This window comes from Juglans microcarpa x Juglans regia, chromosome 3S, assembly GCF_004785595.1.
Source record: "Juglans microcarpa x Juglans regia isolate MS1-56 chromosome 3S, Jm3101_v1.0, whole genome shotgun sequence".
NCBI classification, from domain to species: domain Eukaryota; kingdom Viridiplantae; phylum Streptophyta; class Magnoliopsida; order Fagales; family Juglandaceae; genus Juglans; species Juglans microcarpa x Juglans regia.
This window is the reverse complement of record NC_054599.1, coordinates 8,091,092-8,163,180: the sequence shown is the minus strand read 5'-3', so window position 1 is coordinate 8,163,180 and position 72,089 is coordinate 8,091,092. Positions and strand designations below refer to the sequence as shown.

General features: G+C 35.3%; 5 protein-coding genes across 6 annotated transcripts in view; all 5 read left to right on the top strand.

The window, feature by feature from the left end:
* The window catches only part of LOC121257691 (ubiquitin-conjugating enzyme E2 variant 1B-like), a 12,448-nt gene extending 9,758 nt beyond the window's left edge, over positions 1-2,690 (top strand). For both annotated transcript variants that reach the window (XM_041158847.1, XM_041158848.1), the window contains one exon: positions 2,443-2,690. In XM_041158847.1, coding sequence (XP_041014781.1) covers positions 2,443-2,478 — 36 coding nt within the window. In that variant the 3' untranslated portion in view covers positions 2,479-2,690. The remainder of the gene's footprint in view (positions 1-2,442) is intronic.
* A 12,482-nt stretch (positions 2,691-15,172) lies between these two features.
* On the top strand, positions 15,173-19,154 carry LOC121257690 (probable peroxygenase 4). Its single transcript, XM_041158846.1, has 7 exons — positions 15,173-15,366; positions 15,535-15,642; positions 15,777-15,862; positions 17,141-17,235; positions 18,211-18,336; positions 18,425-18,571; positions 18,710-19,154. The coding sequence occupies exons 1-7, from the start codon at positions 15,327-15,329 to the stop codon at positions 18,717-18,719; spliced, it is 612 nt and encodes a 203-aa protein (XP_041014780.1). The 5' UTR covers positions 15,173-15,326; the 3' UTR covers positions 18,720-19,154.
* Positions 19,155-39,314: 20,160 nt separating this feature from the next.
* Positions 39,315-42,186, top strand: LOC121258140 (plasmodesmata-located protein 6). Its single transcript, XM_041159513.1, has 3 exons — positions 39,315-40,257; positions 41,515-41,658; positions 41,773-42,186. Exons 1-3 carry the CDS (start codon positions 39,513-39,515, stop codon positions 41,781-41,783), a joined length of 900 nt encoding a protein of 299 aa, XP_041015447.1. The 5' UTR covers positions 39,315-39,512; the 3' UTR covers positions 41,784-42,186.
* Positions 42,187-50,872: 8,686 nt separating this feature from the next.
* Positions 50,873-51,579, top strand: LOC121257734. Its single transcript, XM_041158916.1, has one exon. The coding sequence runs from the start codon at positions 51,022-51,024 to the stop codon at positions 51,409-51,411; it is 390 nt and encodes a 129-aa protein (XP_041014850.1). The 5' UTR covers positions 50,873-51,021; the 3' UTR covers positions 51,412-51,579.
* Positions 51,580-62,796: 11,217 nt separating this feature from the next.
* Positions 62,797-63,537, top strand: LOC121258240. Its single transcript, XM_041159671.1, has one exon. It carries the CDS (start codon positions 62,976-62,978, stop codon positions 63,363-63,365), a length of 390 nt encoding a protein of 129 aa, XP_041015605.1. The 5' UTR covers positions 62,797-62,975; the 3' UTR covers positions 63,366-63,537.
* Positions 63,538-72,089: the final 8,552 nt, after the last annotated feature.

Below are 72,089 nucleotides of genomic sequence, written 5' to 3'. Positions count from 1 at the left end.
GATCTTTCGTGCTTTCTTATGGGGTGGTTTGGAGGATGAGAAGAAATTACACTTGCTTAAGTGGGACAAGATTTGCACTCCTTTATCTTTGGGAGGTTTGGGGATTAGAAAGCTGAAAACTTTCAACAAGGAACTCTTGGGGAAATGGTTGTGGCGGTACCATCAAGAAGGGGATGCTCTTTGGAGGAAAGTTATTGATGCCAAATATGGGAGTATTTGGGGAGGTTGGTGCTCAAACGAAGAGGGGCATATGTTGTGGGAGTGTGGAAATTCATTCGTAATGGTTGGGGGGAGTTCTCCAGAAATTTCAGATTTGAGGTGGGTAGGGGTAACCGGATCAGATTTTGGCATGACTTTTGATGTGGGGATGAGGCCTTGAAGAATACTTTCCCTTCCGTCTATAGAATTGCCTCAAACAAAGATGCTTCCATGGCCTGATTATATGGATAATATTTCTGGTCTCACTCAGTGTCAGTAAGCTTTATTAGAGATGTCCAGGATTGGGAGGTGGGACATCACTGATTTTTATAGCTTGCTTTATGCTCTTAACATAAAATCGGGAGGGGTTGATTGATTACTTTGGAACCAGCCCAGTAATAAGAAATTCTCGGTTAGATCTTTGTACAAGGTCATGGCGTCTCATTCTTCTACTGATTTTTTTCCTTGGAAAAATATTTGAAGATGCAAAGTGCCTCTCAAGGTGGCTTTCTTCGGTTGGTTGGCTTCTCATGGCAAAATCCTTACTATCGATAAGTTGAGAAAGCGTGGTATCATTGCAATGGGTTGGTGTTTCATGTGCAAAATGTGTGGTGAATCGGCGGATCACCTTCTTCTCCATTGTGATGTGTCGAAGGCTTTGTGGTATGAGGTTTTTGCTAAGCTGGGCATTGCTTGGGTGATGCCCAAGAGGGTGGTGAATCTTTTGGCCCGTTGGAGAGGGATTCAAGGCAATCGTCAAATTGCAGTCGTTTGGAAGATGGTACCTCTGTCTTATGTGGTGTATTTGGAATGAGAGGAATGTTGTTTCGAAAGTAGAGAACGCTTGGTGGGAGGGATTAAAGACTTCTTTTTTCATAGATTGTTGCTTTGGGCTTCGATTATTGTAATGGATGGGTCTAGTCTAAATGACTTCTGTGCTGTTTTCAGCTTTAGTTTGTAATTAGGTGTTTTTCTCTTGTATATTTCCTGTTTACTTGGACTATGTCTAATTACGTGGTTTAATAAATTTCTTATAAAAAAAAACAAGGCAAAGCTAGCTCTCTGTTTTGAGTAGTGGTTGGCTTATTAGGTGGAAGTTATGGCTAAGGCATTACTCAGCAAGAAGGGAGGCTAATTTTGGTACTTTAGTTGGATTGATTGCTCAGATTAAATGCATTGTCATTGAGATAATTACCAAGGTGCCAGAGGTTAAGAAGTTTGGCAGTGACCTGTCTAAAATTCATCATCTTGGTATTTCTCAAATTTATTGCAGACAACCTCAAGTTCAGATTTTTAAGTGGCAGAGACCCTTGCTAGGATTGGTTAAATCTAATGTGGATGGAAGTTGCCTAGGGAAACCCTGTTATTTTGGGGGTAGAGGTTGGGGTTTTGTTGGCTACGTTTCAACTCATTATAGCCATGGTACTAATTCCCGAAGTCATGGCTGTCCTGGATGCCTTGCGTTTTTCTTTTTCTTTTTTGATGGCAATGAGGAATCCTGGGGACTCACATGTCTTTTTTGAACTCACTGGGAGGTTCTTAATCTATGGGATGATAGTCCTATTGCAGTTTCCAGGCTGAATTTGAAGATCACACATGTTTTAAGAGAAGTGAACAGCATAGCAAATTTCTTTGCTAAAAAGGATGCAGTTGGTATTTACATGCACTTTCCAAAATGCTCTTGAGCTTCCCTTTGTAGGGATGATGTAAGAATCAGAAGGCAGGAATTTCTTGTCTATGTTGTAGATAATTTTGCTGGAGAATTTGCTTATTGTACTTTGTTTTGCTCTTACCATTAAAAGAGCATTTATATGAAATGATTTTGAGGTTTTGATAAAATAAGAAAAAGACAACTTTCAAGTCAAATGGAGATTATCAGTTCCGGGGGGGACCAACCGTTGCACATATAGGTGAAGGTGTAACATAGCAGAAGGCCACAGCTTTTGTGAGCGTTAAGCACAATATGGTACGGTATGCCACCTGCATAAATTAGACGGCGGAATCGTATGTGGGTCTGAGCGACTTTCGCTCATTAAGGGTAACTGAAGCATGTTGCTTTTCAAAGTAGTAAACTACTGGGGTCAAGCATGAGCAACCTCCCCATAATTGATTAGTTCGGATGGCTTTCCAAAGTAGAAGCCATGTTTATATTGATTTAATTATATAATTAGTTAACTTTTATTTCTCGTTGATAAATGTTTTATATATAGAAGTAGGAAGTTAATGTGTGGATGTATTCTTCAGGCAATGAAGAGGGAAGGATGGATCAAAAGGGGCTAGTGCTGAGATGCTGTATTATGTAAAGTCAGGTGAGAGATGAATGAAAATGATAATGTCAATAAACATATGCATTGGATGATTCCTATCCATATTTCATAGTCCAGTGTATTGGAAATTGTAATTAAGGACCACTCTAATATGGAACCTTTGGAGCAGTTTGAGAGATTGTCAGTACTCCCTTTTCTCTATGATGATGTATTTTTATGGTGTAAGTTTGGAATTTGCTACGCTCGAACCTTGAATTTTGATCATATTTAGATATATATATCTCTCTCTGGGCTTGATCTATGGCGGTTTCCGTACATTGTGCATCCTAAATTACAATAATTTTTGTTCTTTTGGCTAGAAAAGGCAACAATAAGATCACCATTTTAGTAAAAGATAAAAGGTGGTGACATTGATCCACAAGATAAAATAAAAATTATCATGTATTTTTGAAATGTTTTAAAAAGATCTTCAATCTAAACACGCCAAACAAACAAACAAAACAACACCAAACAAACAAAACAAAACAAAACAAGTCACTTCATTAGTTGGTAGTGGATTGACATGAAACAAGATGATTCACAATCACGCACGCATTCTGTGATGGACATAAAAATATCTATCAGGCTCCACCGCCTTATTTCTTCTTCCCTTTTTCTTTTCTTTTCATTCAAATAGTCTATTTGCTTTCTCAACTTATTCTTTAAAAAACCAAAAACAAAAAAAAAAAAGAGAGTTTCTTTGAAGAGGTGTTTTTTTTCCCCCCAAATTATGTTATTTACCTATCTAAGATTCTAATTACCTATCTACATCCTCAAAACACCATGCATCCCTTTTCTCTATTATTTATTTACTATATTTGAATACCATCTCCTTATTCTTTCTTTTCATCAACATTTTTTTAAGTTTAACCTTAAGTATATAATTTTTTTTTCGCTGTGTAAATATATTTATATTAATGACATTAGTCTATTATTTGTTATTAATGTGCTTAAAAATATTTTTCATAAAAAGATTTACTACTATTGTTGTAGAGATCAAATCAACAATCGAAAGTCAAGTTAAGAGATAAGATTAAGAATAGATAAGGAAAAATACTCAGGTTTTTAAAAGGAAAATGATTCACAAGATAAGTTAGACTCATTTACTCCAAAAAAATAGACCTCTATATAAGGAGCAAATCTCTCACAAATCTAACAAGATCTCTCCACTGACTCTCTACAGAAGCTCCCTATGTAAAGACTCCACCACTTCTCTACGCTTAGACTAAATCCCTCAATTGTATTGTGAGATATGTGAGATCATGAGAAATTATAAAATCACCTATCATAGTAGATTTTGCTTCCAAACAACTCGTGAACGTAGGCATTATGCCAAACTACGTAAATTTATGTATCTCTATTTATTTATTTTTATTTGTTTATTTGTTATTTATTTTATGAATGAACGCGAATAGCACCGGATCGATGCCCGAATCACCATCATGAGTTGAAGATTGCTCTTTCTTCTCTTTCGGTCTGTTGTACGACTTTAGGAATTAACAATTGCTTTGGGTAAAAAATTGTAGACAAGACTAGAACAAAAAAAAATTCAACTTAAAATATAATAATTTGCATAAAAAGAGGGAATGTAACCCAGATGCTCTATAAGGAAAAGGTAAAAGAAGATAGAATTAATTTGAATTAAAAAAAAAAGGAAAATGAAGTATGCTTTGATTTCTTGTTGACACGATTTTTTAAAGCTATAGATTCGATTTGATTAAAACACAACCAATAGCTTTGAAAGAAGATAACAAAAATAAGTATTTTACAATTGTACTTTTAATTTAGTCTTTTTGTTTTTGTTGGTTCACACAATCTCCAGAAAACGCTTACGTACTGATGTTTGATTCACAATACTTCAAACAAAAGATAACTAGCTTTGAATAAAATAACTTTAACATCGCTTCAATACTCTTTCGGGGAAGTTAAAAGTGACAAGGTACAGTAACAAAGTTAAAAGTACTCTCTATATTAGAGCTTCCACATCAAGGACGGTAGTCGGGTCGAGCTGATTTTTAGATGGTCGAGACTGGCTCCACTCAAAAATTTGAGCTTGAATTTGAGATTTTTATCTAATTCTTTTTTTTTTTAACTCGGTTTGGTGGCTAAGTTTTCAATTCAAGCTCGATTAAAAAAGAGATCGAATAGAGTTGAGCCAAGTCGAGACTAGCAGGAGTTGTTTATTTTTTAATTTTTTAATAAAATTTAATAATTAAAAAATTAGATAAATAAAAAGTAAAAAAATCTAGATTTAATGGAATTCTTATAACTAACTACTAGACCCTTTATTGAATTAAAAAAAAATTGTAAAATTTTATATATAATTAATTTGAACTAGTTGATATTTATCCATAATAACCATATATTTTACGCCTACATAAATTACTAATACATATAGATAATATGATAGTATCATTTTATATATGGTTACTACATACTAGTATATGAAGTTATTAAATCTTACCGACTAACTATTGTATAAATTATAAAATAACTATGAAGTGTATTCAATATATAGGCACAAGTGACTAGGCTGAGTAATTAGGTTACATACTATAAATTTATTTATTCTTGAATGAATCAAATAATTAAAATTACAAAATTACAAAAACTCATTATTTTATAACCAATATATAAACTCTAGGGGTACTACCCCCACCTCTCGGGTGGACAGCCCTCGACCCTGCATAGGCGAGAGGGCAAATTGGAGCCCCAAGCGGGGACCCCCCATGGATGGATGCCCCCGTCCAGATGTTGGGGGCGAATTGGCCCCCCCAGCCGTCCTCCCCTTGTGGGCTTCAATGTGCCCGTTGTGCCCAAAACTTATTTCTAGGCCATTTTTGGACCTATAATCTATTTTTTGAGCCAATTTTGGTCCAAAATTTGTTTTAACATTTCACTTTAATTGAAATTGTATAAAATATAAAAATAAATGTTATCTCTAAATATAAATAAATCTAATAAAATTGCTAACTAATAATCCTAACCTATTACAAGTAGTACAAACTATTACACATTAATATAAAACTATTACAAATTAATCTAAAAATATTACAAATTGTCAAATAGCTTGAATGAATAACAATGTTACACCAATTAAAATACATTTAAAAAAAAAAAGAAAATAAAGGTAATCACATGTAGAAAGCATTTGAATTTTGGAGTTTCCAAGTGACATCATAAAACGTGAAAGAAAAAAAATTAGAATATGAATAATATGATGTCTCGAAAAGAAAAGAACTCCAATTAGGAAAAAATAATAAAATTCCTAACATATGTACAAACTACAAAGAATTAATTAACAAAGCTAACAAACTAATGATGGTGTATCAAAGTAACAAACTAATGATGGAGTATCAAAGTCAAATTACGACCTATGTAGATTGAGATGAAGCCTATTTTTCCAAAGTTGTCCTTACAACAATTGAATTTAAAATTAAGTTTGTCAAATAAATATAACATAATCTATTAAAAGAAAAAAAAATAATGAATTAAACGCGATTACTGCTTCCAGGTTTATCAACATCATCTTCCTCGTAGCTCTCCGCAAAGTCTACCACCTCCCAAACTTGAATTGACTTCCCTTTGATCAAGTTCTGAGTGTTTATCAAAGCCTCCATAGTATTAGGAGACAATTAACTCCGAAATAGATCTAATATGCACCTTCTGATGCTAAATGCGGACTCTAAGGCTACGAAATAAATATGGATGACCAAAATATTACGGGCTACCTCTCCAAAGACGGGATACTTGATGGCATCTACCTTCCACCAAGCTAAGATATCAAATTCTTCCACATATGGATGTAATTTTGTCGCCAAGTATCTTTCCAAGTTCGATTGATCGTCTAAATCCTTCCAAAACTCATGGAAATTGCCAACCCTCATACCTCATGCGTTTTCAGCCTATCGACTTCAGGAGGAGGCGATGTGGTGAATGGTGGAACCTTTATATTAACCCTTTGAATGCAACGAACTCATCATAAAGGGAGTCCTTAACTTATAGCACAAGTTGATTCGTCCATCCCTTCCCGCTAGTGCTTTCCAAGTTATACACCATTCCATCAATTTTGTATCGTGGGTCAAGAACAATAGCCATATGTAGCAAAACGTTGATCCTACTTACATCTCCCCAATATTTCTCATACTTAGGCCTCATGCTCAATGTCATGATCTGTAAAGTAGGATCAACACTTTAGCATATTTCATCTAATTGTTCTTTCACTTGAAAAACTTGTTGATAGTATTTATTAGATGTTACATATAAAGACCCAAAAATGGTGTATGTCACCTCATAAAAATACTCCAAAAATTCTATAAAAACTCGGATATTTTTCCAATCATAATCGTTGGGCCACTCTGATCTCTCTTCGTCTTCATCAAAGTGGCAGGGACATAATATATATTCTTATCACCCATGGCATCAAATGTCTTTCTATACTATTTGACCTTTTTCAACATCAAGAAGATTGAGTTATATCTTGTAGGAACATCAAGACACAACATCTTCTTACATTCAAAGCCCACAGTGTGATGCTCTTAACTTCTGCTTGGGATTTGGTGGAGCTTGAAGCGTTTGGACATGCGACACAACGTTACATATACCCTCCCCCCTTCAGTTCATGATAGTTAAAAATGTAGTGCACCTAGCATCCATGTAACAGTATGTAATATTTGCAATGAATAATTTTTTTTCTTTGATCAATACTATATACCATAAGTAATATATATCCCAAAACATGAGCATACTTCATAAAATTCACATGATAATTGATATCCAAAATTTACAGCACTTATCCAAAGGGTTTGTAATATAACTAATGGAGATTGTTCTCTATAAATATAGTCTGAAAATGAAATCTATTCTACTAAATTGTTGAGCTGCTCATGCAGCTTGACTATGATTTTCGAAATCGCGTCCAAAAAGCAGATAACCATAGTTATTAGTTCTTCGCCATCTCTCTGTGGACTAGTCAGTCTCATCCAATCCTCTGGGTGTTGGTTCTCTATATCCTGACACATCGTCTACAATTTTGATGAGAATGGTAATTAGAACTAATAAGTGATATTTGTTTACTAGATAAGGAGGGGAGACTCGAGCATGCATGACATTAAAAATAACATAAATGCATTGTGACATGAATATGAATATGAATATGTAAGACATGACTTGGCAAATAGCATGACATGTGCTAGACTTGAAAAATAAAGTGACTGAAATATGGACATGACGTGACTTGACTTGAGCTGAAACCGACATGAACTGAACTTGACATGAACTTGAAAACTTGTTTAGCATATACATGGTTGATTAAACATGAACATATGGATGTAACACAGGTCCTCTTGAGTCGTGTTCTTCTGCCGGTACTGCCTCTGCGCCAGCTGTTAGTACATCAATATAACTAAATTAAAACTGATTAATGTGTTTTTGGAACCACTGGTGTTGGATGCCTGACTTCGCTCTGGTAACCAGTTATTTAGATCTCATTCAAAACCTGTTGATCTTTACTTTGTCAACTTTAAAAATTTCACACCAGTTAAAATACTTTAGCGTAGAGAATGGAGTTCAACTAGGATAACACCTCATCATAGTACTTAGGGTCGCGATAAAAATAAAAAACTTCACTAACTTGAAAATATTTTTCGTGACATACTCTATACATGTGATATGGCATGACGTGTAACAACTAAACGTGTGACAGATGACATGACATAATATAGCATGTAACAAATAAGCATGTACTTGTAATAAATGACTTGGCAAGACATATTAAACATTTATAATAATCATAAATGACAAGAATATGACAATGTTGGGCTTACCACCGCACATACAATAGAGTCCATTTCTGCCAAAATTGGCCGAGTTGATGGCTTAAGGGTGGCTAGGTTTTTGTCTTCCATCAAGTATCTCTTGGGGCTGAACTTGAGTGGTGTGTCAGCCTTTGTCTTGGTCTTGGGAGGGGGAAGAAAATTCCTCAAAAAGCCTCCCTTGTTGGTGGTTTTCGGTGGGCCAAAGATGGGCCTTGCCGATGGGCTTCATTTTGGGGTTTCATTAGGCCTCTTTTGGGGTCTTGGTTGGGATTAAGCCCAAATTAGATTTTTCTTGACCCAATGTGATTACCAAGATGTAACATAGTGGCTAAGGGTGTATGGGTGAAAAATTGAGAGATAAAGTGATTAATCCAAGTGATTAAACACTTAATAAAACACTGGGCCACATAAGGTTGGAATCAAGGTTTAGGGTTTCAGACATCATGAGGGTTTTAGGGTTTTGATGGAAATCCAATGGTTTTTTGGGGTTTCAATATGGTTGAAACTCTCTTTTGGTTGATCAAAAAGTGTTTTAGGTGGTTGGAATAGTGTTTGCATAAGTGACAAGTGTCCTACTACTATTCTAATGAGTGGTTAGGAATGTGCCAAGTGTCCATCCAAAGAGTAATCCTAGTGATTCTAAGTGGATTTGGACATTCCACAAAGTGACTTGACAATTGTTTGAATCGGATGCCACTTGACAATATCTCGAGTGTTACTATTCACCCAAAAAATTGAAAAAATTATTATTGCATCATAAAATCCTAAATAATCAGACGAGTCTACTAGTGTAATTCATTTCTCAAAAATCAACTCCTAAGTGCCTCGATTAAATAAAAAGGCACTCTCGATTACTATTCATTCAGGAAAAGAAAAACGTAACATTATACCGCAAAATGCTAAATCTTCATCTGAGACTAATGGTGCAATTCGTTTTCCAACTTATACTCCTAAGTGTCTTAAATAAATAAAAAGACAACTTTGTCACATAATGGGTCGGGATCCGACTATGCTGACAGACTAAAACCTAATCGGTTTCTTAGTTCGTGAAATCTTTTCAGAATTTCTTAATGTTTCTAAGTTCTAAAGAGCTTCATCCACTGAATTTCTTGCAAGTCGTTACATGCAGCATGAACAAAGATCTTGAGCTTCTCAAACTTAGTCGGTGAAGATCTCACAAACCTCACTGCACTTCTTACTCTTGCAACCTATTCATGAATATCTTTCAAACCTTCAGTCACAATAAGATTGAAGGTACATGCATAGCATCAAACATGTAAAAACTCACCACCCAATATAGACATATTTTTCTCTATGACCTTATTCTTCATATACTCAAGTACGGTATCATTAGATGAGGCATTCTCAACCATTATTATCACCACCTGCTCCAAACTCCATTTTTTTATGGCGGACTCCCCACCTTCCCAATGGTGTAACCTTTGTGATTGACGATTAAATGAAACTTAAAAATTTTTTGTGTAACTGTCAATCACTATCTACAAAATGAGTAGTCAAATACATGTACTTCAAGTTTTGGACCAATGTCCATGTATCAGTGGTAAGACAAACTCTTTGACTCTTTAATAAATTTCTTAACAAATCATTCTCTAGGACGTATAATTTAAAAACATTCTTCACCACCGTCTGGCGAAAATGAATGTTAAACCTAGGTTTCAAGTTCTTAGCAATGGCTTGGAACCCTTCACCCTCCACAAACTAAAAGGGTAGCTCGTCTATTACGATCATACGGGCTAAATAAGTCCTACACCTTTCTGGGTCAAGCTTCACAAACTCTTTTAGCGTACTGCCCCCACTACTCCCATCCACCATCTCTTTTTATATCCAATATCCAATCTAGATTGATTCTTTGCAAGTAATGAATGTCTTATTGGACCCTTCCTACATTGTTCTTCTAAATGAATTTTCAATTGGGATGTACCATGTTATATATAGTGACATCCATAAACGACACCACAATGATTACACTTTGCTTATGGATCATTACGTCACCACCCTTTAACTTGGTAAAATGTTCCCACATGATGGATTCGAACTAGTGCTAATGGGGTACGGGTAGGGATAGGAATAGGGGAAACCTCAAAATAAAATAGGTTAGAGGTTTCATAATGAGCCCCTAACTTGAAACCCTAAATTAGGTTAGGTTAGGGGTTCAAATTGAACCTTTACATTATTTAAAGTCTCAGATTTAACACCCTAAAATCATCTAGGGGTTTGGAGTTTAGGGTTTTGGATTTAAGCACTAAATTTCTCCCAAAACAAACTGTCAAAACATCACCAAAATTCAAACACTAATCAAACTCCATAGCATCTAAAACACAACTCCATCCTCTATTTAAACAATCAATCTTCCATTGAAACAATCTCGACAAAGTTATAAACGGATTTCAAAATTTTTAAGCACATTGAGTTTCAGTTTCAAGATACTTACAACAAGGGTTTCGGTGACAACAAGTGAGAAATACGAGAAAGGTTGAGTCTGAGAGAGAGGGGTGACAAGTCTGAGAGTGAGAGTGAGAGAGGCGAGATATTAGGGAGAATTAACCCTTTTAATGAAATGACGTCGTTGGAAACGACGTCGTTTCATTACAAATCTTATTTTTTCAATATATATATATATATATATATATATATATATATATATATATATACTAGGTCAGACAAATGGGTCAAAACCTGAGCGGGCCTAGGCCCAGCCCGACACCTATAGCTCGGATGTTTGAGAATGTGGGCGGATGTTCGCATGCACGTTGTGTGTAGGTGGATGCCCCCGTTTGCCCCAGACAGATGAGTGGGTCAAGTAGGTGATATGTGAGGGCCCGCCCTCCCACCCCTAAATTAAACCCTTCATTAAATTATAAGATTATAAGAATTTTATAAATATATTCTTATATTGTTCGTACATTGTAGTATATGGAACTAAGTCCTGCATGCTAAGTATTATACATATAATAAAAATAGTTACTATAATGTAATCACTTAAGTACTTATTTAACTAACGTATAACTATGGACTATATTCAATATTTATGCATAAATGACTAGACATAAGTAAATGGGTTATATGTAGATATTTAATTATAAAGGTTACTATACTTTTATTATTAAATTTAATATGTACATAAGCATATCTACATATATAAGAATATTAATATGTAGGAATACATTATATATATAGTCAACGATGTATGGATGAGCTCTAATTGAGTCAAGAGAACAAGTCTAGTTGGGTATAAACGAGTGAATCTTAACGTGCCTTAATGGATTATGTGTCATATATTAATGGAGCAAGTTTCTGTTTTTGCAATCTAGCTTTTTCTCTTCACGCATCAAGCTCGGTTCAAGTTTCGCCGAGTGATTATTGGCCAAACAATCGTATGAACTTGTGTTGACGAACCGCCTTAGGTAACATTCTCTTTTGTTTTTTTTTTTTTGGTAACATCTTTCTTGACCACAAGTCGAGAAAATAGGAGACTGGTAAGTTTGGATGCACAAACTCATCTTATCGTTACAACTTTTTTAAATTCTCATACAAAAATATAATAAACAATTCAACTTTTTTAAATTTTAAAATAAAAATAATACTAAAAAGTTATATTTTATTTAAATTTCAACAAAATATCTCATCTCATCTCATCTCATCTCATCTGCACTCTTTATCCAAACCCACCTGGCAATTAAATTCTGTTTCCCATCGACTTTTATTTCATACATTGTATCGCTTCATTTTGGAGTGTTTGTCTTGACAACCTTTCCCTCCTTCTATTATGTTTATAATTTTATTTTGCCAAAAGAAAAAAAAAAATTATTGGTGAGAGAAGGCAAAGTAGTTTATATATCCTCGCTTGAGTTCCTCATTTAAGCAAAACCGATTCTATTTTTTTTCTTTCACGCATTCCACCAAACAAGTCGGGACATTTGATACCATCTTACCTTTACGTAACCTTATACGGCTTATGATACTTTAAAAAAACATACAATATTATTTTTTGAAAAAAAAAATTAGAATTCTATTTATAAGATTCAGAATATAAGAAATATAAATACATAAAATAGGTCTCATAATATTTATTGAGTATTTAATGTTGTCTGAATTAATTATTCGAACAAATATAATACTGTAGAATCTATTTCATATGCATTCCTGTCTTTTACTTTAAACCCTAAAATTCAAAAAGGATCTTGAAAAACAAATTAAACACATGTACCATAAGCCAAGAATACATAATGATAAGGGCTACGGGTGTTATTGGACATCTTCTACTTGAGTTAAGTTGAGATGAAAGTTGAAAGTTGAATAAAATATTATTAAAATATATTTTTTTAATATATATATATTAAAAAAAATTATAAAAATATCATATAATTTTCAAAGAGTAGTGCTACTGGACATCTTCTACTGCACCTCGTAATCAAAGGATGCATTTAGATGTTGAATTGAGTTTAATTGAGTTGAGTTGAGTTAAGATGAAAGTTGAATAAAATATTATTAAGATATTATTTTTTAATATTATTATTATTTTAGAATTTAAAAAAGTTGAATTGTTTATTATATTTTGTATTAAAATTTAAAAAAATTATAATAATTAGATAAGATGAGTTGAGATGAATTTGAGATCCAAACTGACCGAAAGTCTCCATTGATACGTTAAGAGAGTCTACATCATATATACTCTTGTCGTGACCACCACATAGTAATATATATTTTATTAAAAATAATATATTTAAATTAAAAGGACGTCCGTAAATATAAAAAGAGGAATATTGAAACTTTAGGTTTCTCTATCTCTTTTATATTTGTGTTTTAAATTTTTTAAATTTTTATAATAAATCACGTGGCATCCTGAGAGTTTACAAATTTTGTGTATTTTCAAGAGGAGGTCCCAATTATATATGCATTTTGTTTTTTCCTAATCTCCAATTTCTTTATATTTATTTTTCTGACTCGATATTTATTCTTGATTTGTTTTCTAAATAATTTTTTAATCCGATGTGATGCCACCTCGCATATATATCATGAATTGACGTGTCTATGGGTAATTTTGGCAATTGCTACGACTCAGTTGCAGAGGATAGGTCATTATATAAGGGAAGAACCATTTTAGTTCAAGAAGAAAAGCTCATGATGGACCAAAATATCCTTGTCTTAATTACTTGGATAGCCTGATTATAGGCATCTTTATAACCAGGTAACTTAGATATAGAGTAATGCTATTTATTATTATTTTTTTTTTTTACCATCATCTTCTAACGTGGCGATAAATGATTGGAAAATGATTTATTTATGTATTATTTATCATCCAGTCATTGAATGCCATATAAGGAGATATTATAATTGTAGAATATTTAGATCTTTTTTATGAAAATTAGTAGGTACCACATCTCGGTACTTTTCAACTATATAATAACGAGTAATGTTAGGTATAAGTTTCAAATAGATAAATCTAGTATAGACTCTTTTATAAATTCGATAGTTTGAAAAATTGTACAAAAAAATATTATTTTAGTGTATTCTAATGCCATAAAAAAATTAAAAATTTATTATATAAAAATATTGATACAAATAAATTTATAAATTGAGATTTTATATAATATGTATTTTTATTAAAATATTTTTTTAAATAGATTTTTTATGTTATTATAGAGAGAGAGAGAGAGAGAGAGAGAGAGAAGTTCGTTAGGTGATGAGGTGCGTGAATAAAAAGCTGGAATTCAGAGCGTTCGCACGATACAGTGTGGCGTAAAAGCATTAGTTTCCTTCATCAACGGCCTTCTGTGTTCCTGTAAAGCAAAAGCAAAGCTCTCTTTTTTCTTCGAATTCCTGTCTTTAGTAAATTCCTCAATCATATATTTTTTAAAGATTTGTAGGTGAAATCACTTTCCTATCACATCATTATTTGTTGTTTAGTTTAGGTTGTCCTGTCCTACCGTCTTGATTATTGATGTATGGTTTGTTTGGATATACGTATAGTTTTAAAATTCTCATCTTATCTTAAATATAATTTAAATATACATATTTTTAAATTAATTATTATAATTTTTTAAACTAATCATTACAACTTTCTCAAATTTTTAAATAAAAAATAAAAATCAATTCAACATTTTTAAATCTTCAAACAAAAATAATATTATAAAAATAATATTATAATAATATTTTAATTTTATAATATTTTTTATTTAACTTTTTATTTTTCATTTTTCATAACTTGAAAAATACTCGATTCAAATTATCTCACTATTATTTACAAATTATCTTATTATTATTTAAAAAATTCTCATTCCATTTCACAATCTAAACCAACCTTTAGATTTGGTTTCGTACTACATTAATGAATAGACACACGAGAAAACTGACATGATCTTTTGTAAGATTCCAACAAATAAGTTATATGACAAAATGACATAATCCCAATTATTAAAAACTATTAAATGTATATATATATATATAAATTATAATAAAAAGATGAATTGAAAATAATTTTCAATTCAAACTGAGCCTAATTCTTTCTTGTTGGACTTGGTTTGGTTTTTCAATAAATTGTCTGTTTCGATTTGTTTTTCACGGTTTTTTGTGAGAGAGGAATATTGCATGAAATTAATTATATAATTATAATAAAATTATATTTATAATATGATATATTACATCAAATCTATCCATTTTTTAATTTATTTTTATAAAATTTATATCTAAAGCGTGCGCCCACATACATACATATATATATATATATATAACAGTAATATTTTTTGAGCATACACCTAAATATAGAGAAGTTGGGGTTGGGAGGTGGGGTCAGATTAAGATCGCGTGGATTTATATTTGGTAATTCATTTATTGTCGGCTAAAACAATAATCCAATCTCGTTAATTCCCTCCATTACTTCTCCCTCCTCTGTTCCCACTCTCGAGCTCAGCCTATTAACCTCTGCAACATCCCAAACTATATCTCTCTCTCTCTCTCTCTCTCTCGATACAAGATCTTTCAAGTCATGTCTTCCTTATCTCCAACTCAGAGTTATAAACAGGAAGGTATGATGCAGCTTTTTTTCTTCTGTTATTTTATTTAAAATAGTTCAATATTTCTCTGTTTTCCATGTCTGTAATTTATCTTTCTCTCCATCTTTTCCCCACAAACACACACATTTGATGGGTGATCTGTAAGAGATTGACACGATTGTGTGAAATACGTGCATGCAGGAGTTGATGGGCATATTATACCTACAGATCAGAACGTTCTGCAGAAACATGTTGCATTCTTCGATAGGAACCATGACGGTTTAGTTTATCCTTGGGAAACTTTTCGAGGTTCATCAACACCCCCAAAAACACCTCAATATATGTCTGTGTGTGTATGTGTATTTGGTTTTCTTCTTTTTTCTCTTCTGAGTTCTGAGAAGTTTTAACGGGTTTTTACTGGGATTTGGTTTTTCTTTTTTCAGGATTTCGTGCAATTGGCAGTGGTATTCTTCTGTCCTCCGTGGCTGCCTTCTTCATCAACTTTTCTCTCAGCCGCTCAACGCGTCCTGTGATTCTCTCTCTCTCTCTCTCTGATATTTTGTTTGTGGTTAAGGACTTTTGGGTTATTTTGTTTTATCCCTTAGCGTACTTCCATTAAATTTCAGAAAAAACTTTCAATGGTTCGAAATATTTCTCATACAACTCATTCTAGAGTGGACTTTTGTTGCCATTTGGATCCACTTTAGAACGAGTTGTAGAACACATGGTACACATCAAAAATTTATAAATGAGCTGACAATTTGACACAAATCATAGGCTTGCTTTTGAGATTGAGGTCTTTGTTTGTGTTGCTTTTTTTTTTTTACTTTATCCGTTCACTTATTTATTTTCTGGGGTAAATTATCTACTAGTTGTCAAAATTAAACTTATTTGAAAAAAAAAAAAAAAACAGAGAGAGAGAGAGAGAGAGAGAGAGAAGAAAGTTTGCCTCGATCTGCAAATATACCGAGTCTATGGGTCAGTACATAGCGTCTTCTATTGTTATTTTCCAAGATGGAGGAAAGCACTGTTAACACGTTGTTCTTGTGCTTTAAATTGATTCCAATTTCAAGGTTTCAAGAGATCCACTCTTGTCTCCTTTTACACTGCTAGCTCTTTGTGCCTGATCATAGCCCCAGAAATTCTCTACCCCGGCCCCTTTATGACAAGGAAGCCTTAGAGAAGAATTATATTTTTGTTCTTTATTAGAGATATGTCGTTTTTTTTAATGTTCTGATCAAATTTCTATCATTTTTCATAGGCTGAAGAAAGGTACTATCCACCAGTGTTATATTCCATTGCATAGAACCAATTAAAATGTGATTGCTACTTCCCTTCCTAGAGAAAAACTCTCCTGAACTTCTAAGGCAACCTTTTGAGACACTTTTCGGACCTTGTCAATCTGTAAAGGAGTATAGCTCGATCAAATGGTTAGACTGTTAGGGTAGGATAATTTTCTTCGATGTCAGAATTATAATGCATAATGAGATATACTTTAATAAATAATAAAGTTTACAAATTTTAATGAATTGTCATGCACTTTAGATATCTTAATGTCAATGAGAAAAAGTGTTCTGATCCTTTCTTTCTGAAGTTGTATCACCAAATACTTTCTGTTCTACACTAAATGAATGATGATCAGAAATAAAAATATGAAAGTTCTTAATGAATGGCCTTCAGAGTGTTATAGGCAGTAAATTTTAACTACTAAAAGTAGCTTGAAGGGTATTTAATCTGCATTTTGTTGGTTTATTTGCTCCAAATGTTCTTCACTTACCATCATTGATCTGATTTCCGCGTGGTGCAGGGGAAATTTCCTTCTCTTCTGTTTCCAATTGAGGTTAACAACGTTCAGAGAGCCAAACATGGGAGCGACTCTGGTGTCTATGACACTGAAGGAAGGTATATGCTATGTTAATGCATGAGAATTCGATTTATTCTTTTAAATGTTAGTGCTAATGGGAGGATTTGATGACGGCCAATTATTACTAGGGATCTTGCTGATTCTGAAGGTAGCTTGCTTAACAATTTGTTTTGTAATTGGTGATCTCTTGATCTAACCTTGGTTGTTCATCTGATTTTTGTAAGTCGGTTGCTTGTGGGTACTGGATTTTCTGTTCATAGGACCCTCTAAACGGAAAAATGCATGTAGCCAGGGCTACTTGCATGTTTTTCCTTCTTTTTTTTTTTTTTTTTTTTTTTTAATTAATTGAAAATAAATATAAAATACAATAAAACTGAAAATGTAGTTTTCTTCTGCTGTGTAAATTTCTTCTGAATTTGACTGGTGTTTGGATCCCAGTTAATTCCAGTTTGTCTTTAATATTTTGAGGTACAATTACCTGTTTGTTTGTGTAATGGATTTTTTGGAGGTACAACTGGATTTGAGACCAGGAAAAAATTAAAGTCGAAAAAAGAGAAGCTGCAGCTTGCTTTGTTGCAGAGAATGAATTCATTTTAGGGAAGGGTCTAAACAACTGAACCTATATAGTACATGCAGATCAATTTGTTAAGTTGCTGTTTTTGGGTTTCTGCTTTTGAAGTCTACCATTGCTGACCTTTGGTATCCTCAGGTCAGGGTGGTAAATTTCTTAATTAAAAGCCTGTCAGAAAAACACTGAAAACTTGATTGATCAAATATTCATGAGACACTGCATTTTCACTAAATCAAGTTGCCAGCCCCCCACCCCCCAAAAAGAACCACATTTGAGGTTATTCAATTCAAACTGCATGCCATGGTGGACTGGCATGGATGGAGTTGATGAATCAACCTGAATCCTCAATTCTGATAGATCTTATTCCATGGTGTACAACAGTATAATCGGGTTCTCTTGTGAGGCTTGTCATCTAAATTCTATTTTTAAATCAATCTTCTAGGTTTGTTCCTTTAAAGTTTGAAGAAATTTTCAGCAAGCATGCTCATACACACCCCAATTCTCTAACATCAGATGAACTCATGGAAATGCTGAAGGCTAACAGGGTACCAAAGGACTACGGAGGCTGGTAGAATTTTCTATGTGATTTTTTAACTGGGTAACTTTGAGCTTTTTTTTCTTAAAAGATAAGTAATAGACCTGGGAATCTATTGCAGGCTTGCTAGCTGGACAGAGTGGAAGGTCCTATATATTCTGTGCAAGGACAAGAATGGTTTGCTGCAGAAGGAAAAAATCAAAGCTGCTTATGATGGAACTTTGTTTGAGCAGATGGAGAAGGAAAGAACATTGGCTAAAAAGAATGCGTAATCTAACTAGCATCTGAAAATATGGATTTCATAAAATAATATTTTTGAATACTTGGTTCTCATATATACCTTGTACTAGATGTGTGAAGCAATTAAGTTATACTGGCACATTTTTTTTTCAACTTTTTGATGCAGTGTTGTGTAGCTAAATGCATACCGGAATGCTCATCCGATCTTCTGGCAGCTTGGTTACAGCTTGGTTACTGATTCAACGATGTAGTTTTAATGTTTGTGTCATTGGTTCAATTGTGGAGGTGTTTGATAAGTTCTGGAACTGAAAATTAGTTCAAGTTGGTTGTGTATCTTAATGTATTGCATAAGCCATATGGCATATTTATTACATATTCGAGGATGTATGGAATAATTTGAACTACAATGGGGACAAGTTGGATCATCAGCAGAGGTGGAAGAGAGTTGGCAGAATGTCTGCAGAGGCAGACTTTCCAGCAGACATTCCAATTACAAGCTCAGGATCTGAAATTTCCTATGGACCATTTGGTATTGAATGGTGTTTTATGGTGTATTGTTCTTGGTTTTCAAGTAGAAGAAAACAAGAGTAACATGAAAATTTATTAACTAAGTTCTTCATCCTGCAATTGCATGTGTCTGACTGATGCAAGTTAATCTTACAAATCCCAAGATGTTATTTTGGTTCATCCCAGGATATTGACTTGCTTTCAGCTTCCTTTTTTCTCTAAAACTGGGCCAAGTCATGACAGAGTGGTGGAGCAACTAAAATCTTAAGAACTTGAAATATAGTTGAAATGCTTAGGTATATATAGAAGAAAAACTCTATTTATCATCCCTACACCTCACATTAACATGGGATTTATCATTTTTGCCCTTATATTTTTTCAATATTGTACTTGCAAAAAAATCTTTCAAAAGGGCATCCAACTGGTATGTAGGCATCTTTCTCCTCTTTTTCTTTATCATTTTCTTGCAGTAGAAAGGGGAGATTTCATCTTCGGAACTCATGCAAGAGATATGGGGGTTGAAGGCATTGGAGCAAAGCCACTTGAATGTGGGGCTATTCAACTCAATTGCTTAATCAAACAAAACAAACAGAGCCTTAGGCTAACATGGTCGGGTCCGTCAAAACAAAAAAACAAACCCAGTAAGGCCCCAACCCAACCATATCATTGTAGAAACGTAACAGTCCATCAACTTGGACCGTTTGAAATCGACAAACCAGAGTGAAAGCTCTCCACTTTCTGTTTTCAAGCTGATAAATCAACTTCAAAGCTAATTTCTACACAAACATTTTCGTCCATTTAAATTTCATTCCTATCTTTAGTCTTAGTCTTGTTGTTGTTGTTATTATTATTTTCTAGAAACTGTTCTTTTTACTTTTTTTTTTTTTTTTTTCCCTTCCAATAGCTAGAACAGTGAAGAGCACCTATTGCAAAATAAGAGTATCTCAAATAATCTGTGAATAATAATAAAATAATTTGTGAATTATAGTGAAATATTAGTGAATAGTAATGAAGTATTATGAAAATATTAAAGAACGATTGTATTACCAAACATACCCTAAATCAATGTCAATTTCATTGATGGAGAAAAAAAATTAACGAATAGAGAGTTTTAATTAACAAAGAGTGCCCACTTTTAATCTGATTCTAATGAATAGGTTTCATAGATATTCGCCACGTGTCAACGGGTCCAAATCATCGTATAGTTCACTAGTTTAGCATGTCTTATCCTTAACTCTGCTTGTATTAAGTGTAACTTCCATATATGAAAATAACACCACTCAGTGCTTTTATCTCTTCAAGTGATAACATTGATTGGGTGTCCACTCTTTTGTGAGAATTTGAACTTGTACACACAAATAAAGGTGCAAATCGATCGGTCTGGTCCGGTTTGGTCAGGTCTGGCGATGGACTGAATATTTTTTGTCTATCATTTTTCCATTTAAATGATTTCACATGGACCAAAAAGTTACAATTTGTGTGTTGTAACTTACGATATTAATCAACTCTTATGTATAGTTCATTTGCGCAAGACCTGTATGGTTATGAATATGCTATAACTGGATCATATCATTTATTCATCAAATTTCTTAACAATTATTGTTCTTAGAATGAAATAAAATACAAATATTTCACTTATTGAACAATGATTAATGGTCGGTCTGAAACCCTGACATCATCCTTGGGGTGATCTCGTAGTTCGTTGTTAAGAGTATATACAAACAATTAAATATACATATTTCCATCAACTTAAATTTTTAGAACAAGTAGTGATTTCACATAGTATTATAACAGATGTTTTGAGTTTAAATCATGACTCTACACTCTATTCTATTTAATTAAGCATTCCACGTGTTGAGCCCACACGTGAGGGGGAGGGAGTGTTAATAATATAATATAAATAATTAAATCTACGTCTTCTCATCACTTTTAAACTTTGAGGACAAGTAATGATTTCACATTTGTAATACTCACACCTTACTTTATCAAGATTGGAACTTAATTTTTATTTGGCGAAAGGCCTACTAAGGGGTTGTGGACATATTAAGTAATTATCAAAACAAATTAAGACATCTCATGACAGAAGGAAAGAAATATGACACAAATAATGGAATTTTCATCTTCCGTTTATTTCGCTTTCTTCTTTCCATAATTTGATGAAACATGATCTGCTGGACTAGACCAGAGTAAGTACAGGACTTCAACCACATGGGAGAGTTGGAGCTTTGTTACATGCATGTTTGCGTGTTCTAGAGATGGAGTGCAGTAGCCAATTGTGCAAAGATCATTTGGAATATTCTATCGATTCTACATGCATGTCTCTTGTGTACTCCCGCTCGAAGGACAAAAAGGACCAGCCCGACAACAACGTTACACAGATGGCGAGAAGTGGACATTAGTCAATTTCATGTGATTTTCATATTAAACATACAAAGATCGGGATCGGGATGAAATGTAAACTGTAAAGAACTATCCTGTGGAGAAATTTCATGGGAACTCTGAGATGGATGGATTCCACTTTCCTCAGGTGAGAGGGTTTTATTAATTTTATATGGGAGGATTACTCGAATGTTAGTCAAGATCCCCTTTAGCTATAAGATCATTGCTTGTTTAGCTGTTTGAACTATTTAATCTTCATCCCAAATACCATTTATTGACTTTTTACCCTGATTTTGTTCTTTCTTTAGTAAAGGATATTCCGTCTTAATATGTTCTAGCTTATTACCCCGTAAAATGTTGGATAATCATTTCTTCTTGTATTTCTCTTGAAGAGCCTTTTGAGCGATTTTCTTGAAAAGTTTTATTTTTCTAAAAAAAATCCTAAAATCTTCTTATTAACATGGTGATCCACTACAACAAATACTGCTTTTTTTCTGGGAGCGACAATCGTGGAAAAAAGTACATCTTTAGTGAGAAAAAATGTTTTGCCACCAATTTGTTCTGTTTGAGACTCGTGGCATATAATTGGTGAAGAAATAGTCTTTTTCCACCAAACAACAAGTTCATGAAAAAAATATTCTTTTTCTCATGACATCCGTGGCGGTTAAAACTTTTTTTTCTTCGTGGCAAGTAAGGTCTCATCTTATGATGTGGTGGGAAATAATAATATTCTCCATGGGAAAAGGTTGTGGCAAAAAGTGTTTACCTATGACAAATTTTTGTGGAAAAAGTTGTCTTTGGTAGTATCGTGGAAAACAAATATTTCCGATAAAATACTTTCTTGGGAAATAATATTTTCCACAAAGTACTACGTCGGAAATACTTATTTATGAAGAAATCTTATCGCGAGAAAAAAATCACTTCTAGCAAAAAAAAAAAAAATGTATTTGCCACAAGTTGCATTCACGACAAACGCTAAGAGATTTCAGGAAAAAAAATTGTAAAATAAAAAAATAAGACTCAGACAAAAATAATCATAAAAAATAGTCTAATATAGTCACGACTTATTCGTCTTTATCGTCATTATTTTCATCTTCTTTGCTGTCGATTTCTTATAGAACAGTTTTTAGCACCAAGCTCTTGGTTATAGATCTTACCTTCTTCATTTTATCTTTTTATCATATACCCGTGGGCAATAATGAGTAGAAGAGCTCACTTGTCTCAAGTTTCGTGAGATCTTAAACTTCAAGAATCGCCATAAACTTTTGGTTTCCAGCTTCTTAATAAAGAGTTGATAATTTTTCTTATCATCTTCAAGTTTGAATAAAGCTAATTGCCAAGAGTTGTTGAACTATTTACGGTGTTAATAAGATGAGTATACATGGTAAATATGGATTGATCATCATTCATTTGAAACATTTCATATTCATGAATAAGAATATTGTAGATTTTCAATTGATTGACTTGCGAATTCTTTATAAGTTACTTTTAATTTATCCTAAATTTCTTTGCCATCATACAAGTTATTATTTTATTGAAATCATTTCCATCGAGAACATAATATAAAATATTTGTAGCATGTGCATTCAATTGAACAAATTTCTTATCTATGTCTGCAAAATCTTCTTCTTTTATAACCCTTATTTTATCAATAATTCTTGTTGGTATATGAGTTCGTTTTGCAACGCATCTCCACATTTGAGTATTTTGATCCTCCAGAAATACTTTTATTATGCCTTTCTAGAATATGTAATTGTTTTCAAAATCTTCTTCTTTTATAATCCTAATTAGTGAGTGTGTTCTTGTGTGATGTTTACACTTTGCATGGGTGTGCATTAAAATCTTGTGTTGCATGATTGTGTTTTAATATTTATGATTCTATTATCTATATTTGATTATTTGCTTTTTTTATTATAGATGGAAACATGTCAATATAATTTATAACTTTATTGATGATGATGATTATGTCTTTTAATTTACAATATGGATTTAGGTGTTATGTTTAGTTGTTTGTTTGTTGGTTCTAATAACAATCATCTATTATAAATTTATTATTGTTCGTTAGTTCTATTAATCATCTCAAATAAATCCAATTTTTTTTCTCTTTTGTGGAGTGTTCAAGTTTATTGGTTACATGATATGGAGTCGAAGTTCACTCTTGATCGAAGCCGAATCGTCGGAGTTCAACTTGGCATGTGACCCTAGTTGGAGTCGGAGGTCAAAGTAGGCTAATGCTTCTAAATTGGTTTTGTTAATGTATCTATATCTCTCAATCTACAACAACAATGTAATAGTTCTTATGTAATCCTAAATACCAAGACAATAATCATAGCATTGATGAGGTTGAAATGATACAGGCCATAAGAAGCCAAGAAAGAGCATATTGCTCAAGCATTACATACATTATCAAAGATATGCAATCAGGAGTCTTTTTTTTCTTTTTCTTTTTTCGAATCCTCACTTTCTTGTCAATGTCCTCCTAGCCCGTTGGCTGCTATTGCACTGTTCTAGCATTTCCATTGACTTTCCTCTTTACATAGCAAATTTTGGAAATATGTATTGCAAAAGAAGTTAAAATTTTTTTTAAAACATCAGACAGTTTCTCTGAAACTACTATGATTCCGGTCACATTCATTGTCATTGCATTTATCTATCTGCAACGCATCTCCAACTCTTGATTGAACGTAACAATGCTTGGTAGAGACATAAAAATGCTAAATCAAATCCCCAACTACATTTTCAATGAAACCAATAAACCAACAAACTGCAAGCAATGATTATAATAAAAATCCAAGATCATAACCCACAAAAAAGCCCACCAAAGCGTTCTTTCCCTTCACTCTAATTACATCAATGTAATGACCAATCATTGTCATTACCCTTGGCACTTGGCAGAGACGATAGAGAGGCACAGAGGGGTAGCCCGTAGCCAGCAAAGTAAAGAGACACAGATTTGAGAGAAAGGGAGACAGTGAGAAGTCGGACAGATCAAAACCGAGAGAGGGTGGGAGTGGGGGTGGCGACATAGTGTGGAGACTGAGATTGATATTTGAGAGAGAAGGGACTGAGAGAGGTGGGAATGGGGGGCGGTGACTCGGCTGTGGCATGAAAGACAGTATTGACACAATCAAATCTGTTCATCCTCAGGATTTCAAATTACACAAAATCAGCCTTGGAATCATCACCATAATTCTAGGAATAGCCATTAATTTGTAAATATCATTATTTCCTTATCTTTGTTTATTTACATACTTAGTCTAGTCTCTTGTATATATTTAAAACAAGCACGTATCATTGTATTTTGTAATACAAAGAAATAAAAGATTATTTCTATTCTTTACATTCTTGACATGGTATCAGCCTAAATACGATCCCTACCCGAGAACCCATGGCTTCTTCGTCCTCCTCCAACTCCACATCTTCCCCTCCAACCTCCACTGTTTCCTCCCCATATACCCTCCACCCTCTGACTCCCCTAGTCTAGTTCTTGTCTCTGGTCTCCTTACAGGAGATAATTACCCAAAATGGCACAAGACCATGACTTGAGCACTCAACGCCAAGAACAAACTCAGTTTTGTTGATGGCTCTCTCCCCACCCCTGATCCGAACTCTCCAGAATACAAACAATGGAACCAAACTAAGGACATGGTCCTTACCTAGATTTTAAACTCCATCAGTCCCTCTCTAGCCAACTCCCTTGAATACCACACCAATCCACGAGAAGTTTGGGTTGATCTTCAATCTCGCTTCAGCCACGGGAATAATGCCCGTCTCTATCACCTCAAACGTGAGCTTCCCTCTCTGTAACAAAACACCACTTCTATTCATGAGTATTACAACCATATCAAATAAATATGGGATGAATTAAGCCATCTTCAAAACAACAATGACCTCAAGGATTTGCAAAAACAAGCAAACGATGAACGCGTCTTCCAGTTCCTTCTTGGCCTAAATGATTCCTTTGCCCAACTCAGAACCCAAATCCTAGCTATGGAACCCCTTCCCCCCATCACAAAAGTTTTTTCTATCTTGTTTCAAGAAGAGCAGCAGCGCTTCCTACACATCTGCCCACTGCCGACTGAATCCATGGCCTTCGTAGCTGCCAACTCTGGCGCCAATCGCAGCAACCTCCATTGCACTGAGTGTGGCAAAACGGGTCACACCCGTGACCGTTGCTGGCTCGTCGTTGGATACCCATCTAGCCGCGACCCACGCTCCAAGCCGCGCACCTCTCTTCTCGGCAAACCACCGTCCAGCTTGACTCCGGTGGCCAATCAAGCATCTTTCTCCTCAGATTCCTAGCCGGTACCGGGACTGACGCCAGAGCTCTACCAAAAACTGCTGGATCTCCTCAACCCAACACCCACTTCCTTTGTCGGTAATGTTGCTTCTCCCCCCTCTTCCTTCGATAGCCACCACGATTGGGTCGTGCACAGCGGCAATAGCGCCCACATGTACCACGACCGCCACCTATTCTCTGCACTGAAACCCCCACCCCTTTCTCTCTTAGTGAAGCTGCCGAATGGCCATACCCTTTCCATTATGGGTATCGACCATTGCACCTTATCCCCAACTCTCACTCTTTCAAATGTCTATTATATCCCTGACTTCCATTTTAATCTCTTATATGTCCCTCAGCTTACCACTAACACTAATTTTATTATTTCTTTTTCCTTTAAAAACTTTTTGTTTCAGGACCCACAGTCGACGAGGCTGATTGGAGCGGGTGATTTTTGCAATGGGCTTTATGTGTATCGGCCCAACAATGTTTTGGCTCTCTCCGTACAATCCACTACTAATAAAGACTTATGGCATCGACGCCTAGGTCATCCTTCCAGTCTTTTTATCTCTCAATTATTTAATAATTCTCATGTTATTTCGGATTGTGATGTTTGTGCTTGTTCTAAGCACACACGTTTGCCTTTTTCCTCTAGTGATAATAAAAGTTCTTTTGCTTTCAATAGAATATTTTGTGACATTTGGGGTGGCTATCATACTCCTTCCATTTGTGGTTCTCATTATTTTCTCACTATAGTCGATGATTTTTTCCGCACCACTTGGATCTATCTTATGCGTTATAAATCAGAGGCATATACAAATCTCATACATTTTTTTGCCCTTGTTCAAACTCAGTTCAATACCATGTTAAAAAAAATTCGCACTGATAATGGACAAGAATTTCTTTCTCAAAAATTTCAATCTTATCTTCAAAATCACGGCATTATTCATGAACGTACCTGCGTTGAAACTCCACAACAAAATGGTGTTGCGGAGCGCAAGCACAGGCACCTTCTAAATATTGCTCGCAGTCTTCGCTTCCAAGCACACTTACCTCTAAAATTTTGGGGAGAATGTGTACTCACTGCGGCCTATCTCATTAACCGTACACCGAGTCGCATTCTTCACAATAAATCACCTTTAGAACTTCTCTTCAATACCATTCCAAATTACAATCACCTTTGTGTGTTCGGTTGCTTATGCTATGCATAAACCCTCCGTGCTCATAGAAACAAATTCTCTCCCGTGCCTCCAAATGCCTATTTCTTGGCTACTCCAGTAACCACAAAGCATACAAACTCTATAATCTCGACACAAAAAATATTCTTTTCTCGAGATGTCACATTTCATGAAGATACATTTCCCTTTCAAGATCTTCCTGATATTTCCCATTCATCTCTCCCCATTCTTCCCTTACCTGTTCCCGAACCTATCCTCTCATTACCCGTTCTTGAACCAATTCTACCAAACCCATCCTCTCCTCCTTCCACTACCACCATGGACTCTCCTCCTCCTTCTACTTCTCTTCATCCTCGCCGCACTACTTCTCGCCCAGCTTACCTCCAAGATTATGTTTGTCCGACTCTACACTTAGGGCCCACGGCATCATTACTCACTACATCAACCTCAGGTACTGCTTACCATTTATCTGCTTTTCTTTCATATTCTCGTTTCTCATCTTCTCATCTTACTTTTTTATATGCTCTCACCTCTTCTGTTGAACCTTCTTGCTATTCCACTGTCCTTCGTCATTCCCATTGGCGTGAAGCGATGTCGAATGAGGTTCGTGCACTTGAAGCCAATTCTACCTGAACACTTGAACCCCTCCCTCTTGGTAAAAAGCCTATTGGTTGCAAATGGGTCTTTAAAACTAAACTCAAAGCAGATGGCTCCATTGAAAGGTATAAAGCTCGTCTGGTTGCCAAATGCTATACTCAGGTTGAAGGCCTTGACTATCATGAGACTTTTGCTCCTATTGCAAAAATGACTACTGTTCGGTGCTTGCTAGCTGTAGTTGCCGCTCAACAATGGATTATTCACCAACTTGATGTTCACAATGCCTTCTTACATGGTGATCTTGATGAAGAAATATACATGACACCACCTCCTGGATATTGCCCTAAGGGGAAGACTTGTGTCTGCCGCCTCCGTAAATCCCTTTACGACCTCAAACAAGCATCCCGCAACTGGTTTTTTAAACTAACCACTGTGCTTCTTGATGCAGGTTTTTCTTAATCTCAAGCAGATCACTCTTTATTCACTTTGGTCACAACCACGAGTATCACCATTGTGCTTGTCTACATTGAAGACATTCTAGTTGCTGGAAATGATCTTTCCCAAATTGAGACATTCAAACATACACTCTCTACCAATTTCAAAACCAAGGATCTCGACCCTCTCAAATATTTTCTTGGTCTCGAAGTTGTTCGTTCACAAAAAGGCATCTTCCTTAATCAACGAAAATATGCTCTTGATATTCTGAATGACAGCGGTCAACTTGGCACTCGAATTGCTTCCTTTTCCATGGAACAAAACTTGAAGCACACAAATCAAGATGGTGCTCTTCTTTCTGATCCTAGTGCCTATCGGTGACTTGTGGGACGCCTCATCTACCTGACCATCACTCGTCCTGATATTGTCTTCGCAGTGAACATCCTCAGTCAGTTTATGCATGCCCCTTGCCTTCTGCATATGCAAGCCGCCACTCGTGTTTTTCGATACATCAAAGGTAGCCTAAGCCAAGGCATTCTCTTTCCCTCTTCCAATACTTTACATGTTACTGCCTATACTGATTCAGATTGGGCCAGCTGTCCTACTACTCGTCGCTCCACCACCGGCTATTTCATTCAGCTTGGCACGAGTCCTATTTCATGGCGCACTAAGAAACAAAAGACAGTAGCTCGCTCTTCCACTGAAGCTGAATATCTTGCTATGACCGTCACTACTTGCGAAGTCACCTGGTTAAAACAACTTCTTGCTGATTTTGGTATTCCTCATCCTGAACCTTTCAGCTTACATTGTGATAATCAATCTACCCTACACATTGCTCATAATCCTGTATTTAATGAGCATACCAAGCATATTGAGATTGATTGTCACATTATTTGAGATAAAATCCGGTCTTGTCTTCTCACTGCAGTCCATACGTCATCACATGAGCAAATTGCGGACATCTTCATCAAAGCCTTAGGGTGAGAGCTTTTTCACCATTTCTTATGCAAGTTGGGCATTACGGATCTCCATGCGCCAACTTGAGGGGGAGTATTGACACAATCAAATCTGTTCATCCTCAGGATTTCAAATTACACAAAATCAGCCTTGGAATCATCACCATAATTCTAGGAATAGCCATTAATTTGTAAATATCATTATTTCCTTATCTTTGTTTATTTTCATACTTAGTCTAGTCTCTTGTATCTATTTAAACAAGCATATATCATTGTATTTTGTAATACAAAAAAATAAAATATTATTTCTATTCTTTACATTCTTGACAGACAGAGTGGGATTTGATAAAGAAGGAGACCGAGAGAGGTCATGGGAATGAGGATGGCATGAGAGAGCATGCCGAGAAAGTGAGGTGGGAGACTGAAAGCTTATTGGGGAGCATGAGGTGAGAGTGAGAGTGAAGGTCTGAGAGATAAGTTAGGGTCTTTTAGTTTTTAGTGTTGAAAATGGTATAGTTGTATTTCTGAGTAAAATTCTAAAGGGGTCAAAACGGGTTGATTTCAGATTAAGTGGGTTGACCCGTTTATAAATCGTGTTCATATTGAGTTCACAAGTCGTGTCACGTATCATCACCCCTAGTTTGCACAATAGTTGATGCTATGTAGGTTATCAAAATACACTACTTAATGAGTTTAATGAAACGATGCATCGCAAATTATATCTTTCTTAAAAAGAACTAGTTATAAAGGTCAATACTAGAAAAGAGAAATTAAAAGTTTTTGATGCAATTGCAATAACAAGTTATACACAAATAAGAAGCTTGTTTGCAACTTCCTAAGATCCCATTTCAAATTTTAAATTTTTTTTTCTTTTTTACAAATGTCAAAAGGAGCATGATTTATTTTTCAAATTTTCAAACATAAGCTTTTCATTTTTGCACAAGTCGAAAAGAGCATCATTCATTTTTCAAATTTTAAAATATATCATGCACATTTGAAAAAGAAAATCAATCATATTTTTTCAAATTTTCAAACATATCATGATTCATGAACATGTGAAAAGAAACATCATTCATTTTTCAAGCTTTCAAGCATATTGTGCACATTTGAAAAAGAACATCAATCATTTTTTAAATTTTCAAACATATTCTTAACGTGTGAAAAAGACAATCAATCACTCTTCGGATTTTCAAACATATTATGCACATTTGACTAGGGGTGATAAACGGTCCAGTCCACGGTCCAGGATTTTTCCAGACCAGAGCGGACCAAAAGAAAAAAAAATTATATATATTTTATATATAATAATTGTACAATTAACAATATAAAATTTTAAATATATTTTTAATCCTTGTTAATATTCTATAAATTAACAATATTATATATATATATATATATATATCTTCATCTAACCTATCAATATTAACAATATAAAATTTTAAATATGTTATTAACACTTGTTAATATTCTATGAATTAACTAATATATAATATCAATTAGTTAATTATATAATAATTATATAAATTAATAATATAATTTTCATCTAATTTATTATCATTGACTATGTAAAATATTTTTTTATTGAGTTTGTTACATAATCCACATTAATAAGTCATTTAATTTAATCTAGTATTTTAAATAATTTTTTTTTAATTATTTAAAAAAAAAATAGGCCGGACCGATTGTCGGTCCCGTTGGCTGTTCGGTCCGATCCGATCCGAAAAAATGATGGACCGAAAATATTCGATCCATCACCGGACTGGACTGGACCGGACCATTTGCAGCCTTATATTTGACATAGGAATTATTCTATTCTCAAGTTAGTGTGTATAGTACACAATCAACATCACTTAAATAATAAGATTTGATTTATAAGATTCAAATTTTAGAATTTATGTTCTAAATCAAATTATGTCATGTATGCACTTTACTATGTATGCTCTGTACATTGGCTTAACAATAAAATTTTTCAAAACCAATAAATCATTTTTCAAATTTTCAAACGTATTATGCTCATGTGGAATATGCAAATTGATTTTTCATACATTTTTAAAAATATTTTTTAGTAGCATTAAAACTTTTCAAATTAGTAAAAGAGTTCATTTCTTCCTCATGTTTCATTCGTTGATATCTTTATCTTTAACCCTTAATCATGTGAATAGTTTTAGACTCTTTTATACTTGAACTCGTTGCTATTATCAAAATCCATAAGCATGTATGAAACTATATGATATGTGTGTGTGTGTCAATGGAATAAACTCAACACTCTCATGGTGATCGAACATTTTTTATCAAACACCTCTAATTGACACATACAGTCTTTTCATTTTTAGAAGTGGGTCTGAGCCCTAAGACATAAGCGAGTGCTTCTACTTAGTAGCCCTACACTACAAACCTATGATACGTCAGTTTTTATTTTTTTTTATTTTTCCAGCAATTTCCCATTTTCCTAGTTTTCACACGTCTCTCTCTCTCTCTCTCTCTCTCTCTCTCTCTCTCTCTCTCTCTCTCTCTCTCTCTCTCTCTCTCTCTCTCTCTCTCTCTCTCTCTCTCTCTCTCTCTCTCTCTCTCATTTTTTTGTCATAGATTTTTTAAAGAAAATAACCCAATTAAAAGATTTCCATTCACTTTTTGAAACCCTAACCCAAAAATCCCTTCCCCACTTTCTCCTTTGCTCATGCAATCTTGCACAGAGCTTCTCAAACTCAAAACCCTTGATATCAACTTCTTCTCCATCTCCAAACATGCTCATAGACAGAAGAATGTGGTTGTATGTGTGTGTATGAGATTTGCTTCTCTATGTGCAATTCCATTCTTAACAGGAGAAGGTGTTTGTATGAGATTTGCTTATCTATGTGCAATTCTATTATTCCCCTCTTAAAATGCAGACGTGTTGAAATATGATTAAAGGGTGTAAATCTTCCTTATTCACCACGACCGATTTGAAGTTAAATCCATGAGGAAAAGCAGTATAGCATATAAAGTATTTTATTTTTTGTACATCTGTGCTCTGACAAACAAGAGACAAGAGCATGTGCCAACTGGCAGGTAAAAGATGATCTCTTAAGAGGTTGGGACTAGACACGAACCATGACGTGGCAAACCTGACGTGGCTCTCAAACTAGGTTCACCACGTCACAATGTGCGATGTGGAAAAAATGGACCAATTGTCAAATAGATTTATTCAAAAATACCTCAAACCAAACCAAAAATTCGCAAAGCCCACCCTAAGTTTCAAGATTTTTACTTCTATATGATCACTTCTATAGGAGCATTCTACAAACTATGGAATTGCTCTCCCGAAGGTAGTTGCTTAATTAGGAACAAATCCTCTATTCGCTTCTGGTTTGATCGAAGGGATACATTTTTCGTGTTACATATATATGACGTTTCTAATAGTAAATTTATTTACACAAAGTATTCCGAAAAATTATTAAGTACTTTTGGAATACATGAAATAGTGTAGGACTTTCATCTTATCACAACATCATGTTATATAGTTAAAATTATTTATTTAAAAATTAATTTTTAATTGATATGACATTCTAATATAGAATAAAAATATCTACTCTATGAATAACTAATAATTATTGAAGAAGTCAAATTCAGCCTTGTAGAGTGTCTGTAATTCTCTTTAATTATTTGTGAAGAAATGTTAGTTACAGTCGTAAAATACGTAAACGTTATGTAATTATTTTAAAAAATTAATTTTTTTATGTAAATTATGTATTTGTTTACTTTTTTTTAAAAAAAATTACACAACGTTTACTCACTTCAAAATTATAAATATCATTTATCTTATTTGTATAGAGAAGTCACAATATTATTATTAATGATGCACTCATGCTAAAGCGAGTGTAGATCATGGTCTTCTGTCGAAGACTGTCAAAAAGATACAAATGCATGAATCGATAGTTAAATGTGTATGGTCATTGTTTTCTTATTTTTGTCACATCATAATTAAAGAAATCTAGGGTTATCACATTGTTGGTCCTACCATTAAGTCAAAGTCTAATTAATAGATGAACATAACGGTCAAGGTAAACTAAATTAAGCAGTGCACCCTTTTAATGCTTGACTTCGACTTTCTTGCAATTATTGAAAGAGTTGGTATACCAATTTTCTACCGGTGGGAACCTAAAAAGACGTTTTCATATAGCATTAATCTGTTCCTGTTCAATCCTTAATTGCATGAACAGCAGTTTATGGCCATTAGTTTTTTGAAAATTAATAGGGAAACGGACGAATGCTGAAAATAAAAAAAAAAAAAAAAAACTCTCGCTCGTATTTTTTAAATGTTGCAAAGACAATATTTTTGAATAAAAGTGAAAAAATAATTTTTTTAATATAAAATTATAAGAGAAATTATATTTACAGTCTTAAGATGTGTAAATCTCATACACTTCTTTTAAAAAAATGGATAAATTTATGATCTATATGAAAAAATTATTTTTTTAATGACAGATCCTATTTTTTTATAAAGTGAATACACGAGACTGACTCCTTATGACTATATATAACAATATTATTCAAATTATAGAATAATTGTTGTCGTATCATTATCCAAAATGAAAAGTGATATAATAACATATATGTCATTATCCATTGAAAATTAAAAAGAATTCTTCTACTCAGCAATCAAATACTACATATCTGATGAGAGAAAAATAAAAATAAAAATAAAAATAGATGTGTGACGTAAGAATAATTAATAGAAATTTTCAATTAAAAAGCACCTGTCACGAGCACCCATAGTTGCCTTTTGTGGGTTTGCTGACTTGGCAAGGAAAAGAGAGAGAGAGAGACTTTGAGCCATATGACCCAAAGAAATAGGTAATTGTAAGATGAAAGAGCAAATGCATGGAACATGAATTAATGTATCATCTTTTCTAAGCAATAATAGAGTGATAGATGCTGATAGATTGTCTTATATAAACTATATGTCTCTTTCCCACTCTCTCTTTACTTTTTGTTCACGGTTTGCCTTTTAGTTTTATCTTCTTTTCATTTATTTAAGTTTTCTTTTGCACGTTCTGGAATTTTGGGAATCTTTCCTTTTTAATATTAAAAAAAAAAAAATCGCATATTGATATAAATAAAAAGTGGTAATATTGATATATAGATAATGTGAATGGTATAAGAGGAGGAGAAATATCAATAAATATTCTATTATTGTTGCTACAATGCATTATTAAAAAATGAAAAAAACAAAATAGAGAAATGGATCCATTAATCTATGCACTTGACGCACGTACCTAGTGAGGTTCTATCTGAGGTGCGTCTATTGCTTGTTGAAACTATTTCCAAATTGGGTGGTGCTACTCAATCCCTTCAAGTGTACATTTTGGTTTTTTTTTTCTTTCACAATGGCAAAAAAAAAAAAAAATATATATATATATATATATATACAAATGTATTAATAGTAACTTATATAAATATTATAAAATAAAATATATCAGCCGTAACTTTGAGTAGTACAAGGGTACATTTGGATCATCAACTCATCTCAACTCATCATTCCAACTTTTTCATATTTCAATACAAAATATAATAAACAATTCAATTTTTTCAAATTTAAAAATAATAATAATATCAAAAAATAATATTCTAACAATATTTTGTCATCTCAACTCAATTCAACTCAGTTCAACATCCAAACACAGCCTTAAGGGGGCTAACTTAAGTGTACCGCTCTTAGGCATGGGTTTGGCCTTTGACTATAGAATTTTCCTCCATTCATTCTAAGCCCCGGTTTGGATTAAAAACTCATATTAACTCATCTTATCTCATCATTACAATTTTCTTAAATTTTCACACAAGATATAATAAACAATTCACTTTTTTCAAAATTCAAAACAATAATAAAATTAAAAAATAACATTCTAACAATATTTTATTCTACTATTCACAAATCATTTCAACTAATCTCAATTCATATTTGAATTTAAAAGGAAAAAAATCCAAACACAAAAATCAAATAAGTGGAACGAATGCTAAAGCGGAGGAGGAGGATTACCTCAATTTCATGCCTCAAGTAAGTAGGGGTGTAAAAAAAAATTGGTGAACCGGTAAACTGGACCCGACCAGACTGAATCGGTAGGTTTGGTCAGGTACCGATTTTATTTCTCTTAAATCCGGTCAAAATCAATCTAGTTTTGATTTTTTCTTTTTTCTAAAACCAGACCGTATCATATATATATTATTATTTTTTATATTGTATATAATTTTTATATATAATATATAATTATATATAAAATAGTTTTGTATTACATGATAAATTACTAATTAATATAATATTAAATTTTAAAATCTTATATCACTACAATCTATAATATAATATATCACTATAGTCTATAATACAATTATAATATATATTATAATATACTACAATATATTATCACTATAGTATTATATATTATAATATATCATTATATATTATATAATATCGAATATAGTATATTAAAATTAAAAAATCGGATTGGAATCGGTAAAACTGGAAGTACCGGTTTAGAGGAATAATCAGTGTGAATCGATTCTTGAAAATGTAAAATCGGTATATACCAGTTTAGTCTCAAATTTTATCTAAAAACAGACCAAACTAGATTAATTACACCCCAATAAGTTATAAAAGAAATTGACACAATCTTATACTATTTATTACTCATTTAATACTGCTCGAAATATTTAGACGAGCAATAATAAATGTGTCTCTCCAAATTCAGATAAAAAATCAAATAAAGCATTATCTGTGGAAAACTCCATTAGAGAGTTGGAAGATATAAAATTTAAATCCTTTTAGAGTAGAGAAGAACATGGTAGGTTACCGGAACCCTAATTAAATAATGAAAATAGAGGGCAGTCAAATTTGAATAGGATCCTGTAATTATGGGGACCACTTCAATCTGGTCCCTTTGCTGCAAAAGTTGGTAACATTTGAGCCAACCCCATTGGCCTGAAACTGCTCCCTTTTTCTTTTTCTTTTTCTTTTCTTTTCTTTTTCTTTTTTGGTTGGCTATCCGTTTTGCATATGAGAATTGCAAACTTCAAGTCCAAGTGCATGTTAGTTTTTTAACAAAATATTAATAAATGATTATTATTAGAATGTGCCATTCCGTTACTTCCGTCTGAAGACTCTTAACAACAAGCATACCAACTCAACAACTTCCCACGTGTCCAAGAAATATATAGAAAATATTAAAAATAGGTACAAAGTCAAACATAATTTAAAACTCAAATTTACACATAAAATATAATAAATAATTTAACTTTTTCAAATCTCAAAATAATAATAATATTAAAAAATAATATTCTTACAATATTTTTTTTAACTTTCATTTTTAATCTAAAATTATCTCATCTCATCTCTGAATTCAAATCAGCTCTTATTCACATTAATTTAAACTTTTAAGACAAATAATAATTTCACATACTATGATCAGAACTTTAATAAAAATGTCTCCAATGTGATCTGAAGTAGAGATGTATCTGACAATAATATTCTTGTTAAGGAGCTTCTCTATGATAAAAGGGTAGTCAATCTTTAATGCTTTGTCCTTGTATGGAAGATAAGGTTGGAAACAACAGCAATGACTCCTAAATTGTCACAGGTGTGGAGAGAAGATGTATGTCAAGATCTTTGTTTAGCATTTTGATCCAAAACGTTTATGCAATTACCAATGTCATAGACTAATATTTAGCTTCCGTGCTTGATTTAGATATCACTGCTTGCTTTTTAGCACTCCATGAGACAAGACAAGGTCAAAGAAAAATAGCAAAGCCAGTAGTGGACTTGCGATCATCAACAGAGCCAGTCCAGTCTGAGTCACAAAAAGTTTGAAGTTGGATAGGACATTGAATGTATTATAGGCTATGATCAGTTGTAGCCTTGAGATACCTTAACAATTAGCTTGAGCACCATCCAATGTTTAGTTGTCGGGGAGTGCATAAATTGACATAGCTAATTGACAGGAAAGGCTATGGTTGGCCTAGTGATGGTGCAGTTTTGAATTGCTCCTACCAGTTGTCTATTTGCATCAACTAAGGGATGTCCAAAGAATTTAGAGAGCTTTGAACCAGAAGCCAAGGGATTTGAATATGGCTTGACATCAAGAATTTTGGATCTACGAAGCATGTCAATGATGTAAGAGTTGAAGACTATAAACTGTACGAGATACTTGGATGCCTAAAAAGTAGTTGAGAGGGCCAAGATCTTTTATGGCAAAGTCTTGGTTTAAATGTTGAATGAGATTATGAGAGTGCGCAACAGTTGATCATAGAACCTGTGATTATTATATTATCTACATACACTAAGAAAAAAATATATGAGTGCTGCTATGATGATAAGTAAATAAAGAGTAGTCCACTTAAGACTCATCAAAACTAACGGTAAGTAGAGCTTGAGATGGTTGCTTAAACCGAGCTCGAGGGGCTTGTCTTGGCTTGTTTTAAGACATAGATGGCTTTTTTTAATTTGTCTCCAATCTCAAACCATTTATGTAGTTTTTCTGATTATATTGAGAGTTTGGCTAATTTCTATTTATATATAATTTTAGGGTTCGTTTAGACATTTAGAATATCTCAAAACTCTGTAAATAGTAGTGGAATTATTTATAAATAATAATAAAATTATTTAAATTAAAATATTTTACCGAGTTTTAAAAAAGAAAGGAAGAAAAATAAAAATGAAAATATTATAAAGGTATAAAATTGTGGGAGACTAGACCATTAACCATCTAGAACATTTGACTAGTTTGCCACAATATTGAAATGATTTCGATAGTGTGGCTGCGGGGCCCATCTCGACAGGGTTTTGATGCTGACGTGGTCAACCATTAAAGTCTCCACCATAATGCATGGACTTGGAGATGGAACTAGGACAGGTGAACTTATATACATATACGATTCCGATCTCCTTTGAAAGCTGTGTATACGTTCCCCATGCTTGTGACCCAACTAAATTTACTTAATCTAGATAGTTAGCAACCTCAATTATAATAAAAAAATATTTATAATTTAATTCTTTTGTAATTAAAAAAATAATCTGTTTACTCAATATATTAGAAAACATGCTTTCTCGTAGTACTCATTTCCATTAAGTACGCTAAAAAAAAAATTAGAACCATATAAATTATTTTTTCATTAAATTTCCTATTTAAATTTAAATTATATTTAAGAAATTATGGATGTGCAAGTTTTTACAGTTCTTTATTTTTTGGGTTAAAAAGAAGAGCATACATGTGACCGACCATATGAAAAAATTTATTATTTTATAAAAATATTATCTAAAATATGTCTACCCTTAAAATTATATTTAGCATTATTTATTATTTATTATAAAAAAACTGTTTATTTGTGAATAATTATTTTAATAAAAATAATTATTTTCTATCAAAATCAATATATTTTTATTGCAAAGTATAGTTGTTGTCGCAAATCATCCTAACTAAACCTACCTTATTAAAATATTGATTCATCTTCGTGACATGATGACATCATTTCCGATGGCTGTATTTGCTCCTGAAGATGGTTAGTCCTTAGCTCGGATTTATCACGCTGATGTATCGTTGGTGGCCATTGAATTAAGGAAGATAAGGTTGCCCCCAATTGTAGTAGGGATGGGTCAAGCTAGATCTCTCCAGCTTGTAATCATGTGAAGTTTTAATTGATTTCTTTCCTTGTACCTGCAGAGCCATTATCATGGGTTTTCTTGTACCCGTAATACTTTTTCACAAAAAATCGAAGTGTGTTCTTCGTTTGTTTTTACAGATAATATCAGATAAATTGACATAAAAATTAAAAATTAAATAAAATATTATTAAAATATATTTTTTAATATTATTTTTATTTAAAATTTAAAAAAAATTAAATTATTTATTATATTTTATATAAAAATTTAAAAAAATTATAATAATTAGATAATATAAAATAAAATGATAAAAAATTTTGTAAAAATAAATGAGATCTTAGAATTGTTTTTATTTATATTTTTACACCACATACTTATTAAAAAAAAAAAAAATGAAAGGTCTTCCTTCTTATAATGAGAATAAGGCTTCGTTTGGAATGTTAATTTATTTCAATTCATCATTATAATTTTATTAAATTTTAATATAAAATATAATAAATAATTTAATTTTTTAAATTATAAAATAATAATAATATTAAAAAATTATATTTTAAAAATATTTTATCATCATAACTCAATTCAATTTATCTCAATTTAACGTTCAAATAGAACAGAAGATGGTTTTTGAAACTTGCTGCGTTTCAATCTGACTAAATTCAACGAAACGATGCTTTTTATTTTTACACGTGGATGGACGTATACGCCGGGTTCCCCGATCCCGGGTGCGAGTAAATTTTTGTTTTACTCCCACCTTCCTATGTTTTTCTTTTTTTCTTTCACTTATCTATTTTACACTCTCGGTACCAACTTTTAGGTAGCTTCAAATCAATCATATGCGCACCCCATACATCAGTTTCTGGCCTGAATCCCTTACGTAGTTTCTCCTCAGAGCAACCAAAGAGCGCTCTCTCCCACAGAAACACAACTGTTTGAGCTCTCAGTTCCGAAATACTCATAGCTCCCCGATCTTCAGCAACCTCTCCATAATCTCTCTACCTACCTGAAACATAAACATGTCTGTGAGTAATAAAGCTGTTTCTTTGCTCTCTCTCTCTGGTTTTCTTCTCACTATCTCAACCCTCACGACTCCCTCGGATTCGGCCATAGATACCTTCGTCTTTGGTGGGTGCTCTCAGCTGAAGTACACGCCGGGTTCACCGTACGAGAACAGCGCCAACTCGATCCTCACCTCCCTGGTCAACTCAGCCATGTTCACCACCTATAACAACTTCACGACCACCGGCTCCACCCAACAAGACACCGTCTACGGCCTCTTCCAATGCCGGGGAGACCTCCAGGATAGCGACTGCGCCCGGTGCGTTGCTCGTTCGGTGAGTCAACTCGGCACCCTTTGCGTTAACTCTTGCGGTGGCGCGCTGCAGCTCGAAGGTTGTTACGTGAAGTACGATAATACCACCTTCTTGGGTGTGGAGGACAAGACGGTGATTGTCAAGAAATGTGGTGCGCCGACGATTGGGTACGACTCCGACGCGTTGACCAGGAGAGATGCCGTGCTGGCGTATCTGGGGACCGGTGATGGTGGGGCCTACAAGACCTTCAGGTCGAGCACCTCCGGCGATCTTCAGGGCGTGGCGCAGTGCGTGGGGGACTTGAGTGCCGGCGAGTGCCAGGACTGCCTAACGGACGCCATCGGAAGGCTGAAGACGGAGTGCGGGACCGCCGCGTGGGGCGACATGTTCTTGGCCAAGTGTTACGTGCGCTATACTGAAGGCGGCGTTCGCTCGCACGCCGGAGAGGGTAAGCGGTTTCGCCACCCCGGATGGTGGTTTTTGATTTTCGGTTCTTTTTTCTTTTCGGTTCTTTGGTCTAACATTTAGTTGATTTTAATGACTTAAGTAAGCAAGACCCTCTTGGGTAATTTTGAATTTATCCTTCACTTCATTGGAGTGTAAATTACTGCTTGTGAATTATGAGTTTGCATGGTGATTTGGGTGTGTTCAAATTATTCAAGGAGCTTTGTGTAAATAGTAGTTGTTCATCTTATTTCTTTTGGTATGTGTTTGTGTATTAAGAGTTTGGGAGACTGAAAGTTGTCGTCTTGTATTCAATTTTTAGTGAGTTTGTTTGTTCTCTTTTGGTATATGCATCTCCATCCTTTGCTCAATCAGTAAAGTGGTGAAATTTAGGCATATTCAGGCTTACTGAATCATTTGTTTTGCATTTGTTGATCCTTGGAGTGGCTTATTCTGATGATGCTTCAGCAGTTGGTGCCTTGGGAACAACTAATCACTCTGTTTCTCATCAAATAAGGATCTCTATGATCAAAACTCGAAAGCTTATTGCTTATCATGGCTCTAAAACCAAGTTCCTATGAACATGAATTTTACAAGAACTTGATGACCGTTTACTTTTCTCTTTTGGGCCATGGATAATTATACAATGGAGGAAAGCGAGAAGGAAGTCCTAAATAGTGTTTGGGGGCTTTTGATTATGATTTGCTCAAGGGAAAAGGAAAAAAAAAAAAAAAAAGGAACTTGGGTTTGACTGATTGGTAATTGAGAATATATTTCCAGTGTCAAAGTACCTAGACTTTCTTGTATAAACAAGACTGGTTTTCTGGAAAGCATCTGATTCAATATTTGAATGCTACAAGACATACGATGCCTCATAAAAGCGTGTGTCTCATTGGGAACTGAGAAAGAATTCGATGCTGCTGACCCAAACCATTGCGTTTATGTCCTATATGTTCTAAACTTTAGATTTAAAACAAAGCAAAAACAGAGTCATGCTATTGGCTTGGCAATTAGCATTACAACAACATCCCAATTCAATGGAAATGCTGCCCTTATGTTTAGCTTATTGAAACACAGTTTCATGTCCTTCAATGAAAAAAGTTCTATCTGCAAGTAGTATCCAATGCCAACTCCAAACATTTTCTCAAAACTGCAGCAATTTAGAGTGCTTTCATTTTCTAGTTTCCAATCATAACACTTCTTCGTAAAATGATAGTGCCAGATGAATTCTAATTGTTTGATATTCTTCATCAATCTATAGATTATGATAATGGGAATGATAAAGACAATGATGATGATGATGATGATGAGTGGAACAGGACGCTTGCAATTATAATTGGAGGCGTAGCAGCAGTTGGATTGCTCATAATATTCCTTTCCTTCTTAAATAAGCATTTTGAAAAAGGTAAAGGCCATATGAACATTCTCGATTCTGGCTTTTGTTCTTTTTCTTCTTTGACCACTTTCTTCTTTGTGCAAACACTAAATCTCAGTACCCTTTATTGCATTTCCTTTTCAGGTTGTAAGTAAATTACTATCTGGTGGATGGTATTTCTGGATCTGCTACTATCAACCCTGTTTCCTCTGGTAAATAATTTGGCTTTCGGTGGCTCTTTTGTGTCTCTTTATAGGTTTTGGTCTTTTTCTTTTTCCTCACCACTATCACTTTCTTTAAGTTCCTCTTTCAAATTTCCTCTGAAGAATACTTGTGAAGGTAGATAGAAAGATGTCAATGGAGCACCTTGAAACAAGTGAAAAAGAAAAGTTGTGATAGGAAGAAAAGCTCAATAATGTACTCCCACTTAAGTCTTAATAATGTTAGGTTGCCTCTAATCTTTATAAAACAGTTGACACTTTAGTGAAAAGTGTGCTCTTTGTAATGCTGTGGGCAGTGCCTCTGTTTGGTGATATTAGAGTGCTTTTGCTTTAGTCTCGTCCAAAAGTTAGATCTTGACATATTTATTAACTATGTACTCAATTCAGTGTTCAGCTTGTTTTAGTATTTACAATCTAATAATATTAGTTGATCTTATCAATGTAGAGCTCTTGATTTAAACACCAAAGAATCAGATGATGTTTACTAAATAAATTTAATAGATGAGAGTATGAAAAAGACATTCTAGTTATGCATATGGATTGGGGTTGTTTTCGAGCTGTTTTTCATCAACAAACCTTTATCTTTGTATGAACTGAAGCCAACCACCATGCTGCACTTGAGTAAAATTAAGAAGATTGTGTTCTTGTTAGCTACATTATGTTACTGCAATTTTCTTATAGCCTAAAATTCCACCACTTCAAGACTATCCTACTTTTCAACCAAATCAATGGTACTTTCTGGGATCATATCTGCCAAGTCATGTTTCACCAAGCTTTCTTGTGTCCTAAGAACTTTTTTTTTTTTTTTTTTTAAGTATGTTGTATGCATGATGATCCCCACCATGGCTATACTAGGGTTACGAGAAAAAGGTATTTATCATCATTTTGACTATCATCTCCTGACGTGGTATTAAATAATTGAAAAACTATATTATTTTTCACTTCTGTCAATTAGAAGTCATATAAGGAGATAACTAGATGTTAAGATAAATAAATAATAAAATCTACCTCTTCCCACCAACTTAAACTTTTGGGACAAGTGGTGATTTCACATGGTATCAGAGCAGAGGTCATGAGTTCGAACATTGACTCTACACTCTATTCTATTTAATTAAATATTCCACGTATTGGGTCACTCATTAAGGAAGAGTCTGGCTCACACGTGAGAATTAGTATTAAGATATAAAATAAATAATAAAATCAACCTCTTCCCATCAGTTTAAGGTTTTGGGATAAGTAATGATTTCACACAAGATAATAACAATTCAGAGGATGATGAATAGCATTTTGATTGGGTTACTATCTACCATGGTGTGCTTCTATATCAGACTGAATAATGTTCTAAAGGAGGAAGATTTGTAATGGAATTTAGCAGTACCATAAGATATTGGTTCTGAGTATAAATCTTCTCTCTCATCTATTATCCATTGCTTTTGGGTTTGCTTTTTAACTTGGGATGTTTTTATTTTTGTCTCAATTTCGGTGCTTGGCATCAAACCCACTGCTTTAATCCTCTTTTTTATCTGCTGGCAAAGAAGAGTTAAAGCCAAAAGAAAAGGAAACCAACCCTCTTGTCTCAATTATGGTTATGAAACTTCTTGGTGTGTTCATGGGGCCCCTGCCTGCCTTGTGGAAGTATCATATAATGATATCACAATGATGTACCGATGTGCTCAAAAGCCTTTTGAGTTTGCAGTTCACAAAAGAAGTAGAAAAGTGACTAGGCCTGGGAAGCAGGAAAACAATAGTAAAATCATCTGTGGGCATGGAAAACTCTTTTCTTGCGTAATTTTTATTCCTGATAGTTATTTTCCACTCTTTCCACTCCTACAACCCTGCAATATCTTTGCAATGAGATCCAGCCTCTGAGAAATGAGCTGTTCATTCAACTAGCTAACGCTAGCATACATTATATCTCAAACCTACAAAATGCACTAGAATAGTTGCGGTGTCTTTCTACCTAATGTAGTTTAATGCCACAGCCAATCAGTCCACTTGTTGGATCAACTTAAACCACTTTTTGTGGTCCCCTAAGCTTAATCAAGGAACATGGGTCTAAACGGTTACACTTTAATAGGGGTGGCAATGCGTGTTTGTAGGTCGTATTCGTGTCGTGTCAAATTATGTGCATTTGACTATATAGGTCAACTCAAACACGACCTGTTGAGATAAACGTGTCAAATTTTCAAACTCTAACACGATCTCTTTAAATAACAAGTTGTATCATGTCACCCATTTTAACCCATTTAATAATTAATTAGAAATAGGTCAACACAACACGACTCATTTAAAATTGTTTTATGTACATAGGTTGAATTAACACGCATAACCCATTTAACCTGCTTAACATAATTTCACATCAAAATTAAAAACTATATTTATTAGTAGCCACAATATTTAAAAATAATAATAAGACTACCCACTAACAAAAAAATATCAATATTTTTCAAATTTTAACCCATAATTAAACTAATATTACAAACCATATAATAACAAATAAGAATATAGGTAAAGAATTATAATCTCAATAATAGAAAATATAAGCATATTAAAAAATATCAATATTATAACTCAACAATAATAAAATTTTCATTTTGAAATAGATTTTAAATGGGTTGATTTTGGGTTAAGCTGGTTGACCTGTTATTTACCCTTTTATTAATTGTCTTACCGGGTCAATCTGTTTTGACTCGAACCCATTTATATCAAACTCAAAACTGTTAATTTATTGTCGTGTTCGTATTATGTTCATCAGTCATGTCACATATTGTCACCCTATTTAAACCTATGATTCATTGCTTTGCTCCTTTTTGTTTTACCTCCCTCACTCACTCTCTCTCTCTCTCTCTCTCTCTCTCCATTACTGCAATTATTGTAATGGAGTTTTTGTATCCCTGTTTTAATTTGATGCATCCTTGATTAAAAAAAAAATCATTGACCAAATAACCCTTCCATATATTATCTATGGGATCCAAGCATAAAGAGCCAAATGCCTAGTGGAGTGGATAACAATCCCACATATTTTATCTTGAGGCCTCAGCCACGAAGAGGCAAATGATCCACAGATCGATAAGTATTCCCATACAAAATGTCGGGTAAAGGAAAAACCTTGCAACCTGCTGGATGTTGTCTTCGCTAGTAGGGAGAAATGAGTCCATTGCAAATCTGTAAGCAATCTCTTAAACTAATTTAATAAGGAGGCTCACTTAAAAGCCTCCAAAAGTTCTTACATTCTTTATTAATTTAATTAAAAGTCATGTAAATTTAAAAAAATAGATGTATATTAATATACCTAGACATGAGAGTAATGCTGGCTTCATACTTCATAGCAATCCCACAAAGCCGTAAGCCCATACTTCATAGACATGTTTCTTTTATCTCTTTGTTTCAACTTTTTAAAAATTTCAAGATTTTTTAATAAAAATACTTAAAATAATATTCTCTAAAAAAATTTGTGACTATTAATCTATCAAAAAACGAATGAAGAGAATTAGATGTGAATTCATTTAGGTTAGGTTTGGATCGAGAAACACTTTCAGCTCATCTTATCTCATCTCATTTTATTATTACAATTTTTACAAATTCTAATATAAAATATAATAAACAATTTAATTTTTTAAATTAATTTGATTTATTATAATGTACGTAAGTTTAAATTAGTTTTGAAAATCATAATATAACTTTTCATGGCTCATTTTTTTTTTTTCCTTTTATTTTGAAAAATTAAATTTAATAATATGGATAAGCCAAAAACTTTAAATCATTAACATTGTTAAGATTAGGGTTCGAATAAAAATAATTGAACGAATTTTAATATTGCTGAGATAAGATTTGGAAACCATGAGATAACCTTTTAATATATTGTTTGAGATTTAGAGCGAAAAATAGGATAAAATCATAGCAAAATATGATGCACATCCATCCCAGAAACCATGAGTTATAATGGACATAAACCTTTACGATGGGAATAGGGAAAGAGAATAAAGATACTAAAAAACCCAGCTCTTTACTTGAATGGCCAGTCAGGTCCAGGATTATGTTTTCAATATTAATTTTTTCTTGAAATTTTTTTAATAAAATATAGGTTTCTTTAAAAACAAAAGTTGCAAATTTCGGATACAATACGATTTCGGGATTTCAAAAATCTGGATGTATCTTGATATCAGCCCGAGCTAACTCAGGTGGATGGTCGAGTTGAATTTGACACTGTCTTCCAAGTCCGACTATACCCTGACTTGCATGCACACTCTTACATTTAACTGTTCAGTGTTCACTAAGACCCCGTTTGGATAGTGAAAACATTCATGTCATTTTATTTAATCTATTATTATAATTTTTTTAAATTTTCACTCAAAATATAATAAATTATTCAATTTTTTTAAAGTTTCAAAATAACAATAATATTAAAAAATAATATTCTAATTGTTGAAGACGTGTTTCACAGCTTCTCACATTCAATCACCTGCAACCATAGTAAAGAGGCTTGGGGGTTCGACGAGACACCTCCGATGCTTAACTCAGCCAATAATAATATGGTTTCTCTAGCTAAAAGTTCATATGAGATCATAATCGTACCGGAGCCCTATAAATAGAACTTTGTGACTTCTTCGAATAATACTCAATAACCATCCTGCTTGTTATTTGAAATTTAAGCTTTAGGGATATTAAGACTTATTTTATCTCAAAATAAGCCGATCACCATTTCATCCTGAAATACCCAAGCAATTAGTGGTCTGACTCTATTCAGATGAGATTCGCATGGGGTTAGGCCTTATATTCACTAACTTACTGGAGCATGTCATGGCCCAAGCCCATAATAATACCCAGCGGGCCCTTGGGAGATGATTAAGCCCCTTCTAGTTACCTCGCAAAGTCTCATCATGTGCAGCGTGATGAGACTTGTAATTGAGACACTGTTTTGTTTCTTTGGGCTTTTGGTCATTTCACATGCATTTGTCAAGAGTTGTTTCACCTTCGCGCCTTTTCGCATGTCCCTTCTTCAATTGCTATGGTTATTTATTACTTTCTAGCTCTTCCTATTTTCTCCCTTCTTGGCCTAGCTAAGCAACGACGAGTAAGTTAGGTATTCTTTCAGCTGTGTAAATGCCTCCTCACATCGGGAATCCTAGCCCTGGGCCTTTTTTAGTACTTTAAAAAAAGGGAGGCACTTGTTTGTTGATTAAGACACAAATCTGTTGAGGGTTGCTATCCTTCCTGCTAACTTTTGGATCTCGTTCAAGTTCATGGGCGACTTCATCTCCAAGATTGCCCGTAACTTTTCGGGATTTGCCTCGATGACTCTCTCTAACACCATAAATCCCAGAAATTTGCCCAACTGCATATCGAACGCGCATTTGGTCAAATTAAGCTTCATCTTGTATCGGCGTAACACGCCAAAAGTTTCCCTCAAATCCTCCACATGCTGCCCGAACTCCATGCTTTTTACCGATAGGTCATCCACATACACCTCCATGTTTTGACCTATTCGATGTTTGAACATCTTATTTACTAGCCTCTGGTATGTTGCCCATGTATTCTTTAATCCAAAATGCATGATTTTGTAGCAATACAATCCTCAATCAGTTATGAAAGCTATTTTTTCTTGGTCAGGCTGACCCATCTTGATTTGGTTATACCCTGAAGAGGCATCCATGATACTCAACACCTTATGATCCGCCATGGCATTGACTATCAAGTCTATTTGAGGGAGACGAAAGCTATCCTTTGAACAGGCCTCGTTGAGGTTTGTAAAGTCTACGTACATCCGCCATTTCCCATTGATTTTTTTACCAACACCACATTTGACAACCACTCAGGGTATTGAGTTTTCCCGATGAACCTCGCCGCCAACAATCGATCCACTTCTTCTGTAATTGCCTTGTTCTTCTCGAAACTAAAGTTCCTCTTCGTTTGCTTGATAGGTCGTGCATTCGGGCTGAAGTTCAACTGGTGTTCTATTGCATCTTTGTCAATTCCTGGCATGTCTTTATGGCTCCATACGAAAATGTCTTTGTGTTCGAGGAGGAGCTGTGTTAGTTGTCGCCTTTCTTCTTTCGTTATTTTGGTTCCAATCTTGACATGGTTCTCTAGCTGAGCTGGGTCATAGTTGACAAGCTCCAAGGGCTCATCTATCTCTCCTTGTTTCAGGCATCTTCATCCCTTGTTTTTGCCTCTGTTATGAATACTTCATGTGGTAATGGCGAGAGGCCACCATGGCAACCTCTTGAGACTTGATTACCTTCACATCTTTCTCCCCCCACTTGAGCTCTTTGACATAGCACTTTCGGGCAAGCACTTGCTCGCCACCTACTTCCCCAATCCTCGCCTTCGTAGGGAGCTTCATTTTTAGGTGATAGGTATAAGTGATCACCTTCAAAGCATTCAGTGTTGGTCGACTGATGATAACATTATACACCAATTGTGTCTTCACTACTAAGAACTCTGTCATGGTGGTGGCGAGGTGGGAGTCTGTCCCCACTGACAGTGGCATCGTGATGGACCTCATAGGTTGCAATGCATCTCCCGTGAACCCTTTCAAAGTAGTCAGCGCTGGACGAAACTAGTCTAAGCTTATTCCCATCCTCGTGAGGGCATCTCAAAATATGATGTCTGTTGGCCTCTTGTTATCAATTAGTATCCTCTGCATGGTGTAATTTGCCACCAACATTATTACTACCAAAGCGTCATTGTGCGAGTAAACCACTTCTTGACAATTATTGTCGTCGGAACATATTATGGGAGAGGATTGTACCCAAGGCTGCTTAACAGGTCTTTCTACATTATATACTTCCTTGTGCCTTGCCCATCTGGTGTAAGTCTTCCTCCCGGAGGAGGTCGGACCACCTCCTGTATATCCTCTGGCTATGGTACGTATCTCTCCCAATGGTGGATGTCTTTGATCCACGCCTTGCCTAGGACGATGATCTCGTGGTTCCTGCGATCTCCTTCCTCTTTTAGGTGATCCCCTTATTCTTGGGCTCTCACTCCGTTAAGGCTTGCATTCCTGCTTCCTGTCGCCAAAATGCTGTGGTGGAGAAGCGTTCCTGGCGACAATACGCTCCAGCTCATTGTTGCCCTTTTGATTTTTTGCTTCAACGTGTGGCAATCTTCAGTTTCGTGACTATTTGCCCTGTGATATGTGCAATACTTTTGGGTTTGTCACCCATAAGCCCATCACACCTGGTCTCTCTTGCCTTATCTTGATTATGCACACTAGATAAGTGCACATGGTTGCTGCCATATCGCCCCATATGTACATCGTGCCTTCCCTCGTGCTAGCCTCTCCTCGCCTTTTGTCCTCCTTCTCGATCCCTTTGGCACGCGCTCCTCTTTTTGTTCTGATCTAGCGGTTAAGGCAATTAACGTATCCTCAACATTGACAAAATCATTTGCTTCGTCCATAAATTCTGGTAAAGTGAAGGATGCCTTCCTCACCAACTTGGCCATAAAAGGACTTCTTGGCCAAATGCCCCCGAGCAAAGCAGCTAACATGATTTTTTTGTCTTGGTCATTAGCTATCTTTCTCTCCTTATTGAACCGTGCCGAGTAAGCTCTCAGGCTCTTGTCCTCCCTTTGCTTCACAGTTAACAAGTATGATGTTGGCTTTCTCCACCTTCGACTGGCCATAAAATGGGTTATGAATTGCTTGCCCCGCTCCTCAAAACTATCGATGGAGCACAGTTGCAATACTCCGAACGACCCTCAGGTTGTTCCCTTCAAAGTTAAGGGAAAAGCCATGCATGCAATCTCTCCTGAAAATCTATAAAGCGTCATGTGAGCCTTAAAATTTTCTAAATGTTCCACTGGGTCCTTGAATCCGCATACATGTATACTGGGGGAACCTTGAATTTTGGTGGCAACGACACTGCCATGATTTTCGTGCCATATGGCAAATTGGTGTTGGTCAGTAGTTGATCAACTGAGGAAGAGGTCCATATCTTCTTGACCATCTCTTCATATTTGCCCATCAAGCTGCGCAAGTCGTGATGCATCTTCTTCGTCTCCTCATTGTCCTGAGGCGGCTTACTTGCACCAGCACTACGACCTTCCATCTCTACCCTATCAACCTGACTAGGCGCCATGTCCTCCCCTGACGGCCCGTTCTTTGCCCTGAGGGTCTCGTTCTCTTTTTGCTGAGACTCCACTTCGGTGGTAAGCTTCCTCACTACTTCCTCTATTTTTGCAAGCCGTCCCTTCATATTTCGTGACGACACTTCCTAGTCTTTAGTTGCCTGAGATCGTGTTGTGGTGGGCATGTGAAAAGCATCCTGATTGTAGGACAAGAGAATCCCACAGATGGTGCCAACTGTTAAAAATGTGTTTCACAGCTTCTCACACACAATCACCTGCAAACAAAGAGTAAAAAGGTTTTGGGGTTCGACGGGACACCTTTAATTCCAAAGTTAGCCATTAATAATATGGTTTCTCCAGCCAAAAATTTAGATGAAATCATAATCGTATTTGAACCCTATAAATTGAGTTTTGTGACTTCTTCAGATAATATTCCATAACCGTCCTATCTGTTATTTGAAATTTAAGCTTTAGGGATATTAAGGCTTATCTTATCTCCAAATGAGTCGATCACCCTTTCATCTCGAAATACTGAGGTAGCTAGTGGTTTGGCTCTATTTAGATGAGATTAGCATGGGGTTGGACCTTATATTCACTAGCTTACTGGACCATGCCATGGCCTAAGCCCACAATAATACCCAGCGGGCCATTGGAAGAGGATTAAGCCCATTCCACTAATAATATTTTTTTATTTAATTTTTAATTTTAATTTAAAATCATCTTATCTTATCTTATTTTATCTCATTATCCATATCACACCGATAAATAATTACTCTGATCAATATTAAAAATAAAATAATTAAATAATTAAAATGAAAACTTAAAGATTAAGTTATTGTAAAGATAAACTACATTAACTATTTTAATATTTAACATTTTTTAATTAAATTGGGTGCCATACTGCCATCTGTCCTCTATGACATAAAGAAAACAAACGTACACTTTATATGCCTAAAGACCACCGCCCCTCTCTCTCTCTCTCTCTCGCCTCGGCCTGTAAATAAACTCCTTCCTCCGGAAAAAACGCTCCATAGGACCATAGGAAGTTAGGAACAAACAAGCAAGAAACCGAAGCAACAGCAGCAGTAGATCTATAGGGAGAATGGCACTGGAGTGGGTTGTGCTGGGCTACGCGGCGGGTGCCGAGGCCATCATGGTTCTCCTGCTTACCATCCCGGGGCTGGATGGGATCCGTAAGGGGCTCATCGCCGTCACTCGTAATCTTCTGAAGCCGCTGCTGTCGGTGGTTCCGTTCTGCCTCTTCCTGCTCATGGACATATACTGGAAGTACGAGACCAGACCCCAGTGCGAGTCTCCTGACTCCTGCAGCCCCTCCGAGCACCTCCGCCACCAGAAGTCCATCATCAAGAGCCAGCGCAACGCCCTACTCATCGCCGCCGCTCTCATCTTCTACTGGATCCTCTATTCCGTCACCGGTCTCGTCGTCAGGATCGAGCAGCTTAACCAGCGCCTTAAGGCCCGCCGGGACTGATTCGTCGAGATAAGTCTATCGGATCTATCTTTCGCATTTTTATTGCACGTTTTATACGTTGGATCATGTAAACTCTAGTATGCCTTTTTTTTCCTTTTTGTTTACGGGATATTGAATCCGAGGATTATTGAGTTAGTTAATGATAATTGTGGTTTTTGATTTGGAAAATTACTTGATTCGTGTATGGATAAATTGGGTGTTTACGGTTCCTGAATTTTGGGTTAATCGAACCAAATGCATCCTTGGTTTTCTGCATATTACATCAATTTGGGATAGTGTTGGCTGTTCATTGAGAAATAATGAGGTTACTCTGCCTTGGCTTGTATGTTTTACAAAGACTAGTTAGTGTAGTTGTTGAAGAAGTTTATATTTCTTTTGTAGTTTTCAGGTTATGTTTCTAGTATTTTGTGATGAGTGCCTCGAGTGAAAAAAAGAGGTGTTTCCCGTAGAGGGGAACAAGGAATAGAGTGGAATGTGGGATTATCTTCTGCCTATTGGTCTTAAAGCACCCGTTAATCGTTTATGGATTTTTCATGCTGGGTTAACTGTTAATCAAGTAGTCATCTACCAGCTTAGTTTGGTCGCTTTAAGCATGCTTGGGCTAGCTTTAAATTCATGCTGAACTAGACCCAAACTGATGTTTGACTTAATTTTGAGCTTGATCCTTGGTTTACGCATCTAGAATTCATTGACTTGAAACTGATGACACTGCAAACACGAACCATCCCCAAACCAAACCTTTCTTCTTTTGTCTGTTAACTTGGGCATCATACAATTTAGAGTAATGTTACATACAGTTGTGGAGTGTGCAAGCACCGCGCAATCATTTTAAAAAAAAAGTGAGATCTACTATTAAAAAATTAGTTTTTTTTTTCATGTGGTTCCCGTATTTATTCACTTTTTTCAAAGAGATTGCATGGTCAATGAATTCGTTTTCTATTCATATCATTTCCCTGTCAATGAACGGGTCTTTCTGAATTGGTGTGGGATTAGCTTGTAAAGCAATGAGCTTCTGTCAATTGTTTTTAGCTGTACCTTTTCATCCGCTGATTGACCTTGGAGGATAGCCTTTATGCATTACCCATTCTAATATTTTCCTTGATTCGGGCCCCAATTCTTCAAGAAAATCACATCTGTTTCTTGTTGACAAGAAATTTAACCAAACTTGATATGTTTGGTGTAACTCATGAAGCAATTGAAGTTTGAAAATAGCTGAGACCGAATAAAAAAGCAGGTTCATTCCAAAATCTTGGCCCCTCCCCCAACCCAAACGAACTCCCAAGTTGTCCATCACATACCACATTTTTTCATTGTTCCTGAAATTATCTGTCTAAAAAATTGAAGTTTTGAGCTCGTCTCAAGAAACCAAGCATAAGAGTTCGAGGTTTGAGTTTAACTTTTGGTTGGATTATTATGCAAAAAAACTCCAGGTCCAACTGTTCAGTTTGGCTTTTACTTATTTTTCTTTTTTTGTTGAATAAGATGCCATTGAACTACAAGTATATATTTCTGATCTAATAACACCTATTTTCTTTTGAAATCAAATGTGATACTATTTCTGTATACCTGAAAAGATTGTACCAAGTGGTTCTTGCTTTGGTTTGTTTATCAGGTGTGCGGAAGGATGTTGGCCATCAAACTCAATACCGTTGTAGGAGAGATTCACGCATAGTAATGCATGTCCGTTAACCCGAGTTCGTTTATTTTACTCTAATGCTTTGAGTATTAAGTACCTGTAACTTTGTCAAGCCCTTGAAATGAACCAATTAAAGGTTTTCAGCGACGAGTAGGCTGCAGGCCTGTGGCCGAGTCTTTTGTAAATCTATGTACCTTTTGTATGAGGGAAACTGGATTATGCAACTGCTCACGGACGTTCCTCAAGGTGACCTTTAAGTAAGATTCAAAGAAAGTGTTCCAGAGTTTAAATAGCAGCAAAGCAATCTGAGGAAAGCGAATCAAGCAAAACATCCAGGATTTAAAGACTCCACTTACTTTCTCTTTTAGAAACCTCTTCTCTCCCATTTCTCTAGAAATCAAAGAACCGCCTCTTTTTTTTTTCAGTCCAGAGGGAGGAATATTCCTCCCTCTCACTCTCCTCTCTCCACACCATTGTGTATATTTGTCTTGTATTTTCTCTACTAGGTCAGAAAATGTCCGATGTACTGCTTTCTGGCTACACTACCGCATTCCCCAAACGTCAATCTACAAGATGGCTCATGAATTGCCACCATCCGACTAGTGTGTAAGACTCACATGCCGCCAATTTTGTGCATTGGCTTCGACACTATCGCTATTTTCATGACTCTCTCGACCACATGTGCGGCGCCAACGGATTTTTTGGTCTCAGAAATTTAAGATGTGCCTATCCACACTATTTTAGTTGGTGCGTGGGTTGCCCAGGTGCCGGTACAGCCTCTGGTTTTCTTTTGGTGCCATTGAGTATCGAGTTTTTTCATCTCTAGCTATCTAACTATATTTATGCTTTTTTGGAACAAGAATATAGAGGTTGTGGAAATGTTGTTCTCTTATAAAATGCTTTGAAAACAAGTGATTGTAGTGTCTTTTTATCCCAAGTGTGGTTTCTAGTCATAACCAATTTACCGACTTGTTGGATCAAAGCGAACTGTTTTTGGCGGTCCCCTCCTCCGTCTGAGCGAAGGAACATGGGTCAGAAACTATGGTTCTTTTATCATTTTCTTATTTTACCTGCTCCCTCTTAGCAGTGCAATCAATGTAATGGGGGCACCAACCCCATCCTCTTTCTCTGATGTAATATTTATGCACTTTGATTTAAAAAACATTGTGGATTTACAAAAACGTAGGACTAGAGATAATTGATTAGGTATCCATATATACTTGCGCATTTACCACTGTCATACGTGCAAATGTGCAGGGACATTTGGTAAAGGTACCGTTGTGCAGCTCTACTCAATGACAATTTTATATTGGCATGTTTTAAGTGGATTTATATGTTAAATATGTAAATGAAATGTCACTTAAAAGTGTAACGCATCAATTGGTGTGATTGAGAATGATAAAATTTTTTAAGATAAATAATATGGATTTATTTTGCAATTACTTTCTTGCTTTTTCAAGTCTGCCCGTTTATCAACACAAAGAAAACCGTAAGAACGTGTGAACATGATTTCTGACTTGAGCATTTGTGATATAAATGTGCAGTTTGACTTGTGAAGAAGCATATATCTTCGTATAATTGATTGAATATGGGGGGATTTCCAAAAAAAAACCCTCAAATGGGACTAGTGCTTCGTTTGAGGTAAAATGATCCAATTTGGACTTGGATTAGAAAGATACAAAGCATTTAATGTTGTGATGCCACCACATCTTGCTTGGGATTTGATGGAGACTAAAACATCCCCAATTAATATGCAATGCACCTAATATATTTATAACAATGTGTAATATTCGCAGCGGAATCATTCAAAACTAGTAAATATTTGAGTAATTTAATATGGTACCAAAACAAAGTACCATTAATCCCAAAATTAATTATCTTAACCATCCATATAAAATAGGGCCTAAAACCTTGACCCTTTCATTAAAACCTTTAAACATTGTTTTCATCGCATTAACATTGTTATAGTCTAGAAATCCTTTTGTTTTTTTCATAATTTTTTGGATATCCTCAAAAAGCTCTAAAATCTCACAAATAAACTTATCAGTTGCCTCGAGTAGCTCTACTAGTTAAGGGTCCGTGATTCTCTCACCACTCTTCGGGGCTTCCTTAACTATTGGGGCTCGTCGCTCCTACGTTTCCCGATCCTTATCCTCAAGTCTTGTTACAACTTCTACCACTCTGAAGGGAATGGTAGTGAAAACAATCACAGTGAGGTTTCAAGAAATTACAACAAGTTAAACAAAAAATATACACAAAAATAACATAAGCATGTATAAGGTAAAAAATGAACATAAATGCATTGGCATGTACATGCGATTTTGTCAAGACACATTTTTGTCCCAACTAGATTCTTTTTTTTTTTCAAACAAATTGATCTTGTAACCATTTAACAAAGTAACAATATAACCATGTAACAAATGTCATTTCATTTTAATTACTTGTATACTTATTCCATATAACAATGAATGGACACCTTACGGCTACCCCTATGAACCGTGAGCTCCCTGTTAATTATCGCATCACATTACCGGCCCTTTGACTAGGTGTAACTACGTCGGTATAAAGAGATGCTCAACAGTTCCCAATTTGCTTTCACCATGAGCTTACAATATGATACGACAGTTCTCAATTCACCATCACCGTATTTACAATGTGTTGCACCCACTAGGGTTGGGTGTAGCTACTTCGCTCCGAAATCCTTTAAAAAAACATATTCAAAGTTTGTTGACTGTGCTTCGTCAACCCAGAGGTTACCACTTTAATTTAAACACTTCATAGTCGACAAGTGAGTTCCACTATGATATTCCTTCATCATAGCATTGGGGTCGTGACAAAAATATTTTATTTTTATACAAAATCTGAAAATATGTGACATGTAACTTGTAATGAAACCATACAACTTTTCTTGTATCCATGTCATGTACTTGTGCTCAATATGCAGAGAATGCACCATGTGAATGACTTGAAAGAATTAGAACAATTAGATACATATACATGGACATAACACATGAAAATTCAACACGGCATATATCAATACAAACAAAGCTCCAAACATGCCATTTGAATCAAAATTCTAGCAAGCATCATTGGAGCATATCATGAAGATTCAAACATACAATATAGGAAAATCGATCATATCATGTGACATTTGAGAGTAGATAGTTTATTAAACAATACAAATAATATAGATGCAAGTTTACACAAATACATAAGTATATTATCCAAAAGTAACTTAGATGCTAATTTACAAAGCTTGCAAGGTAAAGAAATACCGATGATCAAGTAAGCCGAAAGCGTATGTGTTAAATATTAGATTCCTAAAAGTCAAAATACTAAAATCTAAACATGTGTTTCGTGTACTAAGGGGATTAAGCATCTAACCCTAATCGATTTTAAGGCCATCCATCTATACATTTTGTTTCTTTGTTCTTTGCCCTTGTCTTTGATTCATAAGCTCATATAAACACTACAAGAAACCCTAGGGGCCGAATGTCATTAAGTTCCTCCTTCCCTTGGTCGAAACCCTAGTGGCCGAATGTTTCTAAACATGTGCAAGGCACTCTATATATTGTTTTCTTCATGTGGTGACTAAATATTCCATAAAACCCTAATGATGGCCGAATATATCTTGCTTATTCAAAGGGTTCCTTCTTAACCATTTTTCCATCAAAGATTCAGGTTTTAGAAAAGAAAAAATTTAGAGGCAAGACCATACTCAATAGAGTTTAAGCATGGCAACCCTCTCATGGTCGAAAACAAGCCTTACCTCCCTCACACCCGAAACCTCAAAACTTTCTTTCCCCCTGTGCATTCGTGATGTGAACTAGAGAAAGGGTAAAGTTGAGCTTCCTTACTATTTTAATCTCCACAAGAGTTTCCTTGAATCTTTTCTTCCCTTGGATGTATGAGAATAGTGTTTGGGTTAAGAGAAAATGGTGTTTGGTTTCTAGAGTTGGACGAGAAAGAAAGGAGAGAATGAGATAAAACTAAAAGCACCCAAATCACTCTTGATCTTCCTTCTCCCTTGAGTATGGGTGCGGGCCATTAATGGCCCCATTTGTATCCCTTCTTGCTCCAACTCATTCTCTCTCTTATCATCAATTATTGATGGAAATTGAAGAGCCAACCTATATGCATGGGCGCCAAGTGACCCTTTTTACCTTGGCCGAAACCCTTTCATCTTTCCCTCTTCAATCATTGCTTCTCTTGGGAACTCAAGAACTCATTAGCATGGAAGACAAGTGACGCCCCTCTTTTATGGCAGAAACCTTAAACCCCCTTCATCATTAAATTCTTCTAGAAATCCTAAAGATCTCATACATGCTTGCCAAGTGGCTTGTCTCTTTGATTTCCGAAACTGTTTCTCTTCATCTTTATTCTTGGAAAACCTAAGGGTCACTAGTGTGCATGGCTGCCATGTGGCATAACCCTAGCAAAACTAAAGCCCTTCTTCCTTTCCTCCCATGATTGCCCTTCTAGAAATCCTAAGGGTTCCCATGTATGATTGCCAAGTGGTGTTGGCCTCCTAGAATCCCGAAACTTCCTTTAATCTCCCTCATAATTAAGCTTCTAGAGATCCTAATGCCTTCTTGCATGAATCACAAGTGGCGTGGGTTTTAGTAAATTGAACCTCCCTCCTCCCCCTCTTATGATTGCATTTTCTTGGAAACCTAAAGGTCCTTCTATGCATGCGGCGCCAAGTGTACGGAACAAGTTTCTAGGGCCTAGAAATTAATGGGCTTGGATGGTCATCCATAAAAATAACAAACCCTTAATCACACAAACTTAACTACTGGGCCTTTAGTCCAATGTTTCCTCCATTTACTTAGCCCCAAAGGTGACCTAATAGTCTCTAAATCCAAGCTCAAAGTTGGGTTGTCACATCCTCCCCTCTTAGGAAAAGATTGTGTCCTCTAAATTGGCATGATGTTGGATAAACGACAGAATTAAAACTAATGGCGTACTAAATCACCTAAAGTTATACGTCCACTAGCTGCAGTCTAATCCTCAGATGAAGAAGGTGATGGCACTTCTTCTTTTTTTTTGGTTACCGAGTCTTATGAGAGGTAGAAAATTGCGTCAACATCAGGGTTGTAATACATCTTCGTCCTTAGCTCATTCAGCTTATGTTATATAGTAGCTTCATCATCTTCCATTGGTTGAACCTCTTCTTAAATACAAAGACGATCAAAGGAAGATTTGGATATTTCGAATGCCAAATGCTCTCTATTTCGGATCTCAACAGCATGGCTTGATTTTGCTTCCTGATTAAAGCCTAACACTCGCAACCTCGGGCATCTCTCCAAACTAACGAGTTATGTGGAAGGTTTTTGCTCTTCGTATGACAATGCTTGTTGTAGAAAAAGGTTTTCTCTAAAATCTATATCCATCACATGAGTACGATGGTGCTCAAACTTCTCCATCTATGGGCCTCGATCATTCGGTCTTGCCTTCCTACCTGATTCTTTGCCTACGCTCGTGCTTACTTCTAATTCTGGTTGCTAGTAACGCAGACATACCCACGGTTGTTCTAGTTCGTGCCATGTCCTATTATTAAGGATATAATCATAAAATAATAGAAAAAATCAATAAAAAAATTGCAATAAAAAGTACCTTCCCAAGTATACAATCAAATCATAAAGTTTCAACCAAAATCAACTCATCCCCTATATTACTATCTAAGATACAAACATATGAGGGTTTCTAACCCTCATCGAGTCTTCTCTTTCCCAAGTAGCTTCCATGTTCAAAAGTACCTTAACCAAGGGTATCTTTCGATTTCTCAACTCCTGATCTTTCCAATCAATGATTTCAATGATTTGCACTGGCCATTCTTCATAGGACATGTTTGGTTGAAGCTGAATATGACTCAGATCAACTATAACCGGTCGCTAATCTCCAAAGCTTTTCTTTAAGGAAGACACATGGAACACATCATGTATCCCTCGAAGTTCCATGGGTAAGCTTTAACAGATACCCAATCACCTACTGTGAACTCAAGATTTCTTCTTCAACCATTGGCACAACTCTTTTGCTGATCCTGAGCTGCCTACATCCGTTCTCTGAGCAATAAAACTTGTTCCATTACTTCTTGCAAGTATTCAGGACCATGTATTTTCTTTTGTCCAATGTTATCCCAGTATAGCAGGGATCTACACTTCCTTCCATATAACACCTCATATGTCGTCATCCTAATCGTAGCTTGGAAACTATTATTATAAGCAAACTTTACTAGAGGTAAGTGCCCTTCCCAATCACCTTTCGTATACAACATACAAGCTCGAAGCATTTCTTCTAACATCTATATAGTTCGTTCTATCTGTCCGTCTGTCTATAGATGATAAGCACTGCTAAACTTCAAGTTGGTACCCATTAGATTCTTCAAGCTCTGCCAGAATCGTGATGTAAATGTAGTGTCGCTATCTAACATGATCGACCTTGGTACTTCGTGCAACCGAACTATCTCCTTAACATACAACTAAGACAACTTTTCCATAGAGCTAGTGTTTGTGATTGGCAAAAAGTGAGCATTTTTTGTTAATCTATCTACAATGACCCAAATGGAATTATTTCCAATGGATGCCCTTGGCAATCTAATTACGAAATCTATGGAAGCATCCTCATATTTCCATTATGGAATTGGTAACGACAATAGTACTTCTGCTGGCGACTAATGTTTCTGTCTTCACCAATTGACAAACCAAGCACCTTTTAAAATAATCCGCCACGTCTCTTTCCATTCTGTCCCACCAAAAAGGTCATTTTCAAGTCCCGATACATCTTTGTATTGTCGGGATGTGTAGTGTAAGGCATATTATGTGCTTCTTTCAATATCCTCTCCTTAATTTCTAGAATCAACTTCATTTTCTTATAACACAACATCCCATCATTTCGAATTCTAAAATGCAATGATCCTTTATACTTCATGACCTTCTGCCAAATGATACTTAATCTCACTCTAGTAGTCACTAATATTTTCTATCCATCTCATTTACCTCATATTCAAGTTCTTTTGGCTGAAAAGGTACTTGAGACTTTTGTGATCAGTGAAAATCTCGCATCTTTCTCCATACAGATAATGCCTCTAAATCTTTAGTGCAAATACCACCACAGCTAATGCCAAGTCATGAGTGGGGTAATTTTGCTCATGATCCTTCAACTGACGAGAGGCATAAGCAACTACTCATCCTTTCTGCATCAATACGCATCCAAGACCTATATTTGATGTATCACTATAAACCATATAGGGTTTATGGGATTCAGACAAAGCCAAAACTGGAGTTGTAGTCAATCTCTACTTCAGCTCCTTAAAAGTCCTTTCACATTCTTCACTTCAAGTAAACTTTACTTTCTTCTTGGCTAACGTAGTAAGAGGTTTGGAGCGTTTAGAGAAACCCTCTACGAATCTCCTATAATATCCAACAAAACTAAGAAAACTACGAATCTCGTGCACATTGGTTAGTTTATGCCATTTCGTTACTGCTTCTAACCTTATTAGGGTCAACTGCTACACCACTATTAAAAATCACATGCCCCGAAATCTTCACCTCCCGAAGCCAAAACTCACATTTATTGAGTTTTGCATATAACTGGTGCTCCCATAACCTCTTCAGTGTTCAACTCAAATTTTCCCTATGTTCTTCATCATTTTGGGAATAAACCAAAATATTATCTATAAACACAACTACAAAGCTATCCATGTAGGGCCTAAAGATTTGATTCTTCAAAACCATAAATATTACCGGAGCATTGGTCAAACCAAACAGTATTACTAAGAACTCATAATGTCCATATCGAGTCCTGAAAGCAGTCATAGGAATGTCTTGCTTCCTAATCTTAAGCTGATGGTATTCTGACCTTAAGTCCATCTTTGAGAACATCGATGTTCCATTTTGCCTAACCTTCTTGGCTTCTGGGTTCACACGCAGGTGATGTTGAATGATGTACGGATCAATTCCAAGCATGTCTTTGTGTCTCCAAGCAAACACATTCTAATGCTCTGTGAGGAGTTGCATCATAGCTTGCCACGTGCTAGATATCATCCTGCTGCCAAGTCTAATCGTGGCCTCAGGACAGTTTAGGTCCAGGGAGCTAGCTCGAGCGGCTCATTTAGCTCTACTTGTTGGAGAGCTTGCTCGTCCCTGAATCCCCCTTCCTTATGATGAACTTGGGAGGAGGTGGCAGGGCGCAATTGTCACCCTGGGGCTTTATCACGCTGACCCTTGCCTTCCGTTGATCTCAGTTCTTACATGTTTTCTGGTAAGGCTTTTAGCCCTCGAGTTGTTTGAGAACGGGTTATCATCGGCATATAAATGACACATTACGCTTATATGAAAGATTCTACAAACGGCGTCACTGTTAACGTCGTGTTTTGTACGCTTGGACAAGATCCTAGCAACTTGGGTCAAGGTTTTCAGCTGCAAATACAAAGGAGAATGTGAGTTCGGGATGGTCCAAGGAACCTCTGATGCCTAAGTTAGTCTCGCATGCTTAGAATCTTTTCTTTCTTCATCGAAGAGTCAAGAGAGTTTTTTTGTACCTGGAATGTAGCTTTTATACGAAACTTCAAGGGGGATTTTGTCCTTCATGTCAGGGTTAAGCTGTCCCACCCGCATCTATTTTAATCAAGACATTCCTTATAACTTGGTGTTCTAAAGCAGAGCTTTTAATGCAGCGCAGCTCTTGAGGTGGCACATTTAATGTGATGTGGTTTCCAGGACGTATCCCCTTCGTCAAAGGATGGAGGGTCACCCTCGTCCACTGTTTGCCTACTGACGTAAGTCCTTCAACACTATGTGTAATAAGGGATGTTAGAGTCGGCACATTCCATCTATCCCACTTAGCTTGGTTTCCCGTACTAAGCACTTTCTTGATCCGATACAACTTAATGGGTTGGATCCTTCGGACAACTCCGAAGTCATTGGAAGGGAAGGCTTGGGTAGAGATGGGCCTCACTATCTGGCCCAAGCCTGGCTAACATGGGATGTGTGGGAAATGGCCCCCTCAATTTGGTTTAGTTTGCAATCTACCCATCACAACCATTTGTAGACATAAAGAATGTAATGTACACTATATGACTAGAATAATATTAGGTAAGTCTTAAATAGACAAATTCCGTTCAAGCTGTTTTTTAAAAAGTGGGTCACATTAAAAAAATTAGTTTTTGTATACTTTTTAGAATCTACTTAAAAAAATAAGAACTGCATAAAACTTATATATTTAGATCTATCTAGACAGGGGTCGTTTGGAAGAGGTTTCATCTCATCTCGTCTCATTTCATTCTAAAAAATTACTCAAACACAAACACTTTTACATTTCAAATATTCAATTTTTTCATTTAATCATTACCTACTTATTACAATTTTTCCAAACTTATAAACAGAACACAAAAAAAAATTTAAATTTTTCAACTCCTAAATCAAATATAATCTTACAAAATTATATTATAATAATATTTTAACTTTATAATATTTTTATTCAACATTTTCTCATTTCTTTACCAAAATCCAATAAAAAATTATAACTTAAATTATTTCATAATCATTTACAAATCATTTAATTACTATTTACAAATTTTTTATCTTATTTTATTTTGAACATTTCTATACATCACTCTACCGCCGCAACACATTTCAGAATATTTTTTTTTCTTTTTTTACCGCAGCAAAAAAGTTGCTACGGCCGATGCAAATACATTTTCTTTCATTTTACACCATCCCTACGAATCATTACTCGTGTGGCTTGACTAAAGACCGGAACTACTCTACTCTACCTCTCACCCCAATTTACTCTTCAATTTCTTTTCTTCTCGCCTCGACCCGTAAACAAAACTCCCTTCGGAAGAAAAGAACCAAAGAAACAAAAATTCGAAGCGCATCCAACACGAAAAGCAGGAAACCGAAGCGCAGCAGATCTACAGAGGAAAATGGCACTGGAGTGGGTTGTGCTGGGCTATGTGGCAGGCGCCGAGGCCGTCATGGTTCTGCTGCTTACCATCCCGGGGCTGGAGGGGATCCGTAAGGGGCTCATCGCCGTCACTCGTAACCTTCTGAAGCCGTTCCTCTCGGTGGTGCCGTTCTGCCTCTTCCTGCTCATGGACATATACTGGAAGTACGAGACCAGGCCCCAGTGCAAGTCTCCTGACTCCTGCAGCCCCTCCGAGTACCTCCGCCACCAGAAGTCCATCATCAAGAGCCAGCGCAACGCCCTACTCATCGCCGCCGCTCTCGTCTTTTACTGGATCCTCTATTCCGTCACCGGTCTCGTCGTCCGAATCGAGCAGCTTAACCAGCGTCTCAAGGCCCGCCGGGACTGATGCGTCGAGATAAGTCTATGGGATCTATCTTTTGCATTTTCATTACAAGTTTTATATGTTGGGTCATGTAAACTCTAGTATGCCTTTTTCTTTTTCTTTTTTTATTTTACTGGCGTGAATTTGAGGATTATTGAGTTAATGCTAATGATAATCGTGGTTTTGATTTGGAAAATTTCTTGATTCGTGTATGGATAAATTGGGTTGGGTTTGGGCGTTTCCTGAATTTGGGGTTGATCATTACGATTATGTGTGTCCTGTTCTTTTTTTTTTTTTTTTTTTTTTTTTCTCTTTTTTTTTTTCTCATAAAGAAAGCAACCGCGCCGCGGGCCGGGGGGGGGGGGGGGGGGGTTGTGAACAAATGTGTTTGGAGATTCTAATTTGGAGACCCAATTCCTAGAACCAAATGCATTCTTGGTTTTCTGCATATTGCATCAGTTTGTAATAGTGTTGTCTGTTCATTTTTCAATTTGTAATAGTGTTGTCTGTTCATTTTGAAATAATGGGGTTACTCTGCCTTGGCTTATATGCTTCACAGAGACTGATTAGTGTAGTTGTTGAAGAAGTTTATCTATTTCCTAGTTTTCAGATCATGTTTCTAATATTTGGCAATGAGCGCCTCATGCGAAGGAAGAGGTTTCCCGTTAAGGAACAGGGAATAGACTGGAATGCGGGATTATCTTCTGCCCTATTGGTCTTAAAGCATCCATTAATAGTTTGTGGAACTTTCATGTTGGATTAAATGTACTTGAGGCAGTCATGTATCAGCTGAGTTTGGTCGCTTTAAGCGTGCTTGGGCTAGCTTTAAATTTATGCTGAACCAGACCCAAACTTCTATTCTGTTTGAGTTTTGATTCATTTTTTAGCTTTTTTATTTGAAATTTAAAATCAGAATTTCATTAATAGGATAAAAAAAAAGTTTCAGCCATAATGGTCGGCTGGATACAGATTCGCACTTCCTCAATATCTATTACATCATTATCAGCAAAAAGCGCGTTCTTAGCTAACATATGTGCGGAATTGTTCGCTTCCCTTCTCACATGGTGTACATCCCAGCTTGGGAAAAACAGATAATAGCCTCTTAGTATCCTCAATCAACAAGTCCACCCTACTCCAGATGATGGTCTGTTTCCTAAGAGCTTCCACTACCAGTAACGAGTCTCCCTCAAGGAGTATTTGCTGTAGTCCCAGGTCTTGGCAGATTTTACTGCATAAAAAGCAGCCATAGCCTCAGCAGTAACATCAGTTTTCTGACCTTGGTGTTGCCCGTAGATCAGCTAGAATTTGGCCCTTATGATCCCAAACCACCACTCCAATGCCAATCTTATGTTTATTGTTGTCTATCGATTCGCAAAATCCCAGTTTATTTTGAAAACACCTGAGGCCTCCCCATATTTGTCTGTTGGTTACTTCAAGAACCATCTGAAAATCTTTCACTGCTTGGGCCTTCCTGAACTCAGCGTGGGATTCCCTGGCATTACTGGTTAGAAAAAATTCGGATGACTGAAAGTTCCATCATGCAAAACCGAATTCTGCCTCATCCATAAGGCTCAGGCCACTACCGCCAGTTCCTCCATTTCTTCATCCTCAAGTACTTTGCTCAGCTCTAGAAGGATTCTTTCATAGGATTCATGCTGAAAGTAGATCTTTTGATCTTTTTTACTAAACTGACCCCACACATCTTTTGCTGCAGTGCATGAACATAAGTATGGCCTGTAGTTCCAGTTGAAATTTGACAGATCGGGCAGCCAGCTTTAAATAAATTGAACTTTGTTCAGGCACAGCATATGAACATCTTCAGAGAATTATGCATTTTTAGCTTCCAAACCTTCTTCTAGAACTCTCCAGCACCACTTCTTGCAGAGGATTCTCCTTTAGTACTTGAGATTAGACCTCTGCCTCTTCTTGGGTGTTGAAAGTGCTTTCAACTAAGTTTTCGTCCCATCTTTTAGCCTCGCCCTCAATTAGCTCAGCTACTGTTGCAATTTGCACCTTCAGATAGAGTATTGACAGGAGATTGGATTCTATGAGAAGTAGGTTGAGCCAGCCATTTGTCTTTCCAAATTCTTACACTTCTTCCATTCCCTATTCTCCACACGTCCCTCTGTAAGGAGGTCCCATCCAGTAATGATACTTCTCCACACTTATGAAGGTTTGCTCCTTAAATTTGCCCCCAGAAAACTGTCATTATGAAAGTATTTGTGCTTGAGAATAGGATAGTGGGTTCTGCATAATTCGCCAACCCTTCTTTGATAGCATAGCCTTTCTTCGGAGTCAACTGATGTAGCAAAGGAAATAGAGGCATTACCTTCTAATTCTCTTTTATTTATTTTTGTGACAAATTAAATCATATGAGATCAAAATACTATAGACTCTTTTTTCTAGCATCCAATGATGCCACAAACACCAACCATCCCCAAAGCAAACCCTTCTTTGTGTGTCTGTTAGATGGAAGCATCATACAATCTATTGCCTATAGATATCCTTATTTTGTATTTTTTTTTCTATTCTAGTCAATGAATTCATTCTAAAACCTTGCCCCCTCCCCCAACCCAAAGGAACTTCCGAGTTGTCCGTCTCATACCACAATTTTTTCGTATGTTCCTGAAATTCAAGTTTTGTGCTCGTCTCATGAAACCAAGCATGCTGGACTTCAAGGTTTGAGTCTAAATTTTGGTTGGATTATCATGCAAACAAACTCTAGGTCCAAGTGTTGAGTTTGGCTTTTATTATTTTTCTTTTATGGTTGAATAAGATGCCATTGAACTACAAGTTTATAGCTCTGATCCAACAACGTCCATTTTCTTTTGAAATCAAATGTGAAACTATTTCTGCCTATACCTGAAAAGATTATACCAAGTAGTTCTTGCTTCAGTTTGTTTATCAGATGTGAGGTAGGATGTTGGCCATGAAACTAATACTGCTGTTGGAGAGATTCTTGCATATTAATAAATGACCGTCAATAACCCCAAGGGATTGGCCAAAGTGGTGAAAGCCTTGGTCTGGGGATATCATTTCCTTCAAGGCTCAAGGTTTAACACTTCATAAGTGCAAACAATCCTTTAGGGCCACACTTCCTGTTGAAAAGTCAGCGATTTAACCAGTCTATGTAGGAAAACTTCTCAGGGTGCAATGCACGGAACCGGAGTTTATTCTGCAGGGATGGGTCCGTAAGCCCTACCTTGGTTCAAACTTCCCAGGGTTCGATTGCAAGGAATGTCAATCGAGTTGTTCTTTTCTCTTTCTCTTGCGTTTCCGAATATTCAATACCTGAAACTTTGTCAAGCCCTTGAAACCAACCATTAGCGGTGTTCAACGAGGAGTAGGCTGTGGCAGAAGCTTTTGTAAATCTATGTACCTGCTGTTGCTGTATGTGGGGAAGTGGGATTATGTTACTGCTGATCACAGACGTTCCTCGAAGAGACCTTCAAGTAATGATTTAAAGAAAGTGTTTCAGAGTTTAAATAGACTGCAAAGCAATATGAGGAAAGTGAACCAACCATTAAGCAAAACATTCAGGATTTACGAGGACAACAAAACCCCATGAAAACGAGGAAAAGTGCAGAGTTAATATACGAAAACATTATTATTTTAATTTGGTGCCATACAAAACGTGTAGGACTAGAGATAATTGTTTAGAGTAATGTTATACATCACACTCTCATCTCACTTTCATCCCACTATATAAAATGTGACATTTATCACTATTAAATGATCATTTATTAGATAATTTGTAATATCCCTTCCTATAGGTCAGGAATGTTATATACATTCATAACATAATGCTCAGTAAAGAGATTCGAAGTCATGAAAATACCTTATTTATTGAATTATCAAACTAACTTAGCACAACAGTCTTTCATAACATAAAGTTGAAACATAATGGAAAAGGTACAAACTAGTTCTATGTGATCACTTATTCAAGTATTTTAATCATAAACTAAATCTTTGCGGTAAGAAAGCTTTTTCCAGTCTAAGTCTCTGGACTAATCTACTCCAGGTCCTCCAACTCTGCGTCCTCGCAATCAACATCTGAGACATTAAAACAAAAGACAGAAAAATAAATTAGTCGAAGATTCAGTAATAACACATCATAATGTAAGCTTAACTTAGCTTAACATTAGACCTGATTTATAAAACTTTAATGTATCATAACTATGCGGAATTAACAAAATCATGGAATTACATGTAACATGATGCATAAGTGACTGACTCCATGTATTTCCTATTAATTATACATGACTTGTTCATCTTGTCTTTCATTTATTTAGTGGTCATCATTACATGTGTGCATCGGTCCAATTGCCGTTGACCGCATATACAAATTGTAACATGAGGTGAACCATACTTGGGTCCATAGCAAAATGAAGTATCATATCATGTGGTGAAACAAGCTTGAATTCGTGCTATCACTTAAAGTAGGGTGAACCACATTTGAATCTGTGACACAATTAATGTATTATCTCATGTAGTGATATACGCTTGGGTCCGTGTTATTACTTAAAATAAGGTGAACCAAGCTTGAGTCTATGGCACAGTATAACATATCATAATTTGCAGTAAAACACGCTTGGGTCCGTGTCACCTCAAAACATAATAGTTTACATGTGATGGACCACGCTTGAGTCCATGGCTTACACATCCAACCATAACTTAACGTCAATCTTAAAGCTTACTTGGCATTCGTGTGTTTTCTTATTAATTTTCATAATGCATGTGAGCAGGTTTCACTTCATGAAATTACATGGCATGACATAATCATGTACATAGCATAACATTAAACATGACCTATTAACATGAGTCTTACACAACATAGCATAGCATAGGCATGGCATAACATAATCTAAACATTACATGAACATTATATGGCATACATGTGATTTCCATAACATCTTATCTACCTAACAGCAATTCATATCAGCATAGCATGCATAATCTTATTCACAAGTATATTATCGTAATTCATCAAGGTTCGTGAAAAGAGACTGACCTTGAATTGACTCGTAGTGTAGCGTAGGTAACCATCACATTTTTCATGCAAAATTAGAATATTTACAGCACACATAAAGTTATAATCATGCTACTTACATCTTAGTACTGCTTCTTGGTTCCTACTTCGTAACTTGTTATCAAGAGAAAACGGGCAGGGCGACTATAGCGGTGGGTGAGCCTAGGTCGACGGCAGCATGGGCTTCAGGAAGGTGCAAGTTCGACAGGAGGCGACCAGCCAGCAATTTTTGAAGCTACCAAGAGGTGTTCCGACTTCCTATGTGGCGGTCAACGGTGGGCTAAGCCACAACACACAGCTGTCGATTAATAGCAGTGGAGAGAGAAAAATGACAGAGGGGTTTTATGGGGTCAATGCACATCATTAGGGGTGGAAGACTTACCGGCAGCATCTTCTGTGGTGGTTTCCTGCGAGGAGAAGGCCTCAATTAAATAGAATTTCATCTCAAAATGGATCTTTCAAATTAATAATAATAATAATAATAATAATAATAATAATCTTAGTTCTATATCCTAATTTAGGACCTATATGTTACATGATCCTTTATCACTATTAGATTATTATTTATACACAATATATCATATCTTACATAGTAGGATGAAAGTGATATGAGAATGTAGTGTATAAAATTTCTCATTATTTTATGAAAAAGTGTGCAAATGTGCAGGGAAATTAGGCGATGGACTAGAGATAACCTTAATCTTCGGACTTATTTTATCATCCTTAATCATGCCGACTGACATGATATTTTTAAGTGAATTTATATATGTTAACTATTTGGAATTAAAAAAAAAAAAAAAAAAAAACTTGTATGATTTGGATGATAAAACTTTAGGATAAAAAATAATATTTTTATACACAATGTAACTCTAGATTTATTTTGCAATTAATTTCTTGCTTCTTCAAGTCCGCCAGTTTTTTTTTATCAATAGAAAACCACAAGTATTTTTTTTACATGATTTTTTTAACTTGAACTACTGTGATATAAATGTGCAGTTCGGTTCATGAACGAGTATGCATCTTCATATAATCGATTGAATATGTGGAGTCCCAAAAAGGCACCTAAAATCATGATGCTAGTTTTCCAAATAATGCAAAATAATCCAATTTGGATTTTTATTCTTTTAGAGTTTTTACTCAAACTCTATAGTTTAAAGTGAAAGAAACAGACATATGAAGTATGCTCTATAATATTTATTAAATATTTAATAATGCTTAGTAAATTCAATCTGAGTAACTTTATATCTATCTTTGTTTCACTTTACACCATAGAGTTCGGATAAAAACTCTAAAACATAAGTTCAATTCAAATAGATGCACATTTGTCCAGCTTCTCTTTTATATGTTTGTGTCCTATTTTAAACTGCATGCCCACCCAACCATCCAAGTGAACTGACGAAATCATGTGCCTCAAATGAATATTTATGACAATTTATTTGTAATGAGAATAATTATTTGTGATGATAATAAACTTATTTTGACATAAAATAGTCATTTTAATAGAAAATAACTGACGACAAATAAGCAGTACTTTTGTTGTGTTTGTTGGAAGCTGCAGCTAAAAGAAATTCAGAACTTGAATTTACAAGTTTAGGTATGAAAGAGTACACTCATTCTCGCTTTTAAGTTGTCCTCCGGTTGCCTTATTCATATGCATGCGTATGTAGAATATAATGAAATAGAAAGACTAGAAAATATAATATAAAAAGGTTTACATTATGGAAGGTGACTCATTTAATTCTGACATTACCCCTTCAATTCTCTTTCACCATATGCATTTCATCTCCACCAAACTTTTAGATTTATAAATTCTCCATAGTTAAAATATGTTTGCATAGTTTGACTTAAAAGTACTACTTCACTTGTCTTTTTTTCTTTTATAATAACGGACCACATTTCATTCATTAATAGATGACATACACAGTTGACTTAAAAACAAGTCAATTACAAACGTTAATAGCTTCCCAGTACACTTCCGTAACTGACATAGTCTAGTCCAGACGGTAGATCTCTAAAGACCTAAGTCTAAGAGACAGCATAACTTTATCCACGACAAAGTTAACAGTAATCGGGTGACAAAATTCCATACCCCGACTAAGTAGAGTATAGGACACCAATCTCAGTATAAGCACAGCCTAAGCGGAGGGGAGACCACTTCACTTGTCATATACGCTAAAAAATTAAATCTATAAGTTCACATAGAGGGCGGGCACACTCTACATTATTGACATGATAAAATTTGATTTACGATTTTTATAACATCTGCAATGTGGAGGGCGTGTTCTTCAAACTGATTTTTTATTTTTATTTTATTTTTTTTAAAAAAAATCATGTTACATGTCATGGCCTCCTCCTGCAAGCATAGAAACGAGGTACTGTAGGTTGTGTTTTCTTCTGGGCTAGAATATGCTAATGCTCACAGGGGAATAATGTACAAGACGTATTCGGAAAGAGCTCTGAATAATTATTATTATTATTATATGGGTTATTCTATTTCTTGTCTAAACTGGAAAGGTTATAGTCATCTCAGATTAAACTAATCCGTGTATAAGCTGTGCCTAACGACAATACATCCCTCTATTAACGAAATAAGTAGTGTTACATGTCTTCAAAGCTTTTTTAAACACAGATTATTTCGGGACTTAGATTTATCAGTTTTCTTTTAATTTAAACTTGTAAGGATAAATAGCTTTTTTGTAATGAAATAGTAACGTTGATACAGTCTTAGAATGTGCAAGTTTCACATATTCACTAAAAAAAAAAATATGACTCATCATAAAAGAATTATTTTTTATGTAGGTCTAAGATTTATCTTTTTCTTTTTTAAATAGGATGTATAAAGTTTGTATACCATAAGATTGTAAATATAATTTCTTTTAATAAAATATTTAAAAAAAAAAAAAAGTAAATTAGTAGCACATGGTTTTTAACTTTTGCAACTACTAGTGCTCATCCGCTCATCCACCTATATTATATGTTATTAAAGCATAGAGCTTCAAAAAGAAACTTAAGATATTTATAAAACAAGAAGGAAAATGATTGAAATACATCACTTTTTACAATTATGTTTTAAATTGTGAACATTTTTGTAAAATAACTTATAAAAATAACATCACTTTACATAAATACTACCAGTTTAAAACATGGTTATATAAAAAGTTGTAAAAAGAATTATGCATATCGTTACTCTTGATTGGTAGAAAACATATGCAACTCTGTTTTTTTATTTATTTATTAAAGAGTTATTCTATTTTTAAGTTGTTGTGTAAAGTATACCATCTAGATCACTTAAATAGTAAGATTTGATTTGTAAAATTTAAATTATAAAATTTATCATCTAAATAAAATTATACCACATAAGCGGTGTGTGATATAGAGACCTTAGAATATAAGTAATATTTATTAATCTTCGAGATGATTGAAGCCCAAAGGAGTGTTACGGTTGTATTATTGATGTGTTGTATAGTCTATGATGATTTTGCACTAAGAGTCGTGCTAATTCTCCCGATAAGGCCATTTGGCTCCTTCTTCTTCTTTTTTTCATACCCTTAAACAGTTTTAAAAAAATTCACAATATCATTAAATCACTTCCTTAATCACCAAGTAAAAAAAAAAAAAAAAATTGTATCGACAAATAACCTCGTCCATAGAAACTCTCTCACGGAAATCCTCCAAATCGCTAAAGGAGAAGGAGGAGGAAAGGAGGAAGGGTTGCCTCC

Coding starts and splice junctions, on each gene's coding strand:
- LOC121257690 (XM_041158846.1), top strand. CDS start 15,327: ATGTCTTCCTTATCTCCAACTCAGAGTTATAAACAGGAAG. Junction 15,863..17,140: donor TCAGCCGCTCAACGCGTCCT/GTGATTCTCTCT, acceptor CGCGTGGTGCAG/GGGAAATTTCCTTCTCTTCT. Junction 17,236..18,210: donor GTCTATGACACTGAAGGAAG/GTATATGCTATG, acceptor TCAATCTTCTAG/GTTTGTTCCTTTAAAGTTTG.
- LOC121258140 (XM_041159513.1), top strand. CDS start 39,513: ATGTCTGTGAGTAATAAAGCTGTTTCTTTGCTCTCTCTCTCTGGTTTT. Junction 40,258..41,514: donor TCGCTCGCACGCCGGAGAGG/GTAAGCGGTTTC, acceptor ATCAATCTATAG/ATTATGATAATGGGAATGAT.
- LOC121257734 (XM_041158916.1), top strand. CDS start 51,022: ATGGCACTGGAGTGGGTTGTGCTGGGCTACGCGGCGGGTGCCGAGGCC.
- LOC121258240 (XM_041159671.1), top strand. CDS start 62,976: ATGGCACTGGAGTGGGTTGTGCTGGGCTATGTGGCAGGCGCCGAGGCC.